Genomic DNA, 72,089 nt, shown 5'->3' on the forward strand with positions numbered 1-72,089 from the left:
GCGTCGCCGACACGTCCGCGTCGCAGGTGAGTAAGAAAGAAAAATAAATCGAACAGAAAGTCACGCGAGAGCGTGGCTGGAGGCATGCCTTAGGCACAAATTGATCCACGCGTCTGCATCACCCACGCGGACGCGTGACCTGAAAATTGACGTAAGAAAGGGTGCATGGCCGAAAGTTGTGATGGAGTGGTGTTGGGCTGGCGCTAGACGCACAAGCATTACCACGCGAACGCGTGCCTCACGCACCCGCGTCGTATCCCAATATTGGCCACCCACGCGATCGCGTCCACCACGCGAACGCGTCACCCTGGAATTTGGCAATAATGAGTTTCGAACAGAGAGTTGTGCGAGCGCGAGGCTGCCCTCGCGCCAGTAGCACCGAACGAGTCATGCGGCCGCGTGACCGACGCGACCGCGTCAATTCATATAAGCGCCATCCGTGCGAACGCATACTCCATGCGTCCATGTCGCTTGCACCGCACAGCTTATCCTAATCTGCCAAAATATCTTATCTTTCTCTTCCCGAAATCCTACTTTTTCTTTTCTCTTCTTATTTCTTTCTTTCCCTTTTCTTCCTTCTTCCTTCTTTCTCAATTTATACTTTCTCTCTCTCTCTCACCACCATTATCAAGGTTTTTTCTTTTCTTCTTCCCCCCTTACTTTTCTATTCTTCTTCTTTTTATGTTTTCTTCTTCTTTTCTTTTTCTTTTCACTTTCATTATCCATGTTTTCTTTTTCTTTCTTTTTCTTTTATTTGGTGTTGGAAATTTATTTGGGTCATTGTTTCTTATGATATGCTTGTGGATTGTTGCAAAATTGTTTGGCAATTATATATTAATTTTTAAGGGTTGCTTGCATGTTCAATTTATTATTTTCATTAGCTTATTTACCATGCATGCTATGTGTTTGTGAAAACACTCGTATGGTATTGTGCACTGTTTTTCGATATCTTTTATGCTACTACTCTAAAATGCTTGCTTTTCACAAAAACCTTCTTCATATCATATTAATTCAATATAATTGTCATTACAAACAAGTTATTAGTTTGAAAGGCTCGGTAATCTAACTTTGACATTGAACGCTTGATCTATGCTACTCATGCCTTTGCCTGCATGCCAATAAACACCTTGCATTTAATTGTCATCATGTGCACTTGCTATATTTTCGTTGATGATTTTTCACATGTAGTCATGACCATGTGTTTACATCATTCATCTTTTAATGTGCATTAATTACCACCTTTCCCGTTCTCTTCCTTGCTCCAACCCTTGATATTTTAACATATTCTCTCTTTTCTTTCTTTTAGGATGGCCACCAAGAAAGGCAAGGAGAAAGCTACTCCTAAATTAACAGCAAGGAGAGGAACTAAACGAGCTTTAGTGGCAGAGCCATCTTCAACTACAGTTAAGCCCTCAACAAAAAGAATTAAGAGGATTATAAAGGTTGATGAAAAAGAGAAAGCCTTCCCAGCAAAAGACACTGCACGATTTACCAATCGCTACTGTGAGCAGATGTTCCCTATCCTGGCAGAAAGGAGTTACAACAATAAATACCTTTTTATCCTCCCGACCCGTATTGCTGAATTTGTTGAGCTGCAAATTGAAAGAAGACAATGGGGTTTCCTTCAGAGACAGCCACGGCAGGTTAATCTTTCCTGGGTAGTCGAGTTCTACTCTAATTTCCACCTGCCAACCCTACAGTCTGTCTATGTCCGTTAGAAGCAAGTTCCCATTACAGAAGAGGCCATTCAGCGAGCTCTAGATCTCTCCCCTACTCCAGAAGGACTGGATGCATTTCAAGAAGCCTCACTCAAGCGCCAGACGTACCAATTTGACTGGGACACTATTCTCAGAGTTATCACACTACCTGGCAGCAGATGGATCTACGGATACCATCGTTTCCATCCTAAGGGAATATCGGCTTCCGCACTTACCTTGGAGGCTCGCGTATGGGCACAGATTATGTCCCATTATGTCTTTCTGAGCACCCATGAGCCCTCCTTCACTGCAGACATGGCCGTTCTACTATGGTGCATCCTTACAGACCAGCCTCTGAACCTACCAAGACACATCCGAATGCAATGGGACACATACAAATTATGGACAACTTACCTTTTTCCCGCCTTGGTTTCAGATCTCGTCTCAGCAGCCGGAGTCTCCTACAGAGCTGGAGACACCAAAGCGATGCCCCCACGGGATGATCAGTACGTCCCTAAAGGGAAATATATCAAACCTCCAGCAGCCACTACAAGCCAGCCTACTGAACCGGCTGAAGACATTCCTCCTTCAACACCACAAGCACCTACAACAACCCAACTGCTCCATCAGATACTTAAAAGGTTGAATTGGCAGGAACACAAAGCAAAGCTAAGAGAGCACCGTAATGATGAGCGGATATTTTATACGCTTTTTGGGGTTAATTTCATATAGGTTTTAGTATGTTTTAGTTAGTTTTTAGTTTATTTTTATTAGTTTTTAGGAAAAATTCATATTTCTGGACTTTACTATGATTTGTGTGTTTTTCTGTAATTTCAGGTATTTTTCTGGATGAAATTGAGGGAGCTGAGCAAAAATCTGATTCAGGCTGAAAAAGGACTGCTGATGCTGTTGGATTCTGACCTCCCTACACTCAAAGTGGATTTTCTGGAGCTACAGAACTCGAAATGGCGTGCTTCCAATTGCGTTGGAAAGTAGACATCCAGAGCTTTCCAGCAATATATAATAGTCCATACGTTGCTCAAGGATAGACGATGTAAACCGGCGTTCAACGCCAGTTCTCTGCCCAATTCTGGCGTCCAGCGCCAGAAAAGGATTAAAAGTTGGAGTTCAACGCCAGAAATGGATCCAAACCTGGCGTTGAACGCCCAAAATGGCCTTATGCACGTGAATTACTTAAATCTCAGCCCCAGCACACACCAAGTGGGCCCCAGAAGTGGATCTCTATACCATCTGTTATAGTTTACTCATTTTCTGTAAACCTAGGCTACTAGTTTAGTATTTAAACAACTTTTAGAGATTTATTTTGTATCTCATGACATTTTAGATCTAAACTTTGTACTCTTTGATGGCATGAGTCTCTAAACTCCATTGTTGGGGGTGAGGAGCTCTGCTGTGTCTCGATGAATTAATGCAAGTATTTCTGTTTTCCATTCAAACATGCGTGTTCCTATCTAAGATATCCATTCGCGCCTAACTATGGAGAAGGTGATGATCAGTGACACTCATCACCTTCCTCAATCCATGAACGTGTGTCTGACAATCACCTCCGTTCTACATCAGATTGAATGAATATCTCTTAGATTCCTTAATCAGAATCTCCGTGGTATAAGCTAGATTGATGGCGGCATTCATGAGAATCCGGAAAGTCTAAACCTTGTCTGTGGTATTCCGAGTAGGATTCAGGGATTGAATGACTGTGACGAGCTTCAAACTCGCGAGTGCTGGGCGTAGTGACAGACGCAAAAGGAGGGTGAATCCTATTCCAGCATGATCGGGAACCTCAGATGATTAGCCATGCTGTGACAGAGCATTTGGATCATTTTCACAAGAGGAGGGGATGTAACCATTGACAACGGTGATGCCCCAACACACAGCTTGCCATAGGAGGATGTGCGTGCGTGAATCAGAGAACAGAGAAAAGCAGAGATTCAGAAGACAAAGCATCTCCAAAACTCCAACATATTCTCCATTACTGCATAACAAGCAACTTTTAACCCATGCTCTCTTGTTTATTCACAATTCAATTGATAAATACAATTGACTTCCTGACTAAGAATTGCAAGATAACCATAGATTGCTTCAAACCAACAATCTCCGTGGGATTCGACCCTTACTCACGTAAGGTATTACTTGGACGACCCAGTGCACTTGCTAGTTAGTGGTACGAGTTGTGAAAAGTGTGATTCACAATTTGTGCACCAAGTTTTTGGCGCCGTTGCCGGGGATTGTTCCTGTTTGGACAACTAACGGTTTATTTTGTTGCTTAGATTAGGAAAAATTTCTCTTTTTGTTTAGAGTCTCGTATTATTGTCGTGCTAAAACTTTAGAATCCTTATTTTCTTGTTAAAATCTTTTTCAAAAATAATTTTTCTATTAAATCCTGTGCCAAATTTTAAGTTTGGTATTTTCTTGTTTATTTCTCTGTGTTTTTCGAAAATTTTAGTTTGGTTTTCTAAAAATTTTAAGTTTGGTGTTCTTCCTTCGTGTTCTTGTGTTCTTGTGAATCTTCAAAGTGTTCTTGAGTTTTCCTTGTGTCTTGATCTTAAAATTTTTAAGTTTGGTGTTCCTTAGTGTTTTTCCCTTAAAAATTTTCGAAAACAAGGAGCATCAGATCTAAAAATTTTAAATCTTGTGCTATCTTATTGTTTTCTCTCTCCTCTTTAAATTCAAAAATATCTTTTCTCTCTGTTTTAAAAGCAAATTTTCGAAATCTATTTCTAAAATTCAGATTTTTATTTCAAAATTTAAAACCTTTTTCAAAAAAAATCATCATATCCTTTTCAAAACTTCCTAACCACTTTCTCTCTCCTCAGTTTTTCGAAATTCTTCACTCAATTTTTTTATTTATTTTATTTTAATTTATTTCATTTTTGAAATAAATAAATAAATAAATAAATAAATAAATAAATAAATAAATAAAAATATTTTCTCTATTTTACATCATCTCCCTTTCTCCATCATGGACATAAGCGGAAATGAACAGTCCAGGAGGACTCTGGGGTCATATTCTAACCCCTCTACTGCTTCATATGGGAGTAGTATCTGCATACCCTCCATTGGAGTCAGTAGCTTTGAGTTGAATCCTCAGCTCATTATCATGGTACAGCAAAATTGTCAGTATTCCGGTCTTCCACAGGAAAAACCTACAGAGTTTCTGGCACAGTTTTTACAAATTGCTGACACAGTACATGATAAGGAAATAGATCAGGATGTCTACAGACTATTACTGTTTCCATTTGCTGTGAAAGATCAAGCTAAAAGGTGATTAAATAACCAACCTAAGGCCAGCATAAGGACATGGAAACAGCTGACAGAAAAATTCCTGAATCAATACTTTCCCCCAAAACGGATGACACAGCTAAGGCTGGACATCCAAGGCTTTAAACAAGGAGATAATGAATCTCTTTATGATGCCTGGGAGAGATACAGAGAGATGCTAAGAAAATGCCCCTCTGAAATGTTTTCAGAGTGGGTTCAGTTAGACATCTTCTATTATGGGCTTGCTGAAGGAGCTCAGATGTCTCTAGATTACTCAGCTGGTGGATCTATCCACATGAGAAAGACAATTGAAGAGGCTCAAGAGCTCATTGATACAGTTGCCAGGAATCAGCATCTGTACCTAAGCAGTGACCCTTCCATGAAAGAATAGGTTAAAACAGCAACTGCTGAACTCGGTCCTGTAAAACAAGCTGCTGAATTCAATCAGCAATTGGACTTTCTAACAAAGCAGTTAGCCGAATTCAAAGATAGACTACAAGAGACAAGGATGGCTAATATACATATGGACGAACAGTTTAAGCAAACAAAGCAGCAGCTGTCAAGGCAAATAACAGAAGAATGCCAAGCAGTTCAACTAAGAAGTGAGAAAACATTAAATACCCCACCTCAAGGCAGCAAAAAGCCAAGAAATGAGCAAACCACCCAAGATTCACCTGAGGACAGTAAGAGCCCAGGGAAAAATAATTCTGGCGCTAAAACGCCAGAAAATTGGTGGAAGGCTGGCGCTGAATGCCCAGACCATGGCCAAAACTGGCGTTCAATGCCAGAAACAAAGCAGGATTGGCGTTCAACGCCAGAAATGGGCAAGGATCTAGCGTTGAATGCCCAAAATGGGTAGGATCTGGCGCTGAACGCCCAAAATGGGCACAATTCTGGCGTTCAGACGCCAGGAACAGAGAAGGAGTTGGCATCTAACGTTACTCCAGTCTCTAACTCTGGCACTCAATTGCCAGTGAGGGATCAGACACACACAAATGCTGAAAGCAACCCCTCTAAAAAGGCTTCTTCAACCACTTCTGTAGGCAATAAACCTACAACAACTAAGGTTGAAGAATATAAAGCCAAGATACCTTATCCTCAAAAACTCCGGAAAGAAGAGCAGGATAAACAATTTGCTCGCTTTGCAGATTATCTCAGGACTCTTGAAATAAAGATTCCTTTTGCAGAAGCACTTGAGCAAATACCTTCTTATGCCAAGTTCATGAAAGAGATCTTGAGTCATAAAAAGGATTGGAGAGAAACAGAAAGAGTTCTCCTCACTGAAGAATGCAGTGCAGTCATTCTGAAAAGCTTTCCTGAGAAGCTCAAAGATCCTGGGAGTTTTCTGATACCATGCATATTAGAAGGTCAATGCACCAAGACAGCTTTATGCGACCTTGGGGCAAGCATCAACCTAATACCTGCATCCACTATCAGAAAGCTTGGCTTAACTGAAGAAGTTAAACCAACCAGGATATGTCTCCAACTTGCTGATGGCTCCACTAAATACCCATCAGGCGTGATTGAAGACATGATTGTCAGAGTTGGGCCATTCGCCTTTCCCACTGACTTTGTTGTGTTGGAAATGGAGGAGCACAAGAGTGCTACTCTCATTCTAGGAAGACCCTTCCTAGCAACTGGACGATCCCTCATTGACGTCCAACAGGGGGAAATAACCCTGAGAGTCAATGATGATGAGTTTAAGTTGAACGCTGTCAAAGTCATGCAGCATCCAGACACATCAAAAGACTGCATGAAAGTTGATCTTATTGACTCTTTGGTAGAAGAGATCAACATGGCTGAGAGTCTTGAATCAGAGTTGGAAAACATCTTTAAAGATGTTCAGCCTGATTTAGAGGATTCAGAGGACATGAAAGAGCCTCTGAAATTTCTTCTGAAAGAGGAAAAACCTCCTAAACCCGAGCTCAAGCCATTACCACCATCCTTGAAATATGCATTTCTGGGAGAAGGTGACACTTTTCCAGTGATCATAAGCTCTGCTTTAAATTCATAGGAAGAGGATGCACTTATTCAAGTGCTAAGGACACACAAGACAGCTCTTGGGTGGTCCATAGGTGACCTTAAGAGCATAAGCCCAGCTAGATGCATGCACAAAATCTTATTGGAGGATAATGCCAAACCAGTGGTTCAACCACAGAGGCGGCTAAATCCAGCCATGAAAGAAGTGGTGCAGAAAGAGGTCACCAAATTACTAGAGGCTGGGATTATTTATCCTATTTCTGATAGCCCCTGGGTGAGCCCTGTCCAAGTCGTCCCAAAAAAGGGAGGCATGACAGTGATTCATAATGAAAAAAATGAACTGGTTCCTACAAGAACAGTTATAGGGTGGCGCATGTGTATTGACTACAGAAGGCTCAATACAGCCACCAGAAAGGATCATTTTCCTTTACCATTCATAGACCAGATGCTAGAAAGACTAGCGGGTCATGATTATTACTGCTTTTTGGACGGCTACTCAGGCTATAACCAGATTGCAGTAGATCCTCAGGATCAAGAGAAAACAACATTCACATGTCCATCTGGAGTGTTTGCTTATAGAAGGATGCCATTTGGGTTGTGTAATGCGCCTGCAACCTTCCAGAGATGCATGCTCTCTATTTTCTCTGATATGGTGGAAAAATTTCTGGAAGTCTTCATGGATGACTTCTCAGTATATGGAGACTCATTCAGCTCCTGTCTTGATCACCTGAAACTTGTTCTGAAAAGATGCCAAGAAACCAACCTAGTTTTAAACTGGGAAAAATGTCACTTCATGGTGACTGAAGGGATTGTTCTTGGGCATAAAATTTCAAACAAGGGAATAGAGGTGGATTAAGCAAAAATAGAGGTAATTGAAAAATTACCACCACCTGCCAATGTTAAGGCAATCAGAAGCTTTCTGGGGCACGCAGGATTCTATAGGAGGTTTATAAAGGATTTTTCAAAAATCGCAAAACCTCTAAGCAATCTGCTAGCTGCTGACACGCCATTTGTGTTTGACACAGAGTGCCTGCAGGCATTCGAAACGCTGAAAGCTAAGCTGGTCACAGCACCAGTCATTTCTGTACCAGACTGGACGTTACCATTTGAGCTAATGTGTGATGCCAGTGATCACGCCATTGGTGCAGTGTTTGGACAGAGGCACGATAAGCTTCTGCACGTCATTTATTACGCCAGTCGCGTTCTAAATGATGCCCAGAAAAATTACACAACCACAGAAAAAGAATTACTTGCAGTGGTTTACGCCATTGACAAGTTCAGATCATACTTAGTAGGATCAAAAGTGATTGTGTATACTGATCATGCTGCTCTTAAATATCTACTCACAAAGCAGGATTCAAAACCCAGGCTCATCAGATGGGTGTTGCTTCTGCAAGAGTTTGATATAGAAATAAGAGACAGAAAAGGGACAGAGAACCAAGTGGCTGATCATCTATCCCGGATAGAGCCAGTAGAAGGGACACCCCTCTCCTCTCTTGAGATCTCTGAGACTTTTCCAGATGAGCATTTATTTGCCATTCAGGAAACACCATGGTTTGCCGATATTGCAAACTATAAAGCTGCAAGGTTCATACCCAAGGAGTACAACAGGATACAAAAGAAAAAATTAATTACTGATGCAAAGTACTACTTGTGGGATGAACCTTATCTCTTTAAGAGATGTGCAGACGGAATAATCCGTAGGTGTGTGCCTAGAGAAGAAGCACAGAGGATCCTGTGGCATTGCCACAGATCTCAATATGGAGGCCATTTCGGAGGTGAGCGAACAGCCACCAAGGTCCTCCAATGTGGCTTCTATTGGCCCACACTCTATAAAAATTCCCGAGAGTTTGTACGTAACTGTGACAGTTGCCAAAGAGCTGGCAATCTGCCTCATGGTTACGCCATGCCTCAACAAGGAATCTTGGAGATTGAGTTGTTTGACGTATGGGGAATTGACTTCATGGGACCTTTCCCACCATTATACTCAAACACTTATATTCTGGTGGCAGTTAATTATGTATCAAAATGGGTTGAGGCCATTGCCACACCCACCAATGATACTAAAACAGTGCTGAAGTTCCTCCAGAAACATATCTTTAGCAGGTTCGGTGTCCCTAGAGTACTAATCAGTGATGGGGGCACCCACTTCTGCAATAAACAGCTTTACTCTGCCATGGTTCGGTATGGGATTCGCCACAAGGTGGCTACTCCATATCATCCACAAACTAATGGGCAAGCTGAAGTCTCTAACAGAGAATTAAAGAGAATCCTGGAACGGACAGTAAATACCCGTAGAAAGGATTGGGCACGGAGCTTGGATGATACTCTGTGGGCTTACAGAACAGCATTCAAGACCCCTATAGGGACCTCTCCATACCAACTCGTGTATGGTAAGGCATGTCACCTGCCCGTGGAACTGGAACATAAGGCCTACTGGGCAACCAGATTCCTAAACTTTGATGCCAAATTAGCAGGAGAAAAACGATTGCTCCAGCTAAATGAGCTAGAGGAATTCAGATTTACAGCTTTCGAAAATGCCAAGCTTTATAAAGAGAAATAAAAAAAGTGGCATAACAGAAAGCTGTCATCTAGAATCTTTGAACCAGGACAGAAGGTTCTGTTGTTTAACTCTAGACTCAGGCTATTCCCCGGAAAACTGAAATCTCGGTGGAGGGACCATACGTGATTACAAGTGTATCACCATATGGTTATGTGGAGCTTCAAGATATTGATTCTGATAAGAAGTTCATTGTCAATGGACAGAGAATCAAGCACTATCTTGAAGGCAACATTGAGCAAGAATGCTCAAGGCTGAAGCTAGATTAAAAGCTCAGCAAGGTCCAGCTAAAGACAATAAAGAAGCGCTTGCTGGGAGGCAACCCAGCCATGGGGCAACAATCCTCTAAGCATTTTGCCCTATTTTTTATTTTTATTTGTTTATATAAAGTTCACTGACACTAAGGTGAGGAATCATTTGTATAAGTCCACAGAGTTATAGAAGGACTCGGCACACAAAACAGAGAAAGAGAGCTCACTGGCAAGAAAACGCCAGTAAAAGTGTATTTTGGGCGTTCAACGCCCAAAATGGGCATCCACTGGGCGTTGAACGCCAGTAATGGTAGCAATCTGGGCATTCAACGCCATAAATGGGCACCCACTGGGCGTTGAACGCCAGTAATGGCAGCAGCTGGGGTGTTGAACGCCCAGGAGAGCAGCATTTGGGCGTTGAACGCCCAAAACAGGCAGTGTTTGGGCGTTCAAACGCCAGGATGGCAGGGAGGAGACAAAACTCATTTTTATTCAAATTTTTTCATTCTAAATCTTGATTTTCATACTTCAATACATGATTTCTTACATAAACATGTTAAGAACCCTAATTTTTAAAATCCCTAATTTCTAAAAACCCTACCTTAAAAATATCAAATGTATTTTAATCCATAAGCACCAGGCCTCTTTACAAATTCAATCCAACTCTTTTCAAAACTTTTTTTTACAAATCTATCTTTTCAACTCATCAATATCTTTTTCAAAACCTCCACTTTATCTTTTTCAAAAAAACTAAATCTATCTTTTTCAAAAATCTTTCATATCCTCTCAATTTTAAACTATATCTTCTCTTATCATATCTTCTATCTTATCTTTTCCAAATAAATCTTTTTATCATATCTTTATCTCTTTTTTTCGAAAACCCACCCTCCCTCCCTATAAATTTGAGTTCGGCCTCCCTCCCCTCCCATCAACAATTGCACCTAGCTCTCCTTCTATCCCTCTCCTTTCTTTTCTTTTGCTTGAGGACAAGCAAACCTCTAAGTTTGGTGTGTTTATCCGTGATCACTAAGATCATGGCTCCCAAAGGAAAACAACCTACTCCAAGAGGCAAGAAAGAGAGCGTTCCAAAACCACTTTGGAATCAAGGGAAGTTCTTATCTAAAGAACATTCGGACCATTATAACAAAATAATGGGTCTGAGATCAGTGATCCCGGAAGTTAGATTCGATCTGAAAGAAGATGAATATCCAGAGATCCAGGAGCAAATTCGAATCAGGAACTGGAAGTCCTAGCTAATCCTGAAACGAAAGTGGGAAGGAATATGGTCCAGGAGTTCTATGCTAATATGTGGCAGACTGACAAGCAAAAACTATCTGGAACTGCTTTCTATGAATATTAGACCATGGTCAGAGGAAAGATTGTTCATACCATCCCTGATAAGATCAGAGAGATCTTAAAGCTACCTCAGCTGAAAGACGATCCAGACTCCTTCAACAGGAGAATGATGAGAACAGACAAGGGCCTGGATAAGATTCTAGAGGACATATGTATCCCTGGAGCCAGGTGGACCACCAACACAAAGGGTGTCCCAAATCAACTCAAGAGAGAGGATCTCAGACCAGTTGCCAGAGGATGGCTGGACTTCATTGGGCATTCTCTGTTGCCTACTAGCAACCGTTCTGAAGTCACAGTTAAAAGAGCAGTGATGATCCACTGCATAATGATGGGAAAGGAAGTGGAGGTTCATCAACTGATCTCATCTGAATTCTACAAAATTGCTAACAAAAATTCTAAAGAGGCCAGGTTGGCTTATCCAAGCGTGATTTCTCTGCTCTGCAAGGACGCCGGAGTAAGAATGGGAATAACTGAGTATATCTCAGTTGAGAAACCAATTACCAAAGCATCAATGGAAAAACAACAAGCGCAGGAGGATCCCACCAAGAAGAAAACACAGGAATTTCTCCCAGAAATCCCTCAATCTGAATACTGGGAGTATCTTGAGACGTCTGTCACCAAGATCCGGGAGGCTATGGAGCAAATAATAAAAGAACAGAAGGAACACAGTCAAATGCTGACCTATATGTTTAAAAAACAAGAGGAGCAAGGGCGTGACTTAAGGGAATTGAAGCGCCAAATGTTTTCTCTTGAAGAATCAAGCACCCCACAGATCAGAGGAACACCCATTTCCCAGAACAAAGGTTGTTAAATTCCAATTTCTGCTTTAACTCTGTGATAGTGTCGTTATAGAAGTTCACCTTAGGAGTCATATAGTAGTAATTAGTATCTATTTTGATTTTATCTCCAATTAAGCCATAGTTTATTTTTCTCATCATCAGCAAACATGAATAAAATATTAGATCTTTTGAATAAGAGGCAATAAAATTTCGAGTTTTAATAAGAGAAATTCTAATTAGTTACATGTGGTGGCAATACTTTCTGTCTTCTGAATGAATGCTTGAACAGTGCATATGTCTTTTGAATTTGTTGTTTAAGACTGTTAAATATGTTGGCTCTTGAAAGAATGGTGAACATGAGACATGTTATTGATAATCTGAAAAATCATAAAAATAATTCTTGAAGCAAGAAAAAGCAGCAAAAAAAAAACAGAAAAAGCCAATAGCCCTTAAAATCAAAAGGCAAGGGTAATAAAAAGGATCCCAAGGCTTTGAGCATCAGTGGATAGGAGGGCCTAAGGGAATAAAATCCTGACCTAAGCGGCTAAACCGAGCTGTCCCTAACCATGTGCTTGTGGCGTGAAGGTGTCAAGTGAAAACTTGAGACTGAGCGGTTAAAGTCAAGGTCCAAAGCAGAAAGAAGAGTGTGCTTAAGAACTCTGGACACCTCTAATTGGGGACTTTAGCAAAGCTGAGTCACAATCCAAAGGGTTCACCCAATTATGTGTCTGTGGCATTTATGTATCCGGTGGTAATACTGGAAAACAAAGTGCTTAGGGCCACGGCCAAGACTCATGAAATAACTGTGTTCAAGAATCATCATACTGAAATAGGAAAATCACTAACACTATCTGAATTCTAAGTTCTTATAGATGCCAATCACTCTGAGCTTCAATGGATAAAGTGAGATGCCAAAACTGTTCGGAAGCAAAAAGCTGCTAGTCCCGCTCATCTGATTAAAATCTGAGCTTCACTCAAAAACTCTGAGATATTATTGCTTCTCAACCTATTAGTCTTCTGTTTTATTTGTCTGGTTGCTTGAGAACAAGCAACAGTTTAAGTTTGGTGTTGTGATGAGCGGATATTTTATACGCTTTTTGGGGTTAATTTCATATAGCTTTTAGTATGTTTTAGTTAGTTTTTAGTTTATTTTCATTAGTTTTCAGGAAAAATTCATATTTCTGGACTTTACTATGAGTTGTGTGTTTTTCTGTAATTTCAGGTATTTTTCTAGTTGAAATTGAGGGAGCTGAGCAAAAATCTGATTCAGGCTGAAAAAGGACTGCTGATGCTGTTGGATTCTGACCTCCCTGCACTCAAAGTGGATTTTCTGGAGCTACAGAACTCGAAATGGCATGATTCCAATTGCGTTAGAAATTGGAAATCCAGGGCTTTCCAGCAATATATAATAGTCTATACTTTGCTCAAGGATAGACGACGTAAACTGGCGTTCAACGCCAGTTCTCTGCCCAATTCTGGCGTCCAGCGCCAGAAAAGGATTAAAAGTTGGAGTTCAACGCCAGAAATGGATCCAAACCTGGCGTTGAATGCCCAAAATGGCCTTATGCACGTAAATTACTTAAATCTCAGCCCCAGCACACACCAAGCGGGCCCTAGAAGTGGATCTCTATACCATCTGTTATAGTTTACTCATTTTCTGTAAACCTAGGCTACTAGTTTAGTATTTAAACAACTTTTAGAGATTTATTTTGTATCTCATGACATTTTAGATCTAAACTTTGTACTCTTTGACGGCATGAGTCTCTAAACTCCATTGTTGGGGGTGAGGAGCTCTGCTGTGTCTCGATGAATTAATGCAAGTATTTCTGTTTTCCATTCAAACATGCGTGTTCCTATCTAAGATATCCATTCGCGCCTAACTATGGAGAAGGTGATGATCAGTGACACTCATCACCTTCCTCAATCCATGAACGTGTGTCTGACAATCACCTCCGTTCTACATCAGATTGAATGAATATCTCTTAGATTCCTTAATCAGAATCTCCGTGGTATAAGCTAGATTGATGGCGGCATTCATGAGAATCCGGAAAGTCTAAACCTTGTCTGTGGTATTCCGAGTAGGATTCAGGGATTGAATGACTGTGACGAGCTTCAAACTCGCGAGTGCTGGGCATAGTGACAGACGCAAAAGGAGGGTGAATCCTATTCCAGCATGATCGGGAACCTCAGATGATTAGCCATGCTATGACAGAGCATTTGGATCATTTTCACAAGAGGAGGGGATGTAACCATTGACAACGGTGATGCCCCAACACACAGCTTGCCATAGGAGGACGTGCGTGCGTGAATCAGAGAACAGAGGAAAGCAGAGATTCAGAAGACAAAGCATCTCCAAAACTCCAACATATTCTCCATTACTGCATAACAAGTAACTTTTAACCCATGCTCTCTTGTTTATTCGCAATTCAACTGATAAATACAATTGACTTCCTGACTAAGAATTGCAAGATAACCATAGGTTGCTTCAAACCAACAATCTCCGTGGGATTCGACCCTTACTCACGTAAGGTATTACTTGGACGACCCAGTGCACTTGCTGGTTAGTGGTACGAGTTGTGAAAAGTGTGATTCACAATTCGTGCACCACGTAACAAGCGCCAATTCACATACCTCAAGGAGCTACTTATGGGAAAATACAAAGACCCAGACACCCCGGACTCCACTTCCTTTACTAGCAGAGGGAGCCATGACGGTCTCGACTGTAGAGATACTGCTACCAACCCACCTTTGTTCCTGACAGATGGCACCGAGGACGGTGCAAAGCCTTAAGTGTGGAGAGGTCAGTCAGTACCTGACTTCCGGAGGTAATTTCTCTTCCCTAACACCAATAAAATAGGATATTTAGTTAGTTTTTCTTTTGTAGAATAGGATAAATTGCATAGTAATAGGTTAGTTGCATGCATGTTCTACTTGATTGAAAAGACAATAAGTTTCTTCTAAGACCCTATTTTTAGAACAAAATTTCACTAATTTTAATCAAAACTTTTATGTTAAAATTGCTTGAAGTTGTATTTGAAACATGGTTTTTGAGCTAAAAAACACATAACCTGTGAGACTTTGAGCCTAAATACATGGTTACATTATTTAATCATAATTATTTTATTCTTGTGTGTTTAGTTCTCTATGATTGTGATCTATATTTTGTTTCATCCTATATGTCCAATGCTTAATATATTTATATGCTTGCATATGATTGACGCCATTATTTGTTTAGCTCACTTATCCCAATTAAGCCTACCCTTTCAATTACCTTTGTTAGCCACTTTGAGCCTTTAAATTCCATTTGTTCTTTATTTTACCACATCACTAGCCTTAAGCAGAAAAACAATTATATATCCCAATTGAATCTTTGGTTAGCTTGAGATAGAATTGTGTGTTAATTGAGTATGGGAAGATTGTGGGAACAAAAGATAATAAAGGAATGTGTCATGATAATATAATGGGAATTTGGGTGCCTACTCATGTGAAACTATAAAAATTAAAAATCTATATGCATTGATAAACTATGTTTATTTTTATGTTAAAAAAATCCAAAAATATTCAATAATTAATAAGGGGACAAAATTATCCCAATGCTAAGTTAAAATTCAAGGATCAATGCATATATGATAAAATTAAAATAAAAGTTGATACATGAGTATGGAATGTGAAAGGAAAAATTTTGGGTAGCTAGGTGTGAAATTTTAAGTTATAAAGAATATATGTGTGTTGGGTGAAAGCTTGGGTTAATTAAAGATTCAATTTATAAGCTTACTTAGCCATATATGTACCCTTACCCTTACCTTGGCCCCATTACAACCTTGAAAAGACCTCATGATGTTTGCATTGGTACATTAAATGTTGTTGATTGGTTAGGTGAAGAACAAAAAAAATTAGACAGCGTGATTAGAGAAGGATAGAGTGATTACCCTATACAATAGAGAGGTTAGAGCGTACATACATCATCAGTGAGGGTTCAATGCTTAAATTCTATGTTCCCTGCTTTCATGAGCTACCTTCTTGCATTTTTATCTGTTGTTACTATATAAATTAAATTAGTGGAATTTGATTTGTGAGTGTCTTGAAGAGCTTATTTACTTTTGACTAAGTAGACAAGAATCATATAGTTGCATTCACATATATAGGTTGCATTGCATAACATGAGTTTTACATGTTCCTGCTCATTTATTTTATCTCCTTCAACTAAGCATGAGGACATGCTTATGTCTAAGTGTGGGGAGGTTGATGAACCATTATTTTATGGTTTATATTATGTTTAATTGTGTGGTTTTATCAAATCATTACCCACTTATTCATTAAATTAGCATGTATTTACAATTCCTTCCCGAAATTACTCCATGATTGAAAACTTACTTCCTAGAGACTTTTAATTATGTATTTTAATTCTTCCTTATTCCATTCGATGTCGTGATCTGTGTGTCAAGTGTTTCAGGTTTTATAGGGCATGAATAACTTGGAGATTGGAAAGGAAGCTTGCAAAAAATGGAAGGAACACAAGAAATTGAGGAGATGACCAGCGAGAAGTGACGCAGACGCATGGCTCACGCGACCGCGCAAAATAGAGGAAATTGTAGTGACGCGCTTGCGTGCCTGATGCGAATGCGTGAATTGGAAGCTGCAAGAGTGACGCGAATGCAAGGACAACGCGCATGCGTGGCAAGGCAAAACACTGGATGACGCGATCGCGTGACGTGCGCGATCTGCAGAATCTGCAGAATTCGCTGGGGGCAATTTTAGGCCATGTTTTGACCCAGTTTTTGGCCCAAAAAAGCATATTAGAGCCAAGAAACATGCAGAGACCAGAGGACAACATTCATTCCGCATAATTTTAGTTTTAGATCTGATTTTACTCCTCCTCTAGGTTTTCTCTCTACAAATTCATAGTTCTTAGGATTTTGATTTTACTGCTTTTTGGACTGGGATATTGAGAAGAGTTATTACCTCTGCCAAGACTTTATCATTCTAGTTTGTTTCCTTACTTGTCACAGAATTACTATTGGATTATTTTTAGAATTTTTTAATACAAGAACTATTTTATTTTTAATTGATCTCTTTGATTATTATTTATCATGTCGTCCTTTATTTCCCTTTCTTATTTTGTAGAGTTTATGTTCATAATGAGCGAGTAGTTCCATAACTTGATTGGGAGTTGATTGAAAGGAGGACCTTGAGTTGGAATGCTCAGGAGTAAAATTATAGTTGGGTTTAGCGTTGGGTCGCCCTCTAATCACTGACACTAGTCCTTCCCAAGGGAGAGGATTAGAACTTGTGAATAGAAACTGACTTCCAACTTGCTTAACTTTCCTTTATCTGGTAAAGGATAACTGAGCAGGCAACCTTCAATTATCAATTGATCTTGGGAGAACTCCATCAAGGATAGGGCTTCCAACTAATCTACTCCCGGTCAAGGATTTTATTTAAATTACATAAATTCTCTGATTTAATTTCCTGTTTATCAACTCAAACCACTTTAGAAACATCTGATTAATAAAATAGCACACCTTTCTGCAACTCGTTGGGAGACGACCTGGGATTCATACTCCCAGTATTTTAATTCTAATTTTGTGACAACCCCTTCTAAATTGATAAGCAGATTTTTAGTTGGTTAAGAACTATACTTGCAACGCATCTCTTATAATAATTTCTTAACTCACCAATTTCTGCCACGTCAATTTTTGGCGCCGTTGCCGGGGACTTGCAATAGAGTGCTAAGTTATTGATTAGAATTTATTTATTTGCATTTTATTTTATTTTGCTACTATGAGCTGCATGTTTCTTTCATTAAATGACGTGTTCACTTCCTGATCCAAGCTTGCCAGTATTTGATCCTGAGATTGAAAGAACTATTTCACGTATAAGGCAAGCTCGGCGTCGGTTAGTCCTCCCCGAGGACGAATCTGAAACGTCATGTAAGGGAGAAACAAGCTCCCGTTCTACTGATTCGGTTGATTTACGTGCAGGTGACATGGCAGCACCTAGGAGAGTTACTATCCAAGAGGCTGGAGCCCCTGATTTTACAATACAACCGTTTCAAGCGCATCACCCAACGGTGGCTACAGACTTTGAAATAAAGACTGCACTGCTCAACTTGATGCCTAAGTTTCATGGCTTACCTGCTCAAGAGCCTATCAAGCACCTTAGGGATTTCCAAGCAGCCTGTTCTACTGTCAAGCGTGATGGTGCAGATGGAACTTCTATTCTGTTAAAAGCCTTCACATTCTCTCTTGAGGGAAAAGCAAGAGAGTGGTACTACACTCAACCTGCAGCAACCGTTTCTGACTGGGATATGCTTAGAAGAGAATTTTTGGAAAAATTCTTCCCAGCTGAAGTTACTGATAAACTAAGGAAAGACATTTCCATGATTGTTCAGGACGAATCCGAGACTCTTTACGAATACTGGGAGCGCTTCAACAACCTTCTGGAAGCATGCCCCCACCATATGATTGACAAGATAGTGTTGCTCGGCTACGTTACACAGGGCATGAGGCCTCAAGATAAGACCACATTGCAAAGTGCTAGCAATGGGTCTATGAAAAAGTACAAGACCACTGATGAGGCATGGCAATTGATCAGCGACTTGGCTGAATCTACTAGGAATCACAAACAGAAACAAGGCCGGTCAAAAGCTGTTGCGGAGGTATCTTCTAGCAAGGAGACTACTGCTCTGACTCAGAGTATATGTGAAATGACCAACTTACTGAAGCAGATGCAGTTGAGTCAACAACAAGCACAGCAAAGCCAACAGCTAGTCCCACAAAGAGTGTGCGGAATCTGTGCTGATTATAGCCATTATACTGATGAATGTTCGCAGCTCCAGCAGGAAGACAACACTGTGGCAGCCACTCATAACTTCTATGACCACCCCAATCAAGGATACAATCAAGGTGGCAGTTACAACCATGGATGGCAGGACAATTCCAACCAAAGTTGGAGAGATAATTCTAACCAGAATTGGAGGGACAACAATAACAGAGGAGGCAGAGACAATCAAGGATATCAGAGGTGGAATAATAACAACAATAGGCAGCAGAACCAGAACTAGCCTTACAGAGCACCTTACCTGAGGCAGTCCCAAGGACCACAGCACAACTAACAGCAAGTTCTGCAGATCACTCAATCTAATTCCTCTCTGAGTGACAAGGCACTTCAATCCATTGCGCAAGGACAAAAGAACGTGGAAAGTTCACTTAATGGCCTAGCATCCGCTATACAAGCTCTCATCTCTCAGCTAGCATAACCCAATACTTCAAACACTCAACAAGCAAGATCCAGTGGGATTCCTTCTCAACCCTTACCCAATCCAAAGGGTGGCATCAATGCCATCACCCTAAGGTCCGGAACCACACTGCAAGAGAGGAATCAGGACGAGCCAATCCCATCAGAATATGCCTCAGCTAAAGAGGTGGTGGAAGTAGAGGATGCTGAAGAGGAAAAGGACATACAAGACATGGATGAAGAAGAAGAAGCCCAACCACAGAAAGAAGCACCAAAGGATGCAAACGCTGCAGAAAATGTCCTTCCTATTCCATTTCTACAAATTGCAAGGAAGCCCAGGAAGCAGATGGAACTTGATCCCAAACTGGTAGAAATATTCAAAAAGGTTGAGGTAACTGTTCCCCTTTTTTATGTTATTCAGCAGGTACCTAAATACGCAAATTTTCTAAAAGATTTATGTATACATAAAGACAAAATTCATGAATTAAAAACTATTCCTTTAGGTAGTTCTATATCTGCTTTAATGGGAGGTATACCTGAAAAGTGTAGTGATCCAGGTCCATGTATGGTTAATTGTACTATTGGTAGTGTGATATTTTCTGACTGCATGTGTGATTTAGGAGCATGTGTTAGTATAATGCCTTTGTCTATATATGATACTTTAAGGCTCCCTCCCTTAAAAAGGTCGGCAGCTCGTTTTGTGTTAGCAGATAAAAGCATCATTACAGTAGTTGGAATTGCTGAAGATGTATTAGTGAGCATTAAAGGGCTCACATTTCCCATTGACTTCTATATCCTGGAAATGCCCCCTAATGACTCAGGAAGGCCATCATCATTAGAGAAGGATAGAGTGATTACCCTATACAATAGAGAGGTTAGAGCATACATACATCATCAGTGAGGGTTCAATACTTAAATTCTATGTTCCCTGCTTTCATGAGCTACCTTCTTGCATTTTTATCTGTTGTTACTATATAAATTGAATTAGTGAAATTTGATTTGTGAGTGTCTTGAAGAGCTTATTTACTTTTGACTAAGTAGACAAGAATTATATAGTTGCATTCACATATATAGGTTGCATTGCATAACATGAGTTTTACATGTTCCTGCTCATTTATTTTATCTCCTTCAACTAAGCATGAGGACATACTTATGTCTAAGTGTGGGAAGGTTGATAAACCATTATTTTATGGTTTTATTATGTTTAATTGTGTGGTTTTATCAAATTATTACCCACTTATTCATTAAATTAGCATGTATTTACAATTCCTTCCCAAAATTACTCCATGATTGAAAACTTGCTTCCTAGAGACTTTTAATTATGTATTTTAATTCTCCTTTATTCCATTTGATGCCGTGATCTGTGTGTCAAGTGTTTCAGGTTTTATAGGGCATGAATAACTTGGAGATTGGAAAGGAAGCTTGCAAAAAATGGAAGGAACACAAGAAATTGAGGAGATGACCAGCGAGAAGTGACGCAGACGCATGGCTCACGCGACCACGCGAAATAGAGGAAATTGCAGTGACGCGAACGCGTGAATTGAAAGCTGCAAGAGTGACGCGAATGCATGGACGACGCGTACGCGTGGCAAGGCAAAACGCTGGATGAAGTGAATGCGTGGATGACGCGATCGCGTGACGTGCGCGATCTGCAGAATCTGCAAAATTCGCTGGGGGCAATTTTAGGCCATGTTTTGACCCAATTTTTGGCCCAGAAAAGCAGATTAGAGCCAGGGAACATGCAGAGACCAGAGGACAACATTCATTCCACATAATTTTAGTTTTAGATATGATTTTACTCCTCCTCTAGGTTTTCTCTCTACACATTCATAGTTCTTAGGATTTTGATTTTGTTGCTTTTTGGACTGGGATATTGAGAAGAGTTATTACCTCTGCCAAGACTTCATCATTCTAGTTTGTTTTCTTACTTGTCACTTACTCTTTCTTATCCTTATTTTGTTCAGAATTACTATTGAATTATCATGTCGTCCTTTATTTCCCTTTCTTATTCTGCAAAGTTTACATTCATAATGAGCGAGTAGTTCCATAACTTGATTGGGAGTTGATTGAAAGGAGGACCTTGAGTTGGAATGCTCAAGAGTAAAATTATAGTTGGGTTTAGCGTTGGGTCGCCCTCTAATCACTGACACTAGTCCTTCCCAAGGGAGAGGATTAGAACTTGTGAATAGAAACTGACTTCCAACTTGCTTAACTTTCCTTTATCTGGTAAAGGATAACTGAGCAGGCAACCTTCAATTATCAATTGATCTTGGAAGAACTCCATCAAGGATAGGGCTTCCAACTAATCTACTCCCGGTCAAGGATTTTATTTAAATTACATAAATTCTCTGATTTAATTTCCTGTTTATCAACTCAAACCACTTTAGAAACATCTGATTAATAAAATAGCACACCTTTCTGCAACTCGTTGGGAGACGACCTGGGATTCATACTCCCAGTATTTTAATTCTAATTTTGTGACAACCCCTTCTAAATTGATAAGCGGATTTTTGGTTGGTTAAGAACTATACTTGAAACGCATCTCTTATAATAATTTTTTAACTCACCAATTTCTGCCACGTGAGGTATCCCCACACTTGTACCTTGCTCTATGTGCCTCTCTTCTACTTCCTCCCGGTGAACTGCAGCTACCGTCTCATCAATGATGTCGCACTGGAAGATGGAATGATCTTCAGGAGGATGCTTCATAGCTTCATCCATATTGAAGCTCACTGCTCTGCCATCTATCTCAAAAGAGTAAGTTCCTGAGAAGGCATCCGGCTTGAACTTTGAAGTCTTTAGGAATGGCCTTTCAAGCACGATGGATGATGGTCTTCCTAAGTCATTAGGGGGCATCTCCAAAATATAGAAATCAATAGGAAATGTGAGCCCCTTAATGCTTACCAGCATGTCCTCAGCAATTCCAACCACAGAGATAATGCTTTTATCTGCTAAAACAAAACGAGCTGCCAACCTTTTTAAAGGAGGGTGCCTTAAGGCATCATACATATACAATGGCATTATACTAACACACGATCCTAAATCACACATACAGTTAGAAAATTCCACACCATCTATAGTAATAGTAACCATGCATGGACCTGGGTCACTACAGTTTTCAGGTATATCACCCACTAAAGCAGAAATGGAACTACCTAGAGGAATAGTTTCTAAATTCTATAATTTATCTTTATGCATGCACAAATCTTTTAGAAACTTAGCATATTTAGGTACCTGCTGAATGGCATCAAAAAGTGGAATGGTTACCTCAACCTTTTTGAATATTTCTACCATTTTAGGGTCTAGTTCCATCTGCTTTCTGGGCTTCCTAGCAAGGTATGGATATGGAATAGGAATGGCGCCACTTGTAGCTTCTGCGTCCCTTGGTGCTTCATTCCTTGGTTGAGCTACTTCTTCTTCAACCATGTCTTGTACTTCATCTTCCTCTTCAACATCCTCCACTTCAACCATGTTCTCAACTGGGGCATTTTCTTCTGGGCTTGGCTCCTCATGATTCCTCTCTTGCAGTGTGGTTCCGAACCTCAAAGTGATGGCAATAATTCCACCCTTGGGGTTGGGTATAGGTTGAGAAGAAATTGCACTAGAGCTTGAAGGCTGATTGTTGGAAGTGTTCATTGAACCAATCTGTGAGGAAAGAGCTTGTACAGCAAAGGTCAGACCATTTAAGGTGGAGCTAAGTGTGCTCTCCATGGTCTTTTGTCTTTGCTCAATAGACTGAAGCAATTCGTCATTAGAAGAGGAAGGGGGGTAAGTGATTTGAGGGGTCTGTTGTTGGTTGTTCTGAGGCGCTTGGGACTGCTTTTGGTGAGGTGCTCTGTAAGGCTGGTTTTGGTTCTGCTGTCTGTTGTTGTTGTTCCACCTCTGATTTCCATTGTTGTCTCTGCCTCATCTGTTGTAGTTGTCTCTCCATCCTTGGTTGGAATTATCTCTCCATCCCTGGTTGGAATTATTTCTCCACCCCTGGTTGGAGTTGTCTTGCCAACCTTGATTGTGGTTTCCACCTTGGTTGTAATTGCCTCCTTGTTGATTGTATCCTTGATTCGGGCGATCATAGAAATTATGAGTAGCTGCCAAGGTGTTGTCTTCTTGTTGGAGCTGCGAAAACTCATCAGTGTAATGAGTGTAATCAGCACATATTCCGCATACTCTTTGAGGAACCAACTGTTGACTTTGTTGTGGTAAGGGAGGCTGAGATTGTTGTTAATTTAGCTGTATCTGCTTCAGTAGGTTGGTCATCTCACATATAGCCTCTGTGAAGGCAGTAGTCTCACTACTAGAGGAAACCTCTGTAACAGCCTTAGGGTGGTTGTTCCTGTGCCTGTGATTCTGAGTGGACTCAGCTAGGTCGCTGATCAGTTGCCACGCTTCATCTGCGGAGCTTGTACTTTTTCAGAGAACCATTACTTGCACCATCCAATGTAGTCTTATCTCGAGGCTTCATGCCTTGAGTGAAGTAGCTGATCAACACCAACTTGTCAATCATGTGATGGGGGTGTGTGTCCAGAAGATTCTTGAAGTGCTCCCAATACTCATAAAGAGTCTCTGATTCACCTTGAATAATGCAGGAGATCTCTTTCCTCAGTCTATTTGTAACTTCAGCTGGAAAGTATTTTTTCAAGAATTCTCTCCTGAGCGTATCCCAGTTGGTAACAGTTGCTTCAGGTTGAGTGTAGTACCACTCCCTCGCCTTTCCCTCAAGAGAAAATGGGAAAACGGTTAGTAAAATAGAAGTTTTATCTGCACCATGACGCCTAACAGTAGAACAGGCTGTCTGAAAATCTCTGAGGTGTTTGATAGGCTCCTGAGCAGGTAAGCCATGAAACTTGGGCATCAAATTGATTAGCGCAGTCTTCAGTTTATAATCTGCAGCCAAATTTGGGTGACACACTTGATACAGTTGCAGAGTAAAGTCTAGAGCTCCAGCTTCCTGGAGAGTAATCCTCCTAGGCTCCGCCATATTACCTGCACGTAAATCAACCGAATTAGTAGAAAAGGAGCTTGTTTCTTCCTCAAATGGTGCTTCAGATTCGTCTTCAGAAGAGACTGGTGAATTGGTAGTAACCAGTTCACCACCCTCAGAGGCTAACCTACGCTGAGCTCGCCTAATACTTGAAAGAGTCCTTTCAATTTCAGGATCAAATGTGGCTAAGCTCGGGTCAGGCAGTGAACGCGTCATTCAACGAAAGAAACATACAGCTCATGGTAATAAAATAAAATAAAAATATGCAAATAAAATAAAATAAAAAATATTTACACCAACTAATAATTTAGCACGCTATTGCAACTCCCCTGCAACGGCGCCAAAAATTGATGCGGGCGGAAATCAGCCAGTTAAGAATTTATAATATAAGAACAGCGTTGTAAGCACAGCTCTTAACCAACTAAAATCTGCTTATCAATTTAGAAAGGTTGTCACAAAATTAGAATAAAAATACTGGGAGTATGAATCCCAGGTCATCTCCCAACGAGTTGACAAAAGGGTGCTATCTTATTAATCAGGAGTTTTCCGAGAAATTTTGAGAGTTGAATAACAGAAAATAAATAATTGTAAATTAGTGCAATGAAAATTAAAAGAGATATATATATTCAAAATAAAAAGCCTTGACCGGGGGAATGATTAATTGGAAGTTCTATCCTTGTTGGAATTTTCTCAAGTGTAGCATCAAAAGGTTGTTGTTTTCACTTAGTTAACCCTTACTAAATAAAGAAAAGTCAAGTGATTGAGCTAACTCTTATTCGCAAATTTTAATCCTCTCCCTTGGGAAGGACTAACGTTAGTAAATAGAGAATTAGCCAAGAACTTCCAATTTAACTAATCACTTGAGCATTCTAACTCAAGGGTCTCCTTTTAATCAACCCCCAAGTCAAGTTGGGAGTCTACTCCATTGACATGAAAATTACTTGCACAGAATTAAAAAGGAAATAAAAGGAAGACATGATAAATAATAACTGAAAATTAATTAAAAGTAAAAGTAATCTTTTGCATTAATAAATTCTAAAAACAATCCAATTGTAACTCTGAACAAAGATTAAGGATATGGAAGAGTAAGGGAATAAGATACAAACTAGAATAGCAACTTCAACGGAGGTAATGACTCTTCTCAATATCCAAAAGCGAAAGCATAAAACTAGAAATCTATGAATGTAAAAGAAAACCTAGAGGAAGAGTAATTTTTCTCTCAAATCTCCAACTAAAACTAAAACTATTCTAATGAGAATGTGTGTTGAGTCTCTGCTCGTCCCCTGGCTCTAGTATGTGTTTTTGGACCGGAAACTGGGTCCAAATTCGGTCCAAAATCGCCCCCAGCGCTTTCTGCAATTTTTGCAGATCGCGCATGTCACGCGTGCGCGTCGTTTGACATTTTTCTTGTCACGCGTACGCGTCAGGCACGCGCACGCGTGAGCCATGCGTGCGCGTCGCTCCTCGCTGATTGTCTCTTTTATTTCTTGTGCTCCTTCCATTTTTGCAAGCTTCCTTTCCATCCTCTAATCCATTCCTGCCCTGTAAAGCATGAAAATACTTAACGCACAGATCACGGCATTGAATGGTATAAAGGGGAATTAAAATACACAAATTAAAGGCTTAGGAAGCAAGTTTTCAACCATAGAACAAAACTAGGAAGGAATTGTAAAACCATGCAATTTGTATGAATAAGTGTGCAAAGACTTGATGAAACCACTCAATTGAGCACAAGATAAACCATAAAATAGTGGTTTATTAAGCAACACTAAAGCAAGAAACATCAATCAAAGGGAGGTTTTCTAACTTTACAAAAATTCAATTCCTTTTGGTTATTGCTTAATTATGTTTGTCATAAAGGGGGAGATTGTTGAGTTAAGAAATTAACTAAATTAATTAATGATGACAAACATTATTTTTGGGCAAAATAAATAATTAGTGTTGATTATTTATAATTGTATGTTACTAATTATTTTACTAAATGTTGCAGGCCAAAATTAAATCTAATAGCCCAAATTGGAATGTAAATAATACTACTAGGTTGGTGGGCTGGTAAATCAAGTGAAGTCCAAAAGAAAACAAATCTGAGGAACCAACAGGCTGAACTTGAGTGGAACCCGATCCAAGCCCGATCTGATTTCACCAAATCCCTCCATCTTGCTCCCAAAACAACGTTCCTTTTCTCTGTCTCAGTCAAATCACAGAACTCAGAAAAAGTAAGAAAGAGAGCTTAGTTCCTAAGCTAGTCATGAAAGAAGAAAGAAAGAGAAAGGCCAAGCTTGAAAGGCAGAAAACAAGTCATCCATTTCAAACCAAATCAAGCTTAGGTAAAGGTTAAAGGTAACCCATTTCCTTTTACATGCATCAGATTTTCTTCTCTTCATCTTCAACGTTCTGCCTATCCATTCTGAGTTATATGGAAAAGAGGATTTCTGTTCTTCTCTGATGTGCATCAACGGTTGAAAATATGTCTTGGGGACCAAGTTGTGTTTCAATGGTCAAGATCTGGATTTACCATTGAAGAAATCTTTTTCTGCTGATAATGTGGCTTTCGGTCAAGAAAGGGAAGTCAGAAGCAAAGTTTCCATTGTGAGGATTAATCGAAAAAAGTGAGACAGTGGGTTGGTGAAGCTCAAGGCTCAAGAAGTTGACCTAGGAAGAGCAACCAAGCAACATGCAAGGAGATAAAAGAAGTCTTACTGTTCATTCAGGAGCCAAGGAGAGATAACCCAATGTATTGAGGTTTTTGTTCTGAGAAGAAACTCTCTGAAGAAGTTCATCTACTTGGACAGTTCTTTCTTTCAAAGAAGCATTCCGCCAAAAATGAAGAACTGAATCAGAGACATGCAAATCTGGTTTATCACATAGCAAAGAGGCTGTTGAAGAATTCAATCTCCTTCATGTTTTACAGATTGTAATTTACTTTTCAATGTTTATCTTTCTGTAATTTTTTGAGTGAAAAGGCATATTGAGAGAGCTCAAGTAAAAGCCATGAGTGAAAAGAGGCTGAGTGATACACTTGAGAGAAAAGCCTAGAGTTATTCTCAGATTTCTTTAGGTATGTTCATGTCTTGTATCTTGTACCTGTGAGGTATCCCTTTCTTAGTTGGGTTAGCACTAAGAGTGAATAGTTAGGTATTAGCATAGCCAATGTCAAGTTAGGTTACAACTTGAGTGTGAAAGGATTGTGTCAATCCTGTGGAATTGGTGTATGTAATACTGTTAACTATAGTAGAAATTTCTCCATTATTGTGGAGGAGACTAGACGTAAGTTGCATAGCACAAGGTAACCAAACCAGGATATATGCTGGTGTTAGCTTTTCTCTTCTCTGCACTGTTCTGTTTTCTGATATTCATGAAATAAAAATAAATTGTCTCATAAATTTTCACTACTGAGTTCAAACAGAATCAGAATTCAAATATTGTTTGAAAGGGTCAGTTCAGATACTTAAAAGAAAGGCATAGATTCAACCCCCCTTCTCTAAGCCTACCACAACCTTCACATATATATACCTAACTTCAATTTCTAACAACAATACTCAAAAAAAATTCTTAACAAAAATAATTATAATTCTGAAAAATTTGAAAAAATTTAAGAAAATAAACTTACATAATCAGGATGGCGTAGATAATTTACAATATGAAATTCAGGACGATCAACATCTTTAGCTTTGTGTTTCCTTGGCATTGTTTAATTTTTTTTGCATGCACTATGAAGAACCACCGAAGGAAGAAGAAGAAAAAGAAGAAGAAGAGAGAATAGAATGGCTGTGAGGGTTAAGGAGATTTTGAAAGTGAGATTTCGGACAGAGAAAATGGGGGCAACAAGGGGTATGTTGGGTTCAGGGGCACCGTTCTGGGGAGCTTGGCTTGCGCGACACGTGGCTGTAAAGCCACAAATCAGACCGTGCGTGTGGTCCCTGCAAATCGGACCGTCCGATCTCCTTTCTCCCTGTCGCACCGTCCGATTTCTCTCTACCTGACACCACCTGGTAAAGCATACACGCCCCCCATATCTGTGGCCTACTCCATAAAAGGCTCCATATGAAAATTAAAAAGCGACAAAAATACAAATCGTAATTCACTATCATAATTCACTCACAAATCTAAAATTGTCTTTCAATATATAAATTGTGGCAAGATAATGGAATTTTAAAGTTGCATATAAAATTCACTAGTACAAAAAACAAAGACTCATATCTTATCATAATTTATGCACAACTAACCAAAAACACAACATATCGAATTTTAGGAGTGAACGCAGATCGGATCGAATTGGATATGGCCAAAATCTCAATATGATCTGCACTAAAATCATCGGCTCGGATTGGATCCAATATCCGCAGTTTTTAAACTTGGATTTGATCTTATCCGATCCGCATATATCCGCAAAACACAAACATATTTTTAAAAGCTTATTTTTATTAAAAAAATATTAATAAAATTTCTTTTTTCTATTCTTTTAAATATGTTTACTCTTAAAATAATATTAAACATACTTTTCTTAAATAATAAAATTAAAATAATACAATATATATGATAATTATTAGTTGAAATAAAACATAAGAAAATATTTAATTATTTATTTATTTATTTTTGTGGTTCCACGGGTACCTACATAAAATCCACAATCCGATCCTATAAGTGTGCGGATCAAATTGGATCGGATCTGATCCAATCCGATAACCTTAGCTTGCGGATCGGATCTATATCCGTAATTTTCATATCGAATTCGGATAAATACCGTGGATATGCGGATCAGATCTAATCCATAAACATCCTTATCAAATTTCATTGAGTAAAAAGTAAGAGAAACATAAAACAATATATATTACGAATAAGATTCATACAAAAAGAAAATTTATTTTATAAATTATAATAACAAAATATTAAATAATAACATAAAATTTAAATTGGTAACATAAAAATTGTCCTGATAAAAAAATGCATTTCATACATATGAAAATTATGATCCAAATGCTACATTTTTAAATTGAATTAATCGAAAAAAAATTATAATTACTTGCAAATTAGTATTTGAAAGGTATTGTTCTTTCAAATTAGTGAGACACAAACTTTTTACGACCTTGTTCTTTTCTACAAACCATAAATATTTTCCTAATCATAATGTTTTTAGGATTTTAATTTGAAAAGGATCCTATAAAATTCTTATACTGATAATATCCTAGTATCATAGTAATATCTTTGTATCATAATGGTACTAATCTAAACTAAAAATAATAACTAGATGGGAGATTATCTTCTTTCGGTAGATAGATTGGAGATAATTTTGCTGCCATGTTGGCGATGCTAGTTATCTCATAAAAAAATGTTAAGAGGCCATTAAAATTTTTTTGCTTGCCCACAGTATTTAGTTCGACAATGCATTAATCTGTTGTAAATTTAAATTCTATTTAAGGGTTAATTTGTTGTGGATTTTGTTGGTTAATAAGTTGCTGCATATAAAAAACAGTATTCAAATTCTGACACTTATTTAAACAGACGAGTGAGCTGATCATTCGACCAACATAAGCTAGTTAAAAATTTATTATTATTGATCATCACTTATCCGTTAACTCAATTTTTTATTTTAATAATTTAAATAACATATTTTATCATATACTTTTAAATATTAATAGTTAAGTTAACTAATGACTAAAAATAAAAAAATTTAAATAGCCCTCTACCATTTTTCTTTCATAAATTAACAATCTGACTATATGACATTTGTTCGTTAGCCTCCTCCAGTCATAAAAAATCGTGTTTATTGTTAGTCCTCAAAATATTAAAATAATAAAAATTACATATACTCTTACTCGCCTAAAATCTAACAAATTTAAAATATTAAAATTTAATTCTCAAAATAAAAAATTAGATTGATTCTGATAAATAAAAATAGATCCTTAAAATAAAATAAATAAATTATTAAATATGAATCAAACCCTCCATTATGTTAGTCACCAAAAAACCCTCCATTATGTTCTAAATTTATAAATTCTAAATCACAAATTTTAAATTCTAAATATTAAAATCTAACATTTAAATCTTAAACTCTAAATTTTAAAGACTAAATCATATATAATTAGAGAATAACTTTTGTGGAGTTAAATTTGAGAGATATCTTTATATTTTGGTTAATTTAATTTAATAAATAATTTACAAAAAAAATCAGGCATTAGTGTTGAAATTTTGGTAAGGAAGAAAAATTAGGAATAGGAGTTAAAGAATTAGTAAGGGGAAAAAAAGAAATTAAAGGTTTTAAATCAATGTGTTACATTTACATCTAATGGGACTAAAAGAATTAGGAAAACAAACAAATGGTGACTGGAGTAACTAATAAAAGTGGTCTACTAGAATGGAGTAAGTAATAAAACTAAAGTGATCTACTAGATGTATTATTCATTTTCCTTTCCAGCTCCAAAATCTTGATGACAGAAGTTTTATCCAAAAACTTAATTAAAGGATATAATTAATATATGCCTTTAATGTTACTATTAATAATTTTTTTTAATTTTTTTTAGTAAATCTATAACAGATTTATCATATATTTTCTGTTGAAAAATTACTTTAATTAATTTGTATGCAATGAATACGAGTCTAAACGCCTACCAGATGTGAGGATATGGATGAAACAGTGCGCCATTTTGCTAAGACGGTCTGGCACCACCTTCCACAGCAAGACCATGTCAAAGAGTTCTTCAGTCTCGGCCTCAATGAATGGTTATGTAATAATCTTGCTGGAAAACTGGACTGGCCATGTCTGTTTGGAGTGGCGATATCATCTCTTTGGTATTGTGAAATAAACTCATATTTGGAGGAAAAAACTCACTCACCCAAGTGCAGTGGTGACTTCCATTAGAACCCATAGTGCTGAAATAGCGAATGTGATGAACAAAATGAAGCCACCTGGGAAACAGAACCTGGAGCGGGAGTCTTTAATTTCCTGGGTTCCCCCTTCTTGGAAGATTCATGAAGAACTTTTCCTGCAATCTTGGAAGCCGCACCATAATGCAAGCTGACCTCTGGGGCATCGTCAAAGGCTTCCATATAGCTACGGCTAGTGGTTATCAAAAGCTTATTATTTTGACGGACTCGTCCATGGCAATTCGGTTCATAAAGGAGGGAGTCCCTTCCTCACACCCTTGCAAAACTCTCCTGGAAGATATCAGAATCCTCTCGAGTCGCCTATAGCATATAGAATGGGTGCACACACTTCGGGAAGCCAACTTCGCAGCTAATACTCTAGCAAGGAAGGGCCAAGAGCTACCTCTCGGAACTCACATCTTTGACATGCCAAGTTGCCAACCGCTCATATCTGCCCTACACTTGCAGAGGGTTGTCTAGGAACTCCCAGATAAAGGGGCACTAGTTAGCCCTGACTATTTTTCTTTTTTAGTTGCTTGTCTTGCACTTTCTTTCGGGTATTTGAAAAAAAAACAAAACAAAACAAAACAAAAAAAACCCCTCTAACCCCCTCCCTCCTCCTCCTCTTGTATTTTAGAAAGTAAAATATAATTTTCTACCCTTAAATGGTTTCTCTCTCATATTTATTATTGGTTCCACCTATAAAATAAATAGTGAGAGGTCACACTTTACCCTCTAAAATGAAATTCAATCCAAATCTCCCTTTCCCTCTCCCTCCCACCAAAATATAAAGTATTATTTCCCAGGGCTTGAAGTTACATTTACAGATGTTACCACCAGTGCCCTGTAGGATTGATCTTCTGATATACAACTTTCGTGTCCACTATGGAATACGAGGCAATTTTCACCACCCAGAACCCGCCGGGGGTGGGGGAATGGGGTTTGACCAAAAGAACAAAAAAAATGGGAAGAATGTTTTGACGTCCACTTTATTCTAATTTCGTATGTGCTTTGTTTCTTCCACTTCTAAGAGAAACCTATCATAAAAATAAAAAGCTAACACGGAATAAAATTCAAATAACCAAATACATCTATGAATCTTTTGTGGCCAGTCATTAATGACACAGAAAACAAGGATTATCATAAAACAATTGATATCAAAGAATCTTAAGAATGTCAGAAAAAAAAAATGGGGGCATTAACTGTCAGCAATAACATCCCGTTAACATGTCCACAACTCATGAGGTTTAGCCAATGCAAACTACCCATATCTAAACAATCTAAAATACGCGGATTGCACTCCCCATTGTACTCTTGAGGTACAAGCATCTCACCTGTTTCAACAAACAAAACATAAATGAAAAGACGGTTAACAAAAAATTAAAAAAATAAAATAAAGACATCACTTTTCAAAGACAGCATTCCTTTTCAAATCAAAACAAAGGTAGTTGAAAATGATTCTCTGCTTAACAACGAGACTAAGTTAGTGCCTATTCAACATCACGCTGCCAGCATTTGGCTACAAAGACATCACTTAAAAGATACGTGTAGTTGCCTAAGCTTTTTTATGAACACATCAACGGGCAGTAATAGAACAATTTCAAATATATTCATGCTTGTTAATATAATAGAATATATTGACATCATGAAATAAACACATCTCACGCTGAGATTAATTAGCTTGCCTATATCTTATCTTGGATAGAACAAACAGTTTCAAATAAGACCCAAAATTTTGTATACTTAAACCAAAAGCCCAAAAGACTCTCAAACTTAATGCTCCAATATTGAGAACCTTAATACTGATACTCATATAAGGCCTCGAACAGTCAAACTTACATTTTGCCAGTTTTTCTTCAATAATGAAACAAGGAAATTGACACTGAGTTGTACATTCTGGAATATCTGTTTCTCCTCCATTGAGCAATTTCCAACAGCAACACCCATGCAAAGAACTTTCTTAAGTTGAAACTTCACCATTGCTTTTGTTTCATTAACTTTTGACTCTAAGGATTCCTGATGTGTCACTAATGTTGGAAACTTACCTGCATTGGTGGGTTCATATAGTCAACTGATCATATACAGAGCAACATATTATAATCCGAAACCGCAAAAATGAAATTTCAATCCATTGTAGCCTTGTTAAGAATAAAAAAGGTAGGGAAAATGTGAAAGGCTGCTTGAGGAACAATCAATGAGCTTGCAGAGTCCCTTCAAAAGGCCTCTCTCAAAGGATCCCAAAGTTAATTGGGTTCCAATTGCTGTCCGCCCCCTAACTAAACCACATATGAAATTGATTATTTTCATAGGGCTACTCAAAGAGGCATAGGTTACATTACTTGGTTAAGAACTTCACTATAAGAGAATTATGTTGCTGAAAACTTTTTCCATCGGCAGAAAATAGTAGGTCTTCCTAAACCCCAAAGCAGATAATAGAAAAGCAGGCAATGAAGTGAATAGTCCTATACTAAGCAACAAATTAAAATATGAAACTGCAAGAATTTTCAATCCAATGTACACTTGAATAAAAAAGTTAGACAAAATGTGAAAGGCTCCTTGAGTGATAATCAATATGAGACTAGAGAGTCCCTTCAAGAGGCCTCTCTCAAAGGACCCCAAAAGCTAATTTGGTTCCGATTGATGTCCGCCCCCTAACTAAGCCACATATGAAACTGATTATTTTCATAAGGCTACTCAAAGAGGCATACATTCCGTGAAAGTCAAAAGAGAATCTACAGTGTTGAAAACTTTTTTATCAGCTTCCTAGTTCTGATTTCCGCATAATCAAGATGTTATTCCCAAATCACACAGAAGATAATAGAAAAGCCGGCAATGATGCATGATGCAAATAGTTATATATCATAATCCAAAAATGAAAGAATAATTTTCAATCTACTGAGCCTTGTAGGTAGAAGAAAATGTGAACGACTGCTTGAGGGACAATAAATATTAGATTGAAGAGTCCCTTCAAAAGGTCTTTCTCAAAGGATACCAAAAGTTAATTTGGTTCCTGTTGATGTTTGCCCCCTAACTAAGCCGCATATGGAATTTGTAATTTTCATAGAGCTACTCAAAGAGGCATAGATTACAAGACCTTGTCATGAACGTAACTACAGGATAATCTATGGTGTTAAAAACGTTTTCGTTGTCTTCCTAACTCTGATTCCCAGATAATCAAGATGTTCTTCCTAAATCACACAGAAGATAATAGAAAAGCTGGCAATGATGGCATGATGCAAATTAGTTATATACTAAGCAACATATTGTAACCAATGATGGCTGCGTGAGGGACAATCAATACGAGACTTGAGTCCTTTCAGCAGGCCTCTCTCAAAAGATCCCAAAAGTTAATTTGGTTCCAATTGATGTCCACCTCCCAACCACATATGAAATGGTATATTATTGTGCTACTCAAAGAGGCAAGAAGTAAATGACTCAGTTAAGGACCTCTATGAAAGAGAATCTATGGTGTTGAAAACATTTTCATCAGCTTCTTAGCTATGATTTACACACAATCAAGATGTTCTTTCAAAACCTCAAAATAGATAATAGAAAATCAGGCAATGGTTCAAAAGAATAACAAATTTTACATGCCCACTGAAACAAGGTTTCATAGAGAGAAACAATCAATAGAACGAATATCATAACAAGTGAAGTTACTTGCCTGCCTTGTTCAAACCAGGGCCTAAGAGGCGAGGAATTTGCTTGATGACAGCTTCAGAAGCTAGAAAAGCATGATACTTCTTAGCAAGCTTCTTCACAAGTTTCTTGTTCTTATTAAGCTTTTTCAGTGCCTCGACATCCATCCAATCCAGCCCAATTTTTTCAGCCTATGTTACAACACAAATGCATCAAAACCAATCAAAATCACAATAACTAACCTATAACACTATCTTTACCTAACGATGAGTAACAATCGACAACACAGCACACGAAACGATTATTATGACAAAGATTTAACCTCTTCGACGTGCTGAGCGTCACCAAGCATGCAGATCTTCATCTTGGGGCGAGGAATATGAGGAAGCTTAACGGAACCGCTGAAACGCTTGTCTTTCTGGGGGTCATAGTTCTTCAAACCAATCTGAAGTTCAACTGTCTCAGTGAATTTGCGCTTCTTCTCGTTCGCATTCGCAACGAGCTGAGATATGGCCTCTCTCAGTGCATCACTCTGTAGCTTACTGAAATGTAATAATTACACACATTAAATTAAACACTGATTAATAGTCACTAAGCAATGAAATAAGAATATCGATTGGATTGGAATAGTACCTCATTGTAAGGAGCAGAGGTTTGGTGTTTGAGGTGCCGCCACAAAAGATTATTCTGCAAATAGAACAAGCTGCTATTATAACGAAAATGCGGATAATGTGTAATGTGTTGTAGCTAACGCATTGAGAGAGAGCGCGAGTTACCGTGGCCGCCACAAACCCTAGTCAGCAGCTCAGTAACTAAGTCACAAATATACATATATATATTTTTCCTATAATATATATATGCATCATAGCTACTTTGTTTGAGACGCTGGATAATTTTTTTTGGTAGTATTAATTGATCAAACATCAAAGGGTCCAAAATCTTTAAATGCTAGATTACATATGTATGTTGGAGTCTCTCCCACCAAATAGTATTTAGTATAGTAAATTCCTATAATGTTAGATTCTGACCCTCCTGCACTCAAAGAAAGGATTGCAGATGTTGTTAGATTCTGACCCTCCTGCACTCAAAGTGAATTTTTTGGAGTTACAGAAGTTCAATTGGCGCACTCTCAATTGCGTTGGAAAATAGACATCTTGGGCTTTTCAGAAATGTATAATAGTCCATACTTTGCCCGATATTTGATGATCCAAACTGGCGTTTAAAAGCCAGGTAGAGACCCTTTTCTGGCGTAAAATGCCAGAACTGGTACCAGAACTGGAGTTAAACGCCCAAACTGGCATCCAAGCTGGCGTTTAACTCTAGAAAAAGCTTATGCACGTGTAAAGCTCAATGCTCAGCCCAAGCACACACCAAGTGGGCCCCGGAAGTGGATTTCTGCACTCTCTGCACTTAGTTACTCAATTTCTGTAATCTTTAGTAACTAGTTTAGTATAAATACTAGTCTTTCCTATTGTTTTAGAGAACTTTGGACTTTTATGTTACATTTTGGAGGCTGGCCACATGGCCATGCCTAGACCTTTTTCTCTTATGTATTTTCTACGGTGGAGTTTCTACACCTCATAGATTAAGGTGCGGAGCTCTGCTGTTTTTCATGAATTAATGCAAGTACTATTGTTTCTCTTTCAATTCACGCTTACTTCTTCTCCAAGATATACTCTCGTACTTAATTCAGTTAATTCAGAATGAAGGGGTGACCCATGACAATCACCCACTATCTTCGTTACTCGCTTAGCCAAGATCCGCGTGCCTGACAACCACAAGCGGTCTACATGATATTCAACGTAGTCATTGGACGACAGCCAGAGTATAGTCTCTTGGGTCTCTGATTCACGGACCGAGTCCGTGAGATTAGAACCTTCGTGGTAGAGGCTAGAACCAATTGGCAGCATTCTTGAGATCCGAAAAGTCTAAACCTTGTCTGTGGTATTCCGAGTAGGATCTGGAAAGGGATGACTGTGACAAGCTTCAAACTCGCGAATGTTGGGCACAGTGACAGTGTGCAAAAAGATAGAGAGATCCTATTCCGACACAAGTGAGAACCGACAGATGATTAGCCGTACGGTAGCTGTACCTGGTATTTTTCATCTGAGACGAGAAATCCGACAGTTGATTAGCCATGCAGAAATCGTACTTGGACCATTTTCACTGAGAGGATCATACAGTTTGCCATGGAAGGGAGCACGCATGATTGGATGAAGACAATAAGAAAGCAGAGGTTCAGAAGTAACAAAGCATCTCCAAACGCTTATCTGAAATTCCCACCAATGAATTACATAAGTATCTTATTTTATTTTATGTTTTATTTATCTTTTAATTATCAAAACCTCATAACCATTTGAATCCGCCTGACTAAGATTTACAGGAGAACCATAGCTTGCTTCAAGCCGACAATCTCTGTGGGATCGACCCTTACTCGCGTAAGGTTTTATTACTTGGACGACCCAGTGCACTTGCTGGTTAGTTGTACCGGAGTTGTGAAAAGTGTGATCACAATTCCGTGCACCACAAAGCCTCTATGGTACCCCACCAAAAACCGTGACCATAGCCCCTATGGTCACCCCTCATTAAACCGTGAACATAGCCTTATCTATGGTCACGGTTTTGGCCGTAACCATAGCCTCTATGGTCACCCGTCACCAAAACCGTGACCATAGCCTTATCTATGGTCACGGTTTTGGCCGGGACTATAGCCTCTATGGTCACCCCACCTTAAACCGTGACCATAGCCTCTATGGTCACCCCTCACCAAAACCGTGACCATAGCCCCTATGGTCACCCCTCCTTAAACCGTGACCATAGCCTTTATGGTCACCCCACCTTGACCGTGACCATAGCCTTATCTATGGTCACGGTTTTCACCGTGGCCATAGCTTATCTATAGTCACAGTTTTTACCGTGACTATAGCCTGTTTTATGTTATGAGATTTAATTTTTTCAAAGCATAATCACATCCCAAATGATGATAATCACAAAATAAATCTAAGAATGAAAAATTTGATAAATCCAAATCATTAAAGTTTCATTAAAAATTAGATATTCATTACAACACTAATCAAAATAGGGTGTAATTTATCCATTACATATAATATCGGATAAAGTCTCTTATCAAAAAGTAAAGAACACATCAAAATAATACATTTAGATAACCAAACTCATTATAAGACCCATCCCATCTTATACAGGGTGCCACAACAACTAGTCAACTCCTTTTTTCTTTACCAGTCCAAAAAAATTATCCTGTATACAAAACAAAACAAAAAATTCCTCGTAAAGAACATTCAAGAGTAGGTAAACAAAATAATCAATTAACAAATATTAATCCTAAATTAATATAAAATACAAAATAATTTCTAATTTAAACTTCCTAAAAATAATCAATCTTAAAATGAGACATAATCAAGCATGTTCTGGAAAATATTTGCAATTTAGCAATTGAAGATTTTACATATCAATAATTATAAAATATCTTTGAAAAACAGAGCTATTTAAAAAATCAAAGAAAATAGATACAAAAACATTTAAAATTTTTACATACTAATCACATAAATAAAGTTTATGCATGACCTCTGAAAAATAAATAAAATTAAAATTCCTAATCTATCGTTAAGACAAAAAATAGTGATATCATATCATCTACATGACATTTATAAAGTGATGTGTTTTGATGAGTGAAATCAAAATGATTTAGTAGTCCCCATATATATTTCTTTGGTAAAATTGGAATGAGAAATTTCATGCAAAAATTTACTCTTAGTGCTTAAATTCATCACTGTTACAACTCATTATATTCACCCATTTGTTTAGTGTAAAACCTTGCTATTACCAATTTCAGAAGAAACAAGAAATGCTAATCCCTAGGTTAGTTCAAAAAACTCTAAATTCACGGACAGTCCCAACAAATAACCATCCTACAAGCATACCAAACAAGTTGTTTATCGCTGCATTGAAAAATTGAAAACACAGAAAATTTCACTGAGAACTAGCCATAAGAATTCACATTTGAGAACAAGGAAATCTGCTACTTGACTAAGTTTAAATCAGAGAAAATAAAAATAGCCTAAAAAGATGCATTGAAACCTAGGATATTAAAGATGAAGAGAATATACTGGCATTAGAAATATAATCTCATCGAAGTGCCAATTATCATTGGCAAAGCACACAACCGGAAAGCCCTACAATGTTCATCTGCATCAGCAATCTAGCCACTGAATAGACTTCCAATTAACGCACCACCAAGACATATGCTCACCACCAGACCTACATTCAAAATCACACAACAATAAATAAACAAATCAAACCAAATCAAATTATTTAAAACTTTTAAGAATGCATCAAATTAAGCATGGTATTGGAATTTTAGTTTCACCTTCTGCCAAGGTATTTTCCCTGAAGCCAAGATCCACAAATATGCTTTCAAGTAGTTCATTAACTACTTTGGATAAAACAAAAAACAGAGGATCAATATTGAAAAGTTAACTAGACTACCAATCAAAGTCAAGGAAGAATGCAAAGGAGAAACTATAAAACACAAACCCAAGATGGTATCCAAATAGAAATGATGAAAGGGTCTCCACAAGTATATGTGGTAAGGAGAGCTTCCAAGAAGGATTCGATGTTTCTTTCTCCAAGAAGGATTTAATGCATCCATATCTTTTGAACCTTATTTTGCTGGAAATTAATTAATTAGATTAGGCTTATGCTTAATATATAGATAGTTGGATATTTATCACTAAATATGCTAAGCAATATTATATATTTTGCTGTAAATATTAATGTTAACAATCAAATCATGCCAGTTAATGTCCTATCCACCGAAAGAACAATCATCCAAGATTTGAAATGCACAGCAACCAGCAGCAAAGAAAAAAGTTAAATAAATCCAACAAGAAACAACTAACACAGCAAGCAAAAAGTGAAGGGGTACATTAAAATATTAAAGCTATCAGATTTAAAGTTATCAGATTACAACTTAATAAAACCCTAAAGCTCAATTTGGTTTTTATCTTACAACTAGCCACTGGCCTGCGTTCTCTTTTCCCTCTCTTCTTCAATGGCGACGCAAGAAAATCAAGAATCAAGAAAATCAAGAAAATGAAGCAGATTATCATCAAGGCAGCAGCAAACAAGATAGTGACACAGAACAGAATTCAATCCTACCAGGGGAAGGCAGAATAGAACAACAATGGTAGCCTAGACAGTAAGGGTTTTTGGTGATTCCAACAGCAATACTCAGTGGCAAAGGCTTTGGCGTCTGCGAAAATCAAAAGCAGAAACGGCGGAGAAGCGACGCTCACTCTCTTCGGGCCTCGTTCATCTCTCCCTCTGGGCTTCTTCCACTATGATGGTGGCACCTTCAATCGACGACGGCGGCTCCGACCACACCAGCGACGATGGTGACGGTCCCTCCCATCTTTGTCGCGAGCTTTCCTCTCAGTCGCGCTTCTCTCTCTCTCTCTCTCTCTCCCCCTCTCTCTCTCTCTTACCCTCGTGCTCGATGGCTACAGCGACGGCGGCGAGGCCTCAGCCAGCGTCGTTCCTTCCTTCTCCCTCCCTTCTCCTTCTTCTCCTCCGTTCCCCCCCCCCCCCTCTCTGTTCCCCTTTCTCTTCTGCTCTGTGTGCGTGCGTTTTTCATTATGTTAGGGTTAGGAATTTATAAAATTAGGGTTTTTTTGTGACTTTATAAAATTAGGGTTTAATTTAAAATTTTGATTTACGATAAAATACATATGACCAGTATAACAATTTTATAAAATATTTGAGATAGAATAATAATTTAAAATTCAGATATAATACAGTGAAGATTATTTTCAGAATACATAAAATTTCATTTATCAACATATCATTGAGTTTAAATAATTATTTTTAATTTAAATCATAAAATAAGTCTAGTCATCACATTTTATAAAATATGATTTTAAACCTAAAATATCGATTACCTAAATTAAATTATATTACATTTCATTATTTTTCTATCACAACTTTAATTTCAACTTCTATAAAGTAACTAATTATAAATCATTTTTTAAATCATTATTAAGTTATTAAATCATTTTTTATGTTATTAAGTTTTAAATCTTTTTTAATTTAAAATTAATAGTATTCAACTTAATTTTTTATTTATAAAATTAAATTTAAAATTTTAATATTTAAAATAAATCATATAAAATTATTATTAGTTTTTAATTATTAAAATTTTTAAAAGATAAAATACTTAAAATTATAAAAAATACATAAAAATTTTAATTAATTTAAACTCAAATGATTAAAACTGTGACTATAGACCCTTTAGGACACCCTCCAAAACCGTGACCATAGACCTTTTTAGATCACCCTTTTGAAAAACCGTGACTATAGACACTTTTTGGTCATTGTAAAAAACCGTGACCATAGACCCCTTTAGGTCACCCTCAAAACCGTGACCATAGACCCTTTTAGGTAACCCTTCCGAAAAACCGTGACCATAAACCCTTTTTGGTCACTATAAAAAACCGTGACCATAGACACCTTTAGGTCACCCCTAAAACTGTGACCATAGACCCTTTTAGGCCACCCCCAAAACCGTGACCATAGAACCCTTTAGGTCATCCCCAAAATCGTGACCATAGACCCTTTTAGGTCATCCTTTTTTGAAAAACCGTGACCATAGCCCCTTTTTGGTCACTGTAAAAAACCGTGACCATAGACCCCTTTAGGTCACCCCTAAAACCGTGACCATAGACTCTTTTAAGCCACCCCCTAAAACCGTGACCATAGACCCCTTTAGGCCACCCCCTAAAACCGTGACTATAGACCCCTTTAGGCCACCCTCCAAAACCGTGACCATAGACCCTTTTAGGTCACCCTTTTTTGAAAAACCGTGACCATAGACCCTTTTTGGTCACTGTAAAATACCGTGACCATAGACCCCTTTAGGTCACCCCTCAAAACCGTGACCATAGACCCTTTTAGGCCACCCTTTTTTAAAAAATCGTGACCATAGGTACTCTATGGTCACCCTTTCCAAAAAAAAATGTGACCATAACTTTTTTTGGTCATCCTAAAAAACCGTGACCATAGAGGGTCTATGGTCACAGTTTTTTACCGTGTCCAAAAAAACCGTGGCCATAGACCTAAAATGTTGTAGTGTCGCGTGAATTTCAGGAATTATTATGGGAATTTACTCTATTTAGTATGGTACAAACCAATTTTACTAGAGAACGTACTACTAAGTTTTCCTCTTTTTTAACATGAAATCCTCTACATGATCTAAATTTTGTCAAAAAACTCCTACAATTAGAAATAATGAGGGATTGCAAAACAATCCGCATCCACGAATATTCATTGTAGGTAAATAGGAAGACTAACAAAGATCCGCCAAGTTCTCACAGAGAAGGGGATAGAGATTGAAATACCTGCCCCACGAAAACCCACGAAATCCCTACAAAAGAAAATTTGCTTAAATTCTTTTAGACAGCATTTGGAAGGGAGATTGAGATTGAGAGACAGAGACAAAATAAAATTTTTGTATTATGTTTGAAGTAAAATATACTGAACTAAATTATGTCTCAGTATCATGTTTGGTTTAAGATAAATATAGATATTGACAGATAGATTTGGAATTTGAAGAATTAAATGAGAATATTTTTGAAAGAAAATGTTATAAAAGTTTCAGTCTCCATCTCTAGAAATTTCAGTTCCTTGTGTCTTCAGTTTCTAGAGGTACTAAAAGTACTAAAATTTTGTGTCTCGAGATTGTAATTTTAGTTATAGTCTCTAATTACCAAACATAATACTCAGTCTCAGTCTCTTAGGTAGCATTTGTTTGCGAGACAGAGACCAAGAGACAGAGACAGAGACAGAAATAAGTATTAGTATTGTGTTTGGTGTAGAAGTGTACAAGATTGATTTATGTCTCAGTATCCTGTTTGGTTTGAAATAAAAAGTAGAGACTAGATATTTAAAATTACAAAAATGCCCTTAAATTTAATTAACAACCCTAACCCCCAAATCCAATTTCATTTTCCTCAGCATGCAACCCTAACCCCTTTTCTCCTCTCCTCTATCCTTTCTCGTCTCCTCTCCTACGAATGAATCCTGGAGCCTGACCCGCCGCTGGTAGCACCTCCAAGGGTCAGAACGATGACGACGCCTCTCCAATTCTCCTTTGGTTCATTGTTCGTGGCCCAAGTTGCTCCCGTAGGTTTGTGATGCTGCTGTAGTGTCTGCACCTGTAGGTTTGCGTCGCCGCCGTCGCCACCGTCTCGGAGCTGTGCGTCTGGTGTCCGTTGTTTCTCTGTCAACGGAGCTGGTATCTTCTTTCTATTTACCTTATTTGCTTGTTAATTTTGTGAAGTTCAAGAGGGATTTTTGATTCCCTCACTTTCTGATTTGTGAAGCCTTCATCTTCTGATTTGTCCTCATATTGATGAAAATGTATAAATCTCTTGTTGGATGATTTGAGACTTGCCCTGATTTGGTTAAAATTGCTGATTTCTGCTTCATCAATTGTTGAATATTTCTGATGTTGTTGTATTCGAGTTCTTATTTGCCCTCATTTGCATATTTATATATTCCTGTGTCATTTTTTTTAAGATTTGGGAATGTGTGACTGTTGAGTGCTGATTCCATGGTTTGCGTATTATATAAATTTTTTTTAGCTTACTTGTGCTTGTTAATTGCTGATTTGTGAATTTGTGATTGTTATTTTTTAAAATTTATTTATGATGATTACTGTATAGAAAAACAAAGAAGATGATTTGGGAATTGTGTATCATAATTATGTTCCTATCATCACTCTTTTTTGTTATCGAAATTAGTACTCACTGGTTGGAAATATGACAAAGACATCTCTTCCTTGGAAATATCTTGAATTGGAAAATTTGTTTTGATTAGATTCATTAAATAATTTTATTTGGACTAGTTGATTTATTTTTATGTTGTGTTACTATTTCTTGATAACCTGGAAAATAAATTTTGCTTACTGTTAAATGTATAGCCTGGTTAACAATGGCTTCCACAAGTAGATCTACAAGTGGTTCGTACGGCAGCGGCAATGTAACAGGAGAGCGTTTTTGTGAGTGTGGTTTAAGAGCATCGTTACAAGTCTCGAATAGCATGGCCAACCTGGGTAGAAAGTATTACGCCTGTCTTGCAAGGTGATGTGGATGGTTTAGATGGGCAGGTACAAGTATCCAAAATTCTGACATTGGAAATTATCGCTCTTTCTAATAGAATTCTAATTTGAAAACGACCGAACGAGTTGAAAATCTTCATACTGATGTTGTGTATCTAAAATTGTTAGCGTTCCTTCAACTTGTTGTTTCAATAGTCTGGGTTGTCTTGGTCATAGTATTGTTGTTTAAGTTATAATTTGACCTTTGAGCTCAAATAGGCAAATGACAAATTGTAATAACTAGTTTGGAAATATGTTTCAGTATTTCTTATTGTTAAATATAAAATGAGTACGGGTTCAACATCTCTTCTTCTCTTTCTCACTCTAGTCTTTTTTACTTCACTACTACTCTCACTATATTCTTTTCATATAAAAAATAAAAAAAATGTTGGTACTATGAAAATGCTTTTCCAAAAATGTTGCTAGCTTTCCGTGAATATTTGATTGACACAAACCAATCTAAGAACAGCATATATGGGATTTTATGAATTGAGCCATGAAACATTTTCCCTTTTGAGGTAAGTACATACAAGATCAACTATCTAAGTTGTTTGTTGCATGTTGTTTTAATACATGTTTTGTGTAAGATTTTATGCCTGCCTTTGATTTTGATTATAATAGTTTTTTTAATAATGATAGAGTTGAATAAGTTTGAATTCAAGGAAAAAAATGGAGTTATGCAATTGTCTTTTCAACAGTTTAGGAAACCTGATCAAACCCATTTTGGTTTTGTAACTAATTCTTACTTCTTTAGCCATAAAAAGGGGAGAAAAAAAGCACTAGTTGGTTTTCAGGCTTTCTTTGTAGAATCTGTTTGATTTCCCACTTCTTCATTAACATATTCAATAATTTCAATATACACAATATCATTTGAGAACCACAAATTATCAGAATGGGACAGTTGATGACTAAAAACTAACATAATTTTCATTAACATGATCATGACTATAAATATTATACTTAGCCAACAATTCCTGCTCAAGCAACCAAAATAAATGCCATACCACAACACCAATAAGATTGTACGAAGAACCTACACCTATTCTGAACAGAGCAAAATACAGGCATTACCAAAATATCTATCCAAATGCATACCAAATATAAGTTTGTACGTTAAACCATCTTAAATATAACCATCTCACAAAATCCTAAAACCCTATAGTGAAAAATTTAATACCCTAAGCCAAACTTAATACCCTTATCCAACAGTCAACTTCATATAATGGAATGCACAAGACTAATCATCTGTGAATCTGACAAGTCCCAGAAGTCTGCATACACATTAGAACTCCCAGCAAACTTCAAAATCGCCCTCACCACCTTGTCATCACCGAACCCAAGCTGTGTGAGCTTCTACCCAACCTTCCACTTCTCGTTCACACCAACAATGGCATCAGCTATCAGTTGGACATTCTTCCTTTGGTCAGCCGAAGATTGTTGAATATGGTCAGCCATCCTCTCCAGTACGTCAGCTTGTTTTCTCTTCCTCCCATATCACCTTGTGCTTCCTGCACTTGCACCAGCTTCAGAATGTGATGCTTGTCCTTGCATTGCTGGATCTCTGTCATTGTCTAGATGTGGAGACATCTCAGACTCATCAAATCCAACTGCATTGTCTTCTATCTTTTCATTAACCTGTTCCTCCGCATCAAAGCCACTAACTGCTGCTCCTCCCGTGGCTCTATCCCTGCCAAATATACCCTCTAGCCAGTGAAATAGAGAAAATAGCTTGCCAGGACTGTAGAACTTGGTTAGATGTTCCTGTGAAAATATAAACCCAATTTAGAAAATTTTTGATGAAGTTCCTGCTATAAAAGTAGTGACATTAATGAAGTTCCCAATAATTTAATAATGCCACAGCTACATTATCAAATTATTGGTAGTTACTATCACTAACACAAATATTAATTATTACATTTATTTTAATCAATGTAATTTGTAGAGGGAAACATGCAAAGGAAAATACAGAAAAAAAGAAAGATCAAATTTAACATGAACACAAGAGGTACGCAACTTGTGGATAAAAATAGGAAAATGGATTAACAAGTTTAGGATCAACAAATTGTGGATTACTAAAGCCAAGGAAAGGGGTCAACGATGATGCTTCCAATATTTATTATATTGCAGTTAATTTTGTATGATCCTTCCAAAGATGATAGACCACAAGCCTAGATAGATGTATAGATATAGTTTAGACATAAGGCATGATGGGTAATACTAAAATATCATATTATAAACTTTTCTATTTTCCTTAACAAAAAAATTATTCTGATTGTGAACAAGTCTCCAAATAAATAGTGAAACAACAAGCATTTTGTAAGGATATGCTCGTATCATTAAGATTATTATGTCAGGGACGCACCAAAACAGAATTTCAAAGAACTCATTCAAGTCATAGACTGCAACAAATTTTAACTACTAGATGCGTAGCTAATGCAATTGTGAAATAATTCTACATATCATTGCCAAGGTCAGTTTCCACTTCAAAATTCTACGTCAATGCATGATGCACTTCAGATTTTGTGGGTTAACAGAAATTTAGGCAGGGTAGTTTATGAGAGATATCAAGCGACCATCTTACCAGCAAGTTTTCATTCAGACAAGAACCAAATAACACACTCAGAATTGAGAATATCTAACCCAGAATTCGATAAAAAGATGTAGGATTCAAATATATAACAGTCTTTATTCTTCTTAAAGTGTGAAATACGGTATTTATTATATGACCATCCACTTAAGCCTCGCAGACACAGTAACTAGGTAAGCCAAGTCTAAAGTTCTCTAAACCAGAAGTATACTAGCATAATTATTGATCATAGATTCAGTTATTAATGCATTATTCAACTAGAATTGTTCAAGAGGTTCAAAGTGGCTCAGATTCAATATAAACCGTATAGTTCTATACAAATGTTTATATGATACATTAAAAAGTAGGAATCACACTCACCTTCAACCATGCATCAAGGACATCTTTGCTGTCAACCTTGACATATTGTTTCTCATGATTCCAGTCGAATCCACTGCATCCAAGCATATCAACGGCGTACTGATACTTCTCCTTCACCTGCTTGTGCTTATTCTTGCAGTGCTTTGTGGTCAGGGTACAACCGGGGAAGGCCTCTAGCATCTTCAGAGAAGGTTTCTCAAATGTTCCATATTTGAACTGCGCACAGTCAGCCCTCTGGCCGTCTACCACAAACTCCTCCATGAAGCCAACAAAAGTGTTTGCTCTTCATCACTCCACATGCGCTTGTTCTCCATTTTCACCTACCAAAATTAAGATAATCAAAATTGTGCATAATTAAATTTTGTAGACATAAATTATCTAAATTATAGTTAATTAACATAAACTAACAAAACATTGTAAAACAGCAAACAATAACACAAATAACCATGACTAATCCACAACCTAAAATTCATCCAATAAGGAAGTATAAATATGTAAATCTGAACCACAAATAGTTAGTTGCTATTACAAATGAAGAGGTGCTATTACAATGTTTCCCGTCTCAACAAGTCATACAAATTAAAATGCAACCATTACAACAATACTCAATCGATTACAATGTTCATTAAGCTGCTCTTACAATACTACTCCATACGACTTGTACGTCACTTGTAACGACCCAATTCTCAGTACGCCTAGGACATACCGAAAACTGAGTGCTACCAATTTGTCGTCCTAATTATTATCTATTATTTATTATATGAGCCTGATTCGTTGTTAAAAGCGTAGTTATTTTGCGAGGTGCTTTTTTTTGAAAACGTTTGAATTAATAAACAGAATCATTTATAATCAATTCACAAATAATAATAGATAAAACAGTTATAAACAACCACACATAAATACATCACAAGTAGTTGACAATATTCAATGATTCAGCCTTTATTAGAGTATAGACCGTTAGTTAGAACACCCCTAGATATAGCTAGATAATAACTATATACATATATATACATACAACATCCCAGGCCCTGACCTGTTCAAGAAGTCCCTAAGCTGGCACCCAGGCTAGCCTAGACTCTTTATTCACCTAGTCCCTCTAAACTACTAAAGCGAGGAAAAGTACGTTCTAAGTCTTCAAAACTCAAGTCTGGTGGAACATCATCAAAAGGTAGAACATCATTTGTTACTCTTCTGCACGATCAGACATTGCCATATGACGTCTCTCTGGTACCTCATCAAGTAGCCACACAACAAGAGTCTCATACACAGGATTTAGGTTAAAGTTCACGTACAAACGGGGTGCAGACATTGGCTGGTCTCACAGTATATACATATAAACAGAAAATGAGATTCACCTAGACTCAGAAGACTACCTAGAGCGGAATTCTTTTTACGAACGGTCGTCAGTGAACTACGGAAGGGTACTCATGCTTCCATCTGAAGGGGAAGGGAGAGAGAAGGGGTAAGAACTGGGGAGTTCTTAGTAGGGTCGGGGTTATTAGTTACGTTCATTAATTATATGTTGTTGCAGACGAATAGCAAAATACAGAGAAGTAGTAAATAGAAGATACATATAAATAGAGAAAATAGAGAAACAGAAAATAGAACACAAATAGAAGAATACAAGAAAGTAAAACACAGACACAGTGAATAGAATACAAACAAAGAAAGCATACATTCAAACAACAATCATAACAGAGGAAATGCGCAACCAAATATGATGCATGTCTAGCCCTAGTGCAGGTAATGAGCTCATTTGTCGGTTACATATCCGCTCCCGACGTTACCCAGCAACATCTGTCTGGATAAGGCTTTCCTATTGGCAATACCCACTGCAAGCAACCTTTGTCTTGCAGGGTATCCACTGCAAGCAACCTTTGTCTTGTAGGGCAGCACTTATTAGCCGATATACGCCGAACACACTCACTGTAGGCAACCTCTGTCTTACAGGAGCAATGACACACTTACTGTAAGCAACTTCTATCTTACAGGAGAACACTAATCTTGATACCTCTGTAAGCAACCTCTGTCTTACAGCAAAGCATTATAGCAAGGTATTCTAGGAAAGCACTCTCAGTGGTTGTACCACCATCTATCTGACTGCCTCTCTGCAGCAGATTCTTACATAATCATTCTCATTATCATCATTCTCATTATTCATCATCACTTTTACATTCTTATGTACTACCTCTTTCTTTCTCTGTTCAATCATATTATACAAACTTTATAGCTTTTACTTTTACATCTTAACTCAAACCATTTCTCTTTATCAGATTACTCTTTTCTCTTTGTCTTTTTACTCTAATCCGATTACTCTTTTCTCTTGATCTCTTTACTCTACTCTGGTTATTCTATTCTCTGTATCATTTTACTCTGCTCTGGTTACTCTTTTCTCTGCTTAACATATGTATTTAAAGCTTATGTAAATTTCGGTATGAATAGTTAGCCTGTCCCAAGTAGAGGTTCATTAAGTCTATACTGAAACAGTTTAACTTTTCATATAATACCTAACCCTAGTCGCAACTCAAGGACTAACTATGTTGCACTAGTTCGTTCACTAATTCCTGTCTGTTTTTCTGTCATTAAAACTTTACAGAATTTTCTTTGGTTTTTATCTTTTCTTTAACTTCTTATCTTTCCTTTATCTTTGCCTCACTATAATGTTATTACCACTCTCTAAGTGTTTTATGAAGGTAATTATAAGATTCTGCGCTTAAAGTTATCTTTCTAAAGCTTTTACAGAAAACTGTCTTTTCCATATTATTTTATTATTTTTATTATAATATTATTTTTAATTAAATATTATTATTTAATATTTTATTATTATTTATTATTTTATTATTAAATTTTCGAAAATTAACTTTACTTTAACCTTTAACCTTTAAAATTCACTTTTTACCACCCGTAACTTTTAATATTTCTACTTTTACCACCCTAACTTTCAGAAATTACCAAATAACCCCTCAAACACCAAAATAATTACAACCTTGCCCTTTTTAAGATCTAAAAGGTGTTCTTCAATGTTCTTCACCACACTCAAAGTGTTCTTCGTGTTCTTCGTAAATTCTTCAGATTCTTTCTCTGTTTTTATCCGTTTTTCAATCTTTTCAGCAACCGATTTTTACCAAAATTCATAATAAATTCCCAGCCACTAAAACCCCATATTTTTCACATGATTTCAACACAAATTGAACCCCAATTTAAGAGTTAGGGTTTCGTTTTCTAGCAGCCATAAAGAACATAAGTTCAAAGTTGAATATCATCAAATTTCATCAAATTTTCATCAAAATTTCAACAAGAATCACTCATATAAACCATCAATTTCAAGCACAGCCAAACCATATCATAATCACACAACTCAAACACAATCAATCAAGATTAATTTCATCAAACCCTACCTAGTTTTGCTACTCCTAATTCGGTTATGTCCTTAGGTGGTCCTTAAGCACTTTTTCCTCCTAAATCACATCAAGAACAAATTTAAATCCACAAACCCTAAACTGACCAAATCTCTCTCAGCACATTAGGAAAGGATATCTCACCTTAGACTTACTGGAATTAACATTTCTTAGCCCTCAAGTCAAGTTAAGCATGATTCCTAAGGAAGAACATCAAGAAAACACATGTTTAAGCATGTTTCCTTGAAAACTGAATTGAAAGGGGAAAGGAACAACCATCTCATCTTATTTCTATCTTTGATAAGTTACATGGTTATGTAGAGGAAGAAGAGAGGATCATTTTGGTGAAATCAGAGTTTTGATTTGAGTTTTAGTTCAGAAGAAATCAAGCTTTGAAGATTAAGTGTTCATAAAGTTTTCTCTCTTTTTTCTCCTTTCAATTTCGGCCAAAGGGAGTAAATGACCAGCCTTGGAGTGTTTTGGAGGTGTAAGGTGAGTTGTGATTGGTTGGCTTGGAGGTGGATTAAAATAATATTAAAATATCTCAGGTGTATAACTACTAAAACTAGGTGTATCAGAACACTTGTAAAAACATCTCTAAAAATTATTTTCTGAGCTACTAGCATAAATGACACTAGTAACATATTTATTATGAGAATAGAACATGTATGATGAGGCCTTAGCATTGCTAAAGTCATCAGAGAGTACTGGTGCTAAGCTGCACCAGTAAACTGTAAACTTGGTTAAACCGATTTCCTGTTTTTAACTAAAACAGACCAGGTAACCTTATAATATCATTCAAGCAGCTTCTAATACTAATATAATGATAATATTATACTATTATCTCTCTTCTCTCATGAATCGAGTGCGGTTCATCAAACAGAGACTATTTACAAAAATTAGAATTAAAACTCCTAACCGATACGGTTCAAAAACTAGGTTCTTCATGATTGCGTTATCAAGCTTGCCCCAAAAAAGATTCTAGCTTAAAGATGACACAATGACAATGAAGATTGAGATGCTTGATGATACATTAGAGGTGTTCCCTTTACTGATCATCCGGAGAAATCCGTACCTTCAGAAAAGATCTCGCGTACTCGAAAATTGGGTTGTTACATCACTCTTCATACATCTCAGTTGCTATGTTGTCATGCCAGTGAGTCCACTCATTCGTGTTTTCAACCACATCAATCATTCCATCCTATGCTTCATCTCTATCAGGCATAAATTCATCCAATATGCTACATTCCTCCTCTGGATCCATATCCATACTCTTTCGAATGAAATTTTGCAGCAAACAACAAGCAATAATTATTTGAGATTGTGTCTTTTGAGGGTAAAAGCTAAGGCTTCTTAAGATGGACCACCTCTTCTTCAGCAAATCAAAGCATCGCTCAATGATATTTCTTGAGGAAGAATGAACCCTATTAAAATATTCTTGGTAATTGCGTGGTGCACGTGCTCCTTGGGCCCACTCTCTAACATGATATCGAGTGCCTCTATATGGTGTGAGAAACCCTGGGCAATTTGTGTAACCAGCATCAACTAAATAGTAATTACCTATAGACAAGTAATAAAAACAGCATAAGACGTTGACTATCGTGAACTCAAGCTATTTGTATAGGATTAACTCCATAGATGGCATAATTACCGTGGGGTATCTTAGGACTATTACGACGCGTTATTGCATCTCAAAGTACCCGTGAATCAGATGCCGATCCCTCCCATCTACTGAGTACATAGATGAAAGCCATCTCCCGGTTACACACTCCTAAGACGTTAGTGCAGATTTTACCCTTTCGTGTTCAGTATCTTGCCTTCTCAAACTCGGGGACTATCACCTCTATATAGGTGCCATCTAATACTCCCAAGCAACCCTATCATCCATAGAAAATTATGATACTCAGATATAGAATCCTTCAGGCAATTATGAATCATATACAACATCGAATAAGCTCTACCTTAAACCTTCTTCATGTGGGGTCAGGACAATCCTCTTCAACTGGTGTAGTCTTGGTAAACAAAATTCTCTGAATCTGTATTACAGCCTTTAAAACTTTATTAAAATACTTACTAACTGGCTCGCCGAACCTACAAAATCTAACCTGCAGACTACAATTTTTTTGTGATGCGTTAAGATAATTAAGAAAGTTGCAACCTGCTCCGGCAGGCTTACATGACCATCCTCTTTAAGTCCTCCTTGAACTTGGAACAACTCACATAAATTAGCAAAGGCATTTGTGTTCATTCTCAACTCCCAAATATAATTCCTATCACCCTCACCAACAATACGTTCTAAAGTCTCACGTCTAATTCTACTATTCATTCTTCCGCCTAAGGACAGTTGGCCACTAGTTCTATCCCTAAAGTAAACAAATAGCGTAAGCACAAAGAACAATATCAAATCTTCATGCTTAGATCTCATCTCTTCATAAAAGCACACGCATCGCTTAATAATTTCCGACCGCTCCATTTCTTCCTAGAAAAGTCATCACAATAAAAAATGCAAAAACATTCAAAGAAATCTAACACTACTTGATGCAAAATCTGCTAAATCTTCTTAGAACAAAAAACAAGATCAAAAAACCGGAACCAAAAGACAGTTAACAATATTTAGGTCTAATCATATATTTTGAAGTTTCTCAAATTTAAGAATCTGATGCTCTTCTTTGGAACCTTAATTAAGAAACCTAGTTGATGTAATTGGAAACTTAAAATTAATTAATCAATTAAGCATCCATGATTACCATATCAGATGCAAGTTCCTGCTACAAGGTTGGCTGAATATTAAAAGAGGCAAACAAAAGTAAAGGCACCACTCACCTATAAATTATTAAGATTGGAGTGTCTAATAGAAGCATTATCCATACAGGAATTCAAATTTTTGTCACATGTGACCAAAAATTTATGTCATAATACTATATATATATATATATATGTATATATATATATAAAGAGAGTATGATATAATAATTAATAAACTGAATTGATCCTGTACTTAACAAAACTGCATATATGAAGTTTCGTAATATAGAAAAACTTAAAAGTTTGGTGCAGTTATATAAAATTTTATTAGCTATATTTGAATATCAAAGTATGTTAATGGAGTGTCACAACTCTTTAAACTACAACTAAGCTAACAAATTTCTCATCAACACGATTTCAGAAATCACTGTGAGTGCGCTGGTTATAGCCACAACAATCATACATTTTACAAAACAATTTACACATTTTCACATCAAACAGACGTAAATTAGGCAAAAAGAGCATCCCAAATTTCAGAATCAACAAATGCATAAAAATGAATTCCAAAAAACCAAGCATGACCAAAACCAATTCATAAGAAGCACAGCACAAACGAAATTAATGAAACAAGACATGAGGACATAGAAACAAATCCACAGAAGCTATCTACGCATCTATACATCAGAACAACGAACCAAATCGAATTGAAGAGAGAAAAAGAAAGATTCTTTCTATGCATCTAGTTGAACAAAGAACTAAATCCACAGAGCATAAGTCGCGACATAAAAAATCGACCAAAATCACTAAGGAAATTTGACCACAACTAACCTAGGTTACACAAGCTGTGACGACGACAACGAACTTTGATGAACTCGACAGCAACAGGGGCGACTCTCTCAAGTGGGTTCCTCGAACGTTATCTTGTGAAGGAGCAAATGAAGACATGAGAACCCGCGGCCTAGGAAGACAAACTTCAACGGCAACTCACTTACCTTGCGGTGGTTACGACGGCGGCGACGAGGGGGATGTGCTGACACTGGCGACGCAGAGGCTGGAAGCAATTCGAAGCACAAATGAGAAGATGGAGTGAGGGGCTGCTCACACTGAAGCCCTAATCTGATTTGAAGAAAGGGTAAAGTTGACATTAGTTAATTACAATAGGGGTATTTTAGGTACAAAAATATTATTAAAGTTTTTGTCTCTGTCTTTAAAAATCTCAATCTCCAGTGTCCCTACTTTTTGGAGGTACTGAAATACTGAAATTTTTTAGACATAGACACAAATTTAAGTACCAGTCTCTACCTCAACAAACATAATATTGAGTTCTTGTCCCCCAGTCTCAGTTCCAGTCTCTGCAAATAAACGCTACCTTAGTCTCTATCCTAGCCCCAAAAAACAACAGCCTTCTATATTTAAGTAATGAAAGTAATCCTAATTTATTTTATTTTAATTTGTATGTTAAATTTGTGTTTGAAATGTATTTGATTTGATACATTTAGTTGAATTATATTGAATTTTATTATAGTTGTGTTAATTTTTTTTAAACATATGATAAACTCTAATTTTGTAGTTTATCTTGTGTTGAATTTAGGGGATTTTATTAACTTATCTCACACTTATTCACTAAAATAGCATGGTTTTGTAAAATCTCCCTAATTTGTGCTTAAGAGTGAAAATATGCTTTTTAGGCCTTAAAATTGTTAAATTTAATTCACTTTAATTCCATTCGATGCCTTGATATGTTTGTTTGAGCGATTTAAGGTTTTGAAGGCAAGAATGACTTCAAAGAAATGGAAGAAAAGCATGCAAAGTGGGAGAACTCATGAAGAAATGAAGGAATTGCTAAGTTGTCAATCATGACCTCTTCGTACTAAATTGATCATTACTAAATCGATCACTTTAATTTATTAGATATTTTGAACTGTGTTCTAACACCTTCTTGCAGGTTTAAGGTGATGTCTTTGTTGATCTTGCTTATTATCCACCCTTGATGACAAAAGGGGGAGTAATAGGTGCAATAGCTGGAATGCTGAATGATAAATTGACTAAAGTTGTCTTTGATTATTTTTTTGACTAAAGTTGTCTTTGAATGAGGTTGGAAACTTGCTTTATGATATGTTGCTGTATTGACCCTGACCCTGACATGTTAATGCTCTGTTTTGGCTAAAATACTAGTTGCTACATCTTTGGTTAGTATAAAGTATCTGCTTGGTTCCAAATAAGCATATGTAAACAGGAAAGAAGAGAAGAGCATAAATCCATGAGGAGCTACTCTTGAAAAAGAAAGGGAGACCAATCATACGACGAAAATCAGCCAGTTAAGAATTTATAATATAAGAACAGCGTTGTAAGCACAGCTCTTAACCAACTAAAATCTGCTTATCAATTTAGAAAGGTTCTCACAAAATTAGAATAAAAATACTGGGAGTATGAATCCCAGATCGTCTCCCAACGAGTTGACAAAAGGGTGCTATCTTATTAATCAGAAGTTTTCCGAGAAATTTTGAGAGTTGAATAACAGAAAATAAATAATTGTAAATTAGCGCAATGAAAATTAAAAGAGATATATTTATTCAAAATAAAAAGCCTTGACCGGGGGAATGATTAATTGAAAGTTCTATCCTTATTGGAATTCTCTCAAGTGTAGCATCAAGAGGTTGTTGTTTTCACTTAGTTAACCCTTACTAAATAAAGGAAAGTCAAGTGATTGAGCTAACTCTTATTTGCAAATCCTAATCTTCTCCCTTGGGAAGGACTAGCATTAGTAAATAGAGAATTAGCCAACAACTTCCAATTTAACTAATCACTTGAGCATTCCAACTCAAGGGTCTCCTTTTAATCAACCCCCAAGTCAAGTTGGGAGTCTACTCCATTGACATGAAAATTACTTGCATAGAATTAAAAAGGAAATAAAAGGAAGACATGATAAATAATAACTGAAAATTAATTAAAAGTAAAAGTAATCCTTTGCATTAATAAATTCTAAAAACAATCCAATTGTAACTCTGAACAAAGATTAAGGATATGGAAGAGTAAGGGAATAAGAAACAAACTAGAATAGCAACTTCAACGGAGGTAATGACTCTTCTTAATATCCAAAAGCGAAAGCATAAAACTAGAAATCTATGAATGTAAAAGAAAACCTAGAGGACGAGTAATTTTTCTCTTGGATCTCCAACTAAAACTAAAACTATGCTAATGAGAATGTGTGTTGAGTCTCTGCTCGTCCCCTGGCTCTAGTCTATGTTTCTGGGCCAGAAACTGGGTCCAAATTCGGCCCAAAATTGCCCCCAGTGCTTTCTGCAATTTCTGTAGATCGCGCATGTCACGTGTACGCGTCAGGCACGCGCACGCGTCGTTGTGCAAACTCCAATTCACGCACATACGTGAGCCATGCGTGCGCGTTGCTCCTCGTTGATTGTCTCCTTTATTTCTTGTGCTCCTTCTATTTTTGCAAGCTTCCTCTCTATCCTCTAAGCCATTCCTACCCTATAAAGCCTGAAAACACTTAACGCACAGATCATGGCATCAAATGGTATAAAGGGGAATTAAAATACACAAATTAAAGGCTTAGGAAGCAAGTTTTCAACCATAGAACAAAACTAGGAAGGAATTGTAAAACCATGCAATTTGTATAAATAAGTGTGAAAAGACTTGATGAAACCACTCAATTGAGCATAAGATAAACCATAAAATAGTGGTTTATCAAACTCCCCACACTTAAACATTAGCATGTCCTCATGCTAAGCTCAAGGAGATCAAAAGAATAAATGGGGGAAAAGTAAGACTCATGAAATGCAACCTATATGTGAATACAACTATATGCTAAAATGTTTCTGCCTACTTGGTTAAAAGTAAACAAGTTCTCCAAGACAAAAATAAATCAAATTCCACTAATTCAAATCATATAATAAAAGACAAGTAAACTTGTAAGACGATAGCTCATAAAAGTAGGGAACATAGAATCAAGCATTGAACCCTTACTAGTAGTGTATATGCACTCTAATCACTCAAGTGTATGGGGTAATCCACTCTAGTCTTCTCTAGTCATGCTTTCTAAACTTTGTTCTTCACCTAACCAATCAACAAATATTTAATGTACCAATACAAACATCATGAGGTCTTTTCAAGGTTGTAATGGGGTTAAGGTAAAGGTGAGGATATATATATGGCTAAGTGAGCTATAAATTGAATCCTTGACTAACCTAAGCTCTCACCTATACACACATACACACTCTATATAACTCTAAAATTATGCCTAGCTACCCAAAATTCCTATTTTTACATCTCATACTCATGCATCAACTTTTCCTTTAATTTTTTTTTTCACATATGCATTGATTTTTCATTAACTTAACATTGGGGTAATTTTGTCCCCTTATTTATTTATTTATTTAATTGAATTTTTGAATTTTTTTATTAAAAATATAAAACTAAATATAACGTATCAATGCACATGAATTTTTTAAATTTTTTGGTCTCACATTAGTAGGTACCCAAATTCCTAATATTTTATCATAACACATTCCCTATTAACCCATGTTCCCATAGTTTCCCCACACTTAGTTGATACACAGTCTCTAACTTAAGCTAACCAAAGATTCAATTGGGGTAATTAATTATTTTTTCGCTTAAGGCTAGTGATGTGGTAAAATATAGAACAAATGGGGATTAAAAGGCTCAAGGTGGCTAACAAAGGTGATTGAAAGGGTAGGCTATTTGGGATAAGTGAGCTAATAATCAAATAATGGCTTCAATCATATGCAAGCATGTGAATACACTAAACATTGGACATATAGAGTGAAATAAAATAAAGATTACAATTATAGAGAAGAAAACACACAAGAATAAAATATCATGGTTAGATAATGTAACCATACAATTAGGCTCAAAATTCTCACTGGGTTGTGTATTCTTAGCTATAATTCATGTTCCAATTTACAGTCTTCAAACAAGTTTTTTTTTTTAAATTTTTTAATTTAAATTAGTAAAATATTATAAAATAGAGTCTTGAAAAGAAATTTATTATTTTAACCAAGCAAACATACATGCAAACAATTATTATCATACAATCTATTCTATCTGACAAAAGAAAAACTAAAATGTTGGTGTTAAGAGAGAGAGATTACCTTCAGAAGCCAGGTACTGACCGACCTTCCCACACTTAAAGCATGGCACCATCTTCGGTTCCATTAGTCAGGAACAAAGGGGGCTGATAACAGCATCTCCACAGTCGGGGTTGTCATGGCTCCCGGTGCTGGTAGGTGAGGTGGAGTCCGGAGTGTCTGGTTCTTTTTCAGGTGGGTGGTTGCCAACAATTAGCTCCTTGAGGTATGTAAATTGGTGCTTGTTACGGTGCTCTCTTTACTTTGCCTGCCGGTCAAGCCGGTCCAACCTCTGAAGTATCTGTAGGTGCAACTGATTTGTTGAAGGTGCTTGTGATGTGGAAGGTGAAGGAATATCTCTGGCCGGGTCTGCGGTCCGGCTGGTAGTGGCTGCTACAGGTCTGATATACTTCCTGTTGGGGACAATCTGATCATCCCACGAAATTATGGTCTTGGTGTCTCCAGCTCTGTAGGAGACTCCGGCTGCCGAGACTATATCTGAAACTAAGGCGGGAAAGGATAGGTTGCTCGCAATCTGTACGTGTCCCATGGCATGTCGGAGGTGTCTTGGTAAGTTGAGAGGTTGGTCTGTAAGGATACACCACAGGAGAACAGTCATATCTGCAGTGAAGGAGGACTCGTGAGTGCTAAAAAAGATGTAGTGAGACATAATCTGTGCCCACACTCGAGCTTCCAAGGTAAGTGCTGAAGCCAATATGCCCTTAGGTTGGGATTGATGGTATCCATAGATCCATCTGCTGTCAGGTTGTGCTATAACTCTGAGGACGTCGTCCTAGTCAAATTAGTATGTCTGGGGCTTGACAGAGGCTTCTTGGTATGCGTCCAATCCTTCTGGGGTAGGGGGGAGATCTAAAGCTCGCTGAATGGCCCCTTCGGAGATAGGGATTTACTTTTGATGAACATAGACAGACTGCAGGGTTGGCATGTGAAAATTGGAGTAGAATTCAACTACCCATGAGAGGTTGACCTGCCGTGGCTGTCTCCGTAAGAATCTCCATTGTCTGCGCTCAATGCAGGGCTCTACAAAATCAACAATGTGGGTATGGAGGATGAGTAGTTGCTCACTGTTGTAGTTCCGCTCAGCCAGAATGGGGAACATCTGCTCACAGTAGCGGTTAGTGAACCGTGTAGTGTCCCTTGCTGGAAAGGCTTTCTCTGTTTCATCGACCTTGATGATCCTCTTGACTCATTTTATGGATGGTTTGACTGATGTTGAGGATGGTTCTGCAACTAGCGCTCTTTTTGTTCCTCTCGTCACCGGTGGTTTGTTAGAGGCTTTCTCTTTACCCTTCTTGGTGGCCATCCTGAAAAGGGAGAAAAGAAAGGAACATGAAATCAAGTAGCTAGAACCGGGAGGAGGAAAATACAAGGGATAATCAATGCCAGGGTAAAGAAGAATGTCGTAAACACATGGTCGCGATTCCATGTAATTAGGACATCAATGGAAATATAGCATGATAAATTAAGACAATTAGATGCAAGATGTTTATTGGCATGCCGGCAAAGGCATGAGTAGCATAGATCAAGCATTAAGAGCTTAATTTGATTATCCAATGTAACAAACTAACAATCACATTTGTATTGACAATTATAATTAATTAATAAAAGATTGCAAGGGTTTTGTGAAAAATAGGCAGTGGAGTAGAAGAATAGAATAATTAATAATTCACAATGCGATACGGATTTTTCACAAATACTTGGTATGCATGTAAAATATGTTAAGGAAAGTATGAAGTTCAACATGCATGCAATCCCAAAATTAGTATTAATTGTCAAATCACATCCTAATATATCCACAAGCAAAATATAGAAGAAAACAATCACCAATTGAAATATCTAACACCAACATAAAAATGCATGGAAGAAGAAAGAAAAGAAACCATAGATAATGGAATTAAAAGAAAAATAAAGAAGAAGGAAACATAAATTAAAGTAATAAGGAGAGAGTAAAAGGGGGAGAAGAAAAGAACCTGGATGAAGAAAATGAAGAAGGGAAGAAGAAAGTAATAGAGAGTAAGAAAGAATAAGGAAGAAGAAAGAAAGAAGAAAGAAGAGATAATTAGTATTGAAAAGAATTAGGATTGGAGGGGTGGAAGATATGAAATCAGGCGCTGAGGTGTTTTAGTTGTGCATCGCATGCGACGCGTACGCGTGCATCACGCGTACACGTGGGGCGTGCAAATTTCAGGCGACGTGTACACGTCAGGGACACGTACGCGTGACATGGGTTGTGCAATTGGCGCGAGGGTAGCCGCGTACATGCACAACTCTCTGTTCAGATACGCACATATGCCAAAATTGCTTATGACGCGTGCGCGTCAGGGACGCGCACGCGTGGATGGCCTAGATGGGAAAACGACCCGTGCGCGTTAGGAACGCGTACGCGTGATAGGATTTGTGCTTTCAGCACAGTTCCAGCCCACACCATCATAACTCTTTGTCCATACACCCATTTACGCCGATTTGCAAGGTCACGCGTACACATGAGGGATGCGTACGCGTGGGCTTGTTTATGCCTATAGCATGCTTCCAGCCCTGCTCCCGCGTAACTCTCTGTTTACTTTCTATTTACCTCGCATGCACGTATGACGCAGACGCATCAGCGACGCTTGCGCGTCGTACAGGTTTTTTTTTTTTTGCAGAATGCAGAATGCAGCATGCAGATGAATATGCAGAAATTATGGATAAATGCTAATAAAAATAAAATAAAATAAAATAAAATAAGACTGAGAATAAAAGGGAACAATCATACCATGGTGGGTTGTCTCCCACCTTGCACTTTGCTTTTACGTCCTTAAGTTGGACGGTCTTCAAGCTCATTCTGCTTCTGTTGGTGGGTCCTCCAAGAGGAAGACCTCTAGCTCATTGTGTTCCTTCATCTTCTCACCATTATAAAGCTTTAAGCGATGTCCATTGACCTTGATGAAATTAGAATTTGAGGGATGACTCAGGTGGAAGACTCCATATGGCTCTGCCTTCTCTACTCTATAGGGCCTTCCCATCTGGATCTCAGCATTCCTGGCATGAGTCTCAGCCTGGAGTTGTAAAGGAGAACCAGATCTCCAGGTCTGAATTCTCTTCCCTTGATATGCTTGTCATGCACAGCCTTCACCTTCTCTTTGTATAATCTGGAGTTGTCATAAGTTTCGACTCGAAGGGTCTCCAGTTCTACTAGTTGCAGCTTCCTTTCAGCACCAGCTTTCTCAAATCCCATGTTGCACTCCTTCACAGCCCAGAAAGCCTTGTGCTCCACCTCTACTGGGAGGTGGCAAGCCTTTTCATACACTAAGTAAAGGGACTCATCCCAATGGGTGTCTTGTACGTTGACCGATACGCCCAGAGTGCATCAACAAGTCTGGTGCTCCAGTCCTTCCTATGAGGCTTTACTATCTTCTCTAGAATGCGCTTTATTTCTCTGTTGGACACCTCTGCTGGCCCAATGGTCTGGGGATGGTAAGCTGTTGCCACTTTGTGAACGATTCCATGCTTCTTCAGTAATCCTGCTAGTCTCCTGTTACAAAAGTGAGTGCATGGATCACTCACGATTGCTCGTGGTGATCCAAAGCGACAGATAATATGGTTTCTGACAAAGGAGACAACAGTGTTAGCATCATCAGTGCAGGTAGGAATTGCTTCCACCCATTTAGAGACGTAATCTACAGCTAATAGTATATATAAGAAACCATCAGAGTTTGGGAATGGACCCATGAAGTCAATGCCCCAAATATAAAAAATTTCACAAAATAGCATAATCTATTGGAGCATCTCATCCCTCTTAGATATATTACCAAACCTTTGGCATAGGGGACAAGATTTACAAAAGGCAGCAGTATCCTTGAAAAGAGTGGGCCACCATAATCTACAGTCTAAAATTTTCATAGCTGTTCTTTGAGGGCCAAAATGTCCACCACTTTCAGAGGAGTGGCAGGCCTCTAAAATGGACTGGAATTCTGATTGAGGCACACACCTTCTAATTATCTGGTCAGCACCATACCTCCATAAATATGGGCCATCCCATATATAATATTTGGACTTGCTTTTCAGCTTGTCTCTTTGATGCTTAGTAAAATTGGGAGGGAAAGTATGGCTAACTAGATAATTAGCTACAGGTGCATATCAAGGAACTACTTCAGATACTGTGTGCAAGCTGTCAAATAGAAAAGCATCATTAATAGGAATACAGTCATCCTTGATGTGCTCAAGGAGACTCAAGTGGTCTGCCACTAAATTCTGGGAACCACTCATATCCTTAATTTCTAAATCAAATTCTTGCAGCAACAGTATCCAACGTATTAACCTTGGTTTGGACTCTTTTTAGCTAATAAATATTTTAGAGCTGCATGGTCTGAGTACACTACCACCTTAGTACCAAGTAAATAGGCTCGAAATTTATCCAGAGCAAAAACAATAGCCAGAAGCTCTTTTTCAGTGGTAGTGTAATTAGACTGAGCAGCGTCTAAGGTCTTAGAAGCATAAGCAATTACGAAGGGATCCTTACCTTCGCGCTGAGCTAGTGCTGCTCCTACTGCATGGTTGGAGGCATCACACATAATCTCAAATGGCTGGCTCCAGTCTGGTCCTCTCACAATCGGAGCTTGAGTTAAGGCGATCTTCAGCTGATCAAATGCATTCATGCAGTCCTTACTCAGCTCGAACTCAACATCTTTCTGCAGCAGTCTGGATAAAGGCAATGCTACCTTACTGAAATCCTTGATAAATCTCCTGTAGAAACCTGCATGGCCAAGGAACGAACGGACTTCCCTCACGGAGGAGGGGTAAGGTAAACTACAAATGACATCTATCTTTGCTGGATCTACAGAAATACCAGTATTAGAAACAACATGTCCTAGTACAATGCCTTGTTTTACAATAAAGTGACATTTTTCAAAATTTAAAATAAGGTTTGAACTAACACACCTGTCTAATACTCTAGCTAAACTATCCAAGCAAAGGCTAAATGAATCACCATAAACGCTAAAATCATTCATGAAAACTTCCATACAGTTCTCAATAAGATCTGAGAAGATACTCATCATGCATCTTTGGAAAGTAGTTGGTGCATTACATAAGCCAAAAGGCATCCTTTTGTATGCATACGTTCCAAAGGGACATGTAAAAGTAGTCTTCTCCTGATCTTCAGGAGCTATATGAATTTGAAAATAGCCTGTATAACTATCTAAAAAGCAGTAATGTGAGATTTACCTGACAGGCGATCAAGCATCTGATCAATAAATGGCAAGGGATAATGATCCTTGCGAGTAGCTTGGTTGAGACGCCTGTAATCAATGCAAACCCTCCATGAATTCTGCACTCTAGTTGTCAGGAGCTCTCCATGCTCATTCTTTACTGTTGTGACTCCAGACTTTTTGGGTACCACTTGTACTGAACTGATACATTCACTATCTGAGATGGGGTAGATGATATCTGCTTCAAGTAGCCTGGTCACTTCTTTCTTGACAACTTCTAAGATGGTGGGGTTCAGTCTCCTTTGAGGTTGATGGACAGACCTTGCTCCCTCTTCTAAAAATATCCTATGCTCACAAACTTGAGGGCTGATGCCTACTATATCCGCCAAGCTCCACCCAATTGCTTTCTTGTGTCTTCTCAGCACACTAAGCAACTGCTCCTCCTGTTGGGAAGTGAGTTCCCTTGCAATGATAACTGGGAGCTTCTGATTATCCTCAAGATAAGCATACTTGAGGTGGGGTGGAAGGGGCTTCAACTCCATTCTCTGCTTATGGCTAGGCACTTGATCATCTGGAGCTAGTGATGGTTGTAACTTGCCTTTATCTTGTCCAGGGAGTATTGATAAACCATTATTTTATGGTTTATATTGTGTTTAATTGTGTGGTTTTATCAAATCGTTACCTACTTATTCATTAAATTAGCATGTATTTACAATTCCTTCCCGAAATTACTCCATGATTGAAAACTTGCTTCCTAGAGACTTTTAATTATGTATTTTAATTCTCCTTTATTCCATTCGATGCCGTGATTTGTGTGTCAAGTGTTTCAGGTTTTATAGGGCATGAATAACTTGGAGATTGGAAAGGAAGCTTGCAAAAAATGGAAAGAACACAAGAAATTGAGGAGATGACCAGCGAGAAGTGACGCGGTCACATGGCTCACGCTACCGCGTGAAATAGAGGAAATTGCAGTGACGCGCTCGCGTGCCTGACGCAAATGCATGAATTGGAAGCTGCAAGAGTGACGCGAATGCGTGGATGATGCGAACGCGTGGCAAGGCAAAACGCTGGATGACGCGATCGTGTGATGTGCGCGATCTGCAGAATTTGCAGAATTTGCTGTTGGCGATTTTGGGCCATGTTTTGACCCAGTTTTCGGCCCAGAAAAGCAGATTAGAGCCAGGGAACATGCAGAGACCAGAGGACAACATTCATTCCGCATAATTTTAGTTTTAGATCTAATTTTACTCCTCCTCTAGGTTTTCTCTCTACACATTCATAGTTCTTAGGATTTTGATTTTATTGCTTTTTCGACTGGGATATTGAGAAGAGTTATTACCTCTGCCAAGATTTCATCATTCTAGTTTGTTTCCTTACTTGTCACTTACTCTTTCTTATCCTTATTTTGTTCAGAATTACTATTGGATTATTTTTAGAATTTTTTAATACAAGAACTATTTTATTTTTAATTGATCTCTTTGATTATTATTTATCATGTCGTCCTTTATTTCCCTTTCTTATTTTGCGAAGTTTACATTTATAATGAGCGAGTAGTTCCATAACTTGATTGGGAGTTAATTGAAAGGAGGACCTTGAGTTGGAATGCTCAAGAATAAAATTATAGTTGGGTTTAGCATTGGGTCGTCCTCTAATCACTGACACTAGTCCTTCCCAAGGGAGAAGATTAGAACTTGTGAATAGAAACTGACTTCCAACTTGCTTAACTTTCCTTTATCTGGTAAAGGATAACTGAGCAGGCAACCTTCAATTATCAATTGATCTTGGGAGAACTCTATCAAGGATAGGGCTTCCAACTAATCTACTCCCAGTCAAGGATTTTATTTAAATTACATAAATTCTCTGATTTAATTTCCTGTTTATCAACTCAAACCTCTTTAGAAACATCTGATTAATAAAATAGCATACCTTTCTGCAACTCGTTGGGAGACAACCTGGGATTCATACTCCCAGTATTTTAATTCTAATTTTGTGACAACCCTTTCTAAACTGAGAAGCGAATTTTTGGTTGGTTAAGAACTATACTTGCAACGCATCTCTTATAATAATTTCTTAACTCACCAATTTCTGCCACGTCAATTTTTGGCGCCATTGCCGGGGACTTGCAATAGAGTGCTAAGTTATTGATTGGAATTTATTTATTTGCATTTTATTTTATTTTGCTACTATGAGCTGCATGTTTCTTTCATTAAATGACGCGTTCATTTCCTGATCCAAACTTGCCAGTATTTGATCCTGAGATTGAAAGAACTATTTCACGTATAAGGCAAGCTCGGCGTCGGTTAGTCCTCCCCGAGGATGAATCTGAAACATCACGTAAGGGAGAAACAAGCTCCCGTTCTACTGATTCGGTTGATTTATGTGTAAGTGACATGGCAACACCTAGGAGAGTTACTATCCAGGAGGCTGGAGCCCCTGATTTTACAATGCAACCGTTTCAAGCGCATCACCCAGCGGTGGCTACAGACTTTGAAATAAAGACTGCACTGCTCAACTTGATGCCTAAGTTTCATGGCTTACCTGCTCAAGAGCCTATCAAGCACCTTAGGGATTTTCAAGCAGCCTGTTCTACTGTCAAGCGTGATAGTGCAGATGAAACTTCTATTCTGTTAAAAGCCTTTCCATTCTCTCTTGAGGGAAAGGCAAGAGAGTGGTACTACACTCAACCTGCAGCAACCGTTTCTGACTGGGATATGCTTAGAAGAGAATTTTTGGAAAAATTCTTCCCAGCTGAAGTTACTGATAAACTAAGGAAAGACATTTCCATGATTGTTCAGGACGAATCCGAGACTCTTTACGAATACTGGGAGCACTTCAACAACCTTCTCGAAGCATGCCCCCACCATATGATTGACAAGATAGTGTTGTTCGGCTACGTCACATAGGGCATGAGGCCTCAAGATAAGACCACATTGGAAAGTGCTAGCAATGGGTCTATGAAAAAGTACAAGACCACTGATGAGGCATGGCAATTGATCAGCGACTTGGCTGAATCTATTAGGAATCACAGACAGAAACAAGGCCGGTCAAAAGCTGTTGCGGAGGTATCTTCTAGCAAGGAGACTACTGCTCTGACTCAGAGTATATGTGAAATGACCAACTTACTGAAGCAGATGTAGTTGAGTCAACAACAAGCACAGCAAAGCCAACAGCTAGTTCCACAAAGAGTGTGCGGAATCTGTGCTGATTATAGCCATTATACTGATGAATGTCCGCAGCTCCAGCAGGAAGACAACACTGTGGCAGCCACTCATAACTTCTATGACCGCCTCAATCAATGATACAATCAAGGTGGCAGTTACAACCATGGATGGCAGGACAATTCCAACCAAGGTTGGAGAGATAATTCTAACCAGAGTTGGAGGGACAACAATAATAGAGGAGGCAGAGACAATCAAGGATATCAGAGGTGGAATAATAACAACAACAGGCAGCAGAACCAGAACCAGCCTTACAGAGCACCTTACTTGAGGCAGTCCCAAGGACCACAGCACAACCAACAACAAGTTCTGCAGATCACTCAATCTAATTCCTCTCCGAGTGACGAGGCACTTCAATCCATTGCGCAAGGACAAAAGAACGTGGAAAGTTCACTTAATGGCCTAGCATCCGTTATACAAGCTCTCATCTCTCAGCTGGCATCACCCAATACTTCAAACACTTAACAAGCAAGCTCCAGTGGAATTCCTTCTCAACCCTTACCCAATCCAAAGTGTGGCATCAATGCCATCACCCTAAGGTCCGAAACCACACTGCAAGAGAGGAATCAGGATGAGCCAATCCCATCAGAACACGCCTCAGCTGAAGAGGTGGTGGAAGTAGAGGATGCTGAAGAGGAAAAGGACATACAAGACATGGTTGAAGAAGAAGAAACCCAACAACAGAATGAAGCACAAAAGGATGCAGACACTGCAAAAAATGTCCTTCCTATTCCATTTCCACATATTGCAAGGAAGCCCAGAAAGCAGATGGAACTTGATCCCAAAACGGTAGAAATATTAAAAAAGGTTGAGGTAACTGTTCCCCTTTTTTATGTTATTCAGCAGGTACCTAAATATGCAAAGTTTATAAAAGATTTATGTATACATAAAGACAAAATTCATGAATTAGAAACTATTCCTTTAGGTAGTTCTATACCTGCTTTAATGGGAGGTATACCTGAAAAGTATAGTGATCCAGGTCCATGTATGGTAAATTGTACTATTGGTGGTGTGATATTTTCTGACTGCATGTGTGATTTAGGAGCATGTGTTAGTATAATGCCTTTGTCTATATATGATACTTTAAGGCTCCCTCCCTTAAAAAGGTCGGCAACTCGTTTTGTGTTAGCAGATAAAAGCATCATTACAGTAGTTGGAATTGCTGAAGATGTATTAGTGAGTATTAAGGGGCTCACATTTTCCATTGACTTCTATATCCTGGAAATGCCCCCTAATGACTCAGGAAGGCCATCATCAATCCTGCTTGGAAGACCATTCCTGAAGACTTCAAAGTTCAAGCTGGACGCATTTTCCGGAACTTATTCCTTTGAAATAGATGGCAGAATAGTGAAATTAAGTTTAAATGGAGCTATGGAGCACCCTCCGGATGATCATTCTATCTCCTAGTGTGACATCATAGATGAAACCGTGGCTGAAGTTCACCAGAAGGAATTAGAAGAGAAGTACACAGGACGAGGTCCAAGTGTAGGGACACTCTCAGAGGACAATGAGGGCACTTTGCCATTATCACCAACTCCGGATGATCCAGAGCCTAGCCATGAGCATAAATTGGAACTAAAGCCCCTCCATCCACACCTCAAGTATGCTTACCTTGAGGACAAGCAGAAGTTTCCAGTTATCATTGCAAGGGAACTCACTTCCCAACGAGAAGAACAGCTACTCAGTGTGCTGAGGAAACACAAGAAAGCAATTGGATGAAGCCTGGTGGATATAGTAGGCATCAACCCTCAAGTTTAAAAAGCCCGTCTGTCAACCTCAGAGAAGACTGAATCCCACTATCTTAGAAGTTGTCAAGAAAGAAGTAACCAGGCTACCTGAAGCAGATATCATTTATCCCATCTCAGATAGCGAATGGGTCAGTCCAGTAAAAGTGGTGCCCAAGAAGTCTGGAATCACAACAGTAAGAAATGAGCATGGAGAGCTTCTGACAACTAGAGTACAGAATTCATGGAGAGTTTGCATTGACTATAGGCGTCTCAACCAAGCCACTCGCAAGGATTATTACCCCTTGCCATTCATTGATCAGATGCTTGATCGCCTGTCAGGTAAATCCCATTATTGTTTTTTAGATGGTTATACAGGCTATTTTCAAATCCCTATAGCTCCTGAAGATCAGGAAAAGACTACTTTTACATGTCCTTTTGGCACTTATGCTTATAAGAGAATGCCCTTTGGCTTGTGCAATGCACCAGCTACTTTCCAAAGGTGCATGATGAGTCTTTTCTCTGACCTTATTGAGGACTGTATGGAGGTTTTTATGGATGATTTTAGCGTTTATGGTGATTCATTTAGCCTTTGCTTGGATAGTTTATCTAGAGTATTAGATAGATGTGTCAGTACAAACCTTGTATTGAATTTTGAAAAATGTCACTTTATGGTAAAACAAGGGATTATACTAGGACATGTTGTGTCTAATACTGGCATTTCTGTAGATCCAGCAAAGGTGGACGTTATTTCTAGGTTACCTTATCCCTCCTCTGTGAGGGAAGTCCGTTCATTCCTTGGCCATGTAGGTTTTTACCGGAGATTCATTAAAGACTTTAGTAAGGCAGCACTACCCTTATCCAGACTACTGCAGAAAGATATTGAGTTCGAGTTCAGTGAAGATTGCAAACAAGCATTTGATAAGCTGAAGACCGCCCTGACTCAAGCTCCAATTGTGAGAGGACCAGACTGGAGCCAGCCATTTGAAATCATGTGCGATGCTTCCAATGATGCAGTATGAGCAGGCTCAGCGTGAAGGTAAGGATCCTTTTGTAATTGCTTATGCGTCTAAGACTTTAGACACAGCTCAGTCTAATTACACTACTACTGAGAAAGAGCTTCTTGCTATTATTTTTGCTCTGGATAAATTCCGAGCCTATTTACTTGGTACTAAAGTAGTAGTGTACTCAGATCACGTAGATCTAAAGTATTTATTAGCTAAAAAGGAGTCCAAACCAAGGCTTATACGTTGGATACTGCTACTACAAGAATTTGATTTAGAAATTAAAGATAGGAGTGGTAACCAAAATCTAGTGGCATACCACTTGAGTCGCCTTGAGCACATTAAGGATACCTCCACTCCTATAAATGATAATTTCCCATTTGATAACCTGCAAGCAGTATCTGAAGTAGTCCATAGGAATGCGCCCGTAGCTAATTATCTAGTTACCCGCACTTTTCCTCCAAACTTTACTAAGCATCAAAGAGACAAGCTGAAAAGTGAGTCCAAATATTATATATGGGATGACCCATATTTATGGAGATGTGGCATTGACCAGGTAATTAGACGGTGTGTGCTCAATCAGAATTCCAGTCCATTTTAGAGGCCTGCCACTCATCTGAGAGTGGAGGACATTTTGGCCCTCAAAGAACAGCTAGAAAAATTTTAGACTGTGGATTCTGGTGGCCTACCCTTTTTAAAGACGCTGCTGAATTTTGTAAATCTTGTTCCCCATGCCAAAGGTTTGGTAATATATCCAAGAGGGATGAGATGCCTCAACAGACTATGCTTTTCTGTGAAATCTTTGATGTTTGTGGCATTGACTTCATGGGTCCTTTTCCAAATTCTAATGGTTATTTTTTTATATTGTTAGCTGTAGATTACGTTTCTAAATGGGTGGAAGCAATTCCTACCCGCACTGATGATGCTAACACTGTTGTTTCCTTTGTTAGAAACCACATTATTTGTCGCTTTGGATCACCACGAGCAATCATGAGCAATCAAGGCACCCATTTCTGTAACAGGAAACTAACAAGATTACTGAAGAAGCATGGAATAGTTCATAAAGTGGCAACAGCCTACCATCCCCAGACTAATGGGCAAGCTGAGGTTTCTAACAGAGGGATAAAGAGTATATTGCAGAAGATAGTCAAACCTAATAGAAGAGACTGGAGCACCAGGCTACAAGATGCACTCTGGGCATACAGAGCAGCTTACAAGACACCCATTGGGATGAGCCCCTTCCATTTAGTTTATGGAAAGGCCTGTCACCTCCCAGTTGAGGTAGAGCACAAAGCCTTTTGGGCAGTGAAGGAGTGCAATATGGAATTTGAGAAGACCGGAACTGAGAGGAACTTGCAACTGCAAGAATTAGAGAGCCTACGCCTAGAAGCTTATGAGAACTCCAGGCTGTACAAGGAAAAGATGAAGGCTGTGCATGATAAGCACATCAAGAGGAGAGAGTTCCAACCTGAGGACTTTGTCCTCCTTTACAACTCTAGACTGAGGCTCATGCCAGGCAAGCTAAGATCAAGATGGGAAGGTCCATATAGAGTCGAGAAGGCCGAGCCATACGGAGTTTTCCACCTGAGTCATCCTTTAAGCTCTGGATTCATCAAAGTTAATGGACATCGCTTAAAGCTATATCATGGTGGGAAGGCAACAAAAACCAAGGAGCTAGAGATCTTCCTCTTGGAGGATCCACCCACAGCAGAAGACTGAGCTAGTGGAGCGTCCAGCTTACGGACGTTAAAGCAAAGTGCTAGGTGGGAGACAACCCACCATGGTATGATCGTTCCTTTCTTTCTTCCTAGTTTTATTTTTCAATAACTCTTCTCATTATTAGCACATTTAGTTTGCATCTTCATTTGCACAATTGCATATATATATAAAAAAAAAAGGGTCACGCGACGCGACAGCGTCGCCGACGCGTCCGCGTCGCAGGTGAGTAAGAAAGAAAAATAAATCGAACAGAAAGTCACACGAGAGCGTGGCTGGAGGCGTGCCTTAGGCACAAATTGATCCACGCGACCGCATCGCTGACACGTACGTGTCATGTGGTAAATATACCTCCCACGCGTCCGCATCACCCACGCGGACGTGTGACCTGAAAATTGACGTAAGAAAGGGTGCATGGCCGAAAGTTGTGCTGGAGTGGTGTTGGGCTGGCGCTAGACGCACAAGCCTTACCACGCGAACGCGTGCCTCACGCGCCCACGTCGTATCCCAATATTGGCCACCCACGCGATCGCGTCCACCACGCGAACGCGTCACCCTGGAATTTGGCAATAATGAGTTTCGAACAGAGAGTTGTGCGAGCACGAGGCTGCCCTCGCGCCAGTAGCACCGAACGAGTCATGCGGCCGCGTGACCGACGCGACCGCATCAATTTATATAAGCGCCATCCGTGCGAACGCATACTCCATGCCTCCACGTCGCTTGCGCCGCACAGCTTATCCTAATCTGCCAAAATATCTTATCTTTCTCTTCCCCAAATCCTACTTTTTCTTTTCTCTTCTTATTTCTTTCTTTCCCTTTTCTTCATTCTTCCTTCTTTCTCAATTTCTACTTTCTCTCTCTCTCTCTCACCACCATTATCAAGGTTTTTTCTTTTCTTCTTCCCCCTTACTTTTCTATTCTTCTTCTTTTTATGTTTTCTTCTTCTTTTCTTTTTCTTTTCACTTTCATTATCCATGTTTTCTTTTTCTTTCTTTTTCTTTTATTTGGTGTTGGAAATTTATTTGGGTCATTGTTTCTTATGATATGCTTGTGGATTGTTGCAAAATTGTTTGGCAATTATATATTAATTTTTAAGGGTTGCTTGCATGTTCAATTTATTATTTCATTAGCTTATTTACCATGCATGCTATGTGTTTGTGAAAATGCCCGTATGGTATTGTGCACTATTTTTCGATATCTTTTATCCTACTACTCTAAAATGCTTGCTTTT

The 72,089-nt window shown here is 38.2% G+C and overlaps 1 protein-coding gene and 3 non-coding genes across 5 annotated transcripts; all 4 read right to left on the minus strand.

Annotated features, from left to right (window-relative positions):
* Positions 1–32,102: 32,102 nt before the first annotated feature.
* On the minus strand, positions 32,103–35,606 carry LOC112754534 (large ribosomal subunit protein uL1). Of its 2 annotated transcripts, XM_025802206.3 has the most exons (6): positions 35,399–35,606; positions 35,256–35,309; positions 34,945–35,164; positions 34,648–34,813; positions 32,823–33,028; positions 32,103–32,317 (listed from the first exon to the last, which is right to left on the minus strand). In XM_025802206.3, exons 2-6 carry the CDS (start codon positions 35,258–35,260, stop codon positions 32,264–32,266), a joined length of 651 nt encoding a protein of 216 aa, XP_025657991.1. In that variant the 5' UTR covers positions 35,261–35,309; positions 35,399–35,606; the 3' UTR covers positions 32,103–32,263. The 2 variants fall into 2 exon arrangements, with proteins under 2 accessions (XP_025657991.1, XP_072076973.1); XM_072220872.1 differs by lacking the exon at positions 35,399–35,606 and having other exon boundaries at positions 35,256–35,328.
* Positions 33,148–33,270, minus strand: LOC112762073 (small nucleolar RNA U19). The gene has a single exon (XR_003182431.1). It is a non-coding gene; the product is annotated as a small nucleolar RNA U19 (small nucleolar RNA).
* Positions 33,524–33,649, minus strand: LOC112762071 (small nucleolar RNA U19). Its single transcript, XR_003182429.1, has one exon. It is a non-coding gene; the product is annotated as a small nucleolar RNA U19 (small nucleolar RNA).
* On the minus strand, positions 33,900–34,025 carry LOC112762069 (small nucleolar RNA U19). The gene has a single exon (XR_003182427.1). It is a non-coding gene; the product is annotated as a small nucleolar RNA U19 (small nucleolar RNA).
* Positions 35,607–72,089: the final 36,483 nt, after the last annotated feature.

The sequence above is a fragment of the Arachis hypogaea genome, chromosome 16 (genome assembly GCF_003086295.3).
Source record: "Arachis hypogaea cultivar Tifrunner chromosome 16, arahy.Tifrunner.gnm2.J5K5, whole genome shotgun sequence".
Taxonomy (NCBI): Eukaryota; Viridiplantae; Streptophyta; class Magnoliopsida; order Fabales; family Fabaceae; genus Arachis; species Arachis hypogaea.

What these genes read in the sequence shown, in the direction of transcription:
- LOC112754534 (XM_025802206.3), bottom strand. An exon ending in ACGCTCAGCACGTCGAAGAG is followed by an intron (nt 34,814 to 34,944) that starts GTTAAATCTTTG and finishes GTTGTAACATAG; the next exon opens with GCTGAAAAAATTGGGCTGGA. An exon ending in TGAAGAAAAACTGGCAAAAT is followed by an intron (nt 32,318 to 32,822) that starts GTAAGTTTGACT and finishes TTGTTGAAACAG; the next exon opens with GTGAGATGCTTGTACCTCAA.